The sequence below is a fragment of the Centrocercus urophasianus genome, unplaced genomic scaffold (genome assembly GCF_019232065.1).
Source record: "Centrocercus urophasianus isolate 14NV4802_14NV808 unplaced genomic scaffold, USGS_Curo_1.0 seq_13, whole genome shotgun sequence".
In the NCBI taxonomy this organism is placed as follows: Eukaryota; Metazoa; Chordata; class Aves; order Galliformes; family Phasianidae; genus Centrocercus; species Centrocercus urophasianus.
In genome coordinates, this window is record NW_024884475.1 from 9045553 (window position 1) to 9117641 (window position 72089).

Below are 72089 nucleotides of genomic sequence, written 5' to 3' on the forward strand. Positions count from 1 at the left end.
AAAACAACTGCATCGTTTTCCTCGCTTCTTTTTCTTTTCTTTTTTTCCTTTCTTTCTTTCTGCCGTCTATTCTTCATTCACATTCTTCATTTCATTACATTAGCATGTTATCCTCCTTAGAACTCTAACTGGGAAACCACGGAGACATGCTGGAGGCAATGTCCCGATATTAGAGCAGCTGACCCTGCCGATGTGGTTTATGCAGCTGAGAACAACATGAAGCAAAAAGCATTTGTTTCCCCCTCTCTTCATAAGCATGCACTCACTGATACACTTACCCTATGTATACAAACCCCAACATACTTATGTATGTTCTTGTAAATAAATGTGAACATACGTGTGTAAATACATTGGTATATGTATGTAAATACATATATGTGAGTGTATAAATGTGCAAGCATATAAGTGCATATATGTAAGTATGTATGTAGTTATATGAACATATACGTGATGGACACGTATACACTGTATGTATTCGTGTGCAAAACATATAAAGTGTACAGATGTTATATACATGCACATATATAAGCGTGCACGGATGTTATATACATACATATGAATATAGGTATAGGCATATAGGTATATGCGTGCACATAGGTGTGTATGCACACAAATATGAGTGTGCACTTACACATGTACATATGCATGACATATACTTTATGTATTTACATGCCACTATATGGGAGTCTTTCATAACACAAGGAGCACTAGCAGCGGCCTCAGCCCCGGGCTCGCTGCCCCCGCACCGCGTTGTTTCCCTTCCCGATGCCCGGGCGGGGGGGGCCGCTCATCAGAGCTCCCCCCAACCCCAGCGCTGTGCCTCTCTCCACAGCCAGCGACCGGGACTCGCCGGAGTTGCTCGAGGACACGGAGCGGGCGGGCGGCGGAGGGCGGGCGGCGTCGCGGGGCCCCGCGGGTGGGCGGCAGAGCTCCGGAGGCCGCGAGGAAGAGGAGGAACGCGGCGAGGAAGCGGGCGAAGCGGAGCAGAGAGCCGCCGGACGCAAGAAGAAGACGCGCACGGTGTTCAGTCGCAGCCAGGTCTTCCAGCTGGAGTCCACGTTCGACGTGAAGCGCTACCTGAGCAGCTCGGAGCGGGCCGGCCTGGCAGCCTCGCTGCACCTCACCGAGACGCAGGTGAAGATCTGGTTCCAGAACCGCCGCAACAAGTGGAAGCGGCAGCTGGCCGCCGACCTGGAGGCGGCCAACCTCTCCCACGCCGCCCAAAGGATTGTGCGGGTCCCCATTTTGTACCACGAGAACTCGCCGGCCAGCGCCTTGGGCTTCGGCCTGCCCCACATGTCTCCCCCCTTGGTGGGCTTCTCCGGCGGCGTCAGCTACCCCCTGGGCACCTTCCCCGCCGCCTCCCTTCCTTTCCTCCGCTCGCAGATGACGGGACTCGTCTGAGCGCCCACCTGTATCGGGACCGCTGCCCCGAGCCCCCCCCCCCTGGTTCCAGCCTCACCCCAGGACTTTTTCTTTCCACTTTCACCATTTTCCGCTTTTCGACTTTTTTTTTTTTTTTTAAAAAAAAAAAAAAAAAGAAAAGAAAAGAAAACGTGCAATAAACTTACCGCTGGGGTTAACTCAGAGTGGCGCGCAGCAGCCGGACGGAACCCAGATGAGCGCAGCCATGAGCCGGGGGCCGTTCAGAGGCCCCCCCTTCCCATCCCCGCCACGCAGCCAAAGAAAACCCGGCCTCGGTCCCGCGCTGACGCGGAGCGGCGTTTTCCCGGGGGGCCGCAGCCCCTCAGCTCCCCCCCGAGCGGGAGACGAATGTACGGCAGCGCCAGGCCCGGGGGCTCCTCCCGGCCCCGCCACTCCCCCCCGCCCCACGGACGGCGAAGCCTCGGTGTCCCCAACCGCGACCTCCGGACCCTTTTCCCCGCTGCTCCGCGCAGGGTTCGGCGGACCCCCGCCTCCAGCATCTCCTCCAGGGCCCGTTGTTTCAGGCCTCTTAATTGGTACAGATTGTTTTGTTGTTTTTTTTTGCCCCTCTCCATTGTTACTCATTTTCATCCGATCGATACTCTCGGGCATGTGCAGTTCCCCCCCGGTCTTTTTTTTTTTTTTTTTTAATTTTAAGCAACTCGAAGGCAAATTGTTGGAGGGAATGTTATCCCTCCGAAGTCAGAGCTGTGAGGATTTGTTTTCTTTGGTTTCGGTTTATTTCCCTGATTAAAGCGGCCTCTAAAAATACGCGATGGGAAAATAAAAAAAAAATTTTAAAAAATAAAGAGAGAGAGAGAAAGAGAGAGAAATAAGAAATAAATAAGAAAAGCAAAAAGACCATACTGTGTTTTAATAGCTAGGTTTGCCTCCTGTTTGGGTCTCCTAATGGAAGCTGAGGAAAACGCACCTCCACTTTCCAATCTCTTATGGGCTCGGTTTGTTGATTAATAGTTCGCACTGGCAATTAAAAAAAGGAAAGAAGGAATTCAGACGGCAGCAGACCGGGGAGCTGTACGGCTAGTTATGCAAGCTGGACTGTAATGTGATATTATATGAAGTATTATGCATGCCAAGCTTATTTTTTTCCTTTAATAACTGTTTTGTTTTCCCCTCTCTCCGCACTGCTTAAATGAATTTCGGGTCCCGTATTGTTTCCAAAAGTTGGATTTTCTTTTTCTTTTCCGAATATTAAGGTAAAAATGACCTTGCAAAACTCAGCCTTGACGGAAGGTCGGGCTTTGATCCCACGTTTTAGGGCACAATCAGCTGTAATGTAAGCTGGCAACACTCGGGAGAGCAGCCGGGTCCGGGCTCCGTTGGGGTCTGTCTGTACGTGCGATCCGCTCCCCAGAGAAGGAATGGCGATCCGATTCTCACTGTTCACTCCGCTTTGCATTGCATTGGGGGCGATCTCACGCTTTCTTGTTGTGAAATCGATCGGCGGAGCTTCGGCTTTCATACGAAACCCGAGAAGGGTCATGGACGGATTACAACCTCTCCACCGCTACTTTTTTTTTTTTTTTTTTTTTTTTTTTTCCCCCTCTCCTTTTTGGCTTGTAACACGGCTCTGGACATCAGCACTGTTGAAGTAGGGACTCTAAAAGCCTCAAAAGCACTCGAGAATGAAAACAAATGTAACAAAATTAGAGCATACTGCGGATTCCTGCCGGGATGCTCGCTCCCACCTGAGCCCCGTTTTTGGGAGCTGTTTCTCCACTGCTCCGAAATCCTTAGTCTGACTCCGGGAGAGCTTCGCCACGCTATTTTCTTTGCATATCTGTGAAACACTTGGGGTGAAATATCCCCAAAGCGGTGATGTGACCGCGAGGAGCGGAGGAGGACGGGCGCGGCGGTGCCCCACGGGACGCAGAGCCTCGGGGACTTCGGCCTTTTGGAGGTGACTTTGGGCGACGTTCCTTCTTCTGGCTTCAACGTTTGGGTTCCGTGCCGCTCGGAGCCCGGATTGCCTGGAGGACAGCGAGCAGCTCGTCCCCCCCGTCGGACTCAGTTCCCGCCGGGGTAAAACCGGACTCTCCGCGCTCCTATCAATCAGAGCAGATTGTAACCCAGCGCGCAACGTAACGCCCTCCGCTCTCCACATGCCTTTTCTTTGGAGTAACATATGAGATTATTATACTTCTGATTCTACTAAATATATTTTTTTTTCTTGAAGTTAAGGGACTGGCAGGGCTCCACTATCAATCGGATTTTTAAACTGTGTTTTGACATTAGTTCGGGGTTGTTTTTTTTTTTGTTGTTTTTTTTTTGTTGTTTGTTTTTGTTTTCTTTGTTTTTAAAGACGTGCTGATTCTATCAATAAACGGATTTTTTTTCATACACTGTATTTGTAACTTATGATCATAGTAAAATATTAAAAGGTGCAAGACGTGAATTCGTCTAAGAACAAAGTGCTTACTTATGCCTTATTCTGTACGTGCAGGAAGTGCTTTAGAGTCGATTATTAAAAGTGTGTACTGAAAGTGAGAATGCAGGCACTTCAGGATTCTTTATCTCGTAGATTTTTAAAGACTGTTTTCATTGCACCGGTGGCACGAATATTCTGCAGGATGTAGACAAACAGCTCTCATTAGTCATAAATCGGCCATATTCAGCAGGACAAAAAATAAAAAAATTAAAAGCTCACCCCCAAAATGACAGCAACGGATTCTCCGCAGTTTTCTTCCTTACGTATATTTTTATTAAGCAAAGAGGTGATAGCCATGCTCAGTTCTTTAGCAAACAGAATGGTCTATATGTTGGTGGACTCGACAGCTCAAAGCAGTTCTGAGAAGGCTATTTGCGACATACAGAGACATACGTTGCTGCTTTATAGATCAAAGCAACCTCAGAATAGCTTCAAAATAAATCCAGTTATACTACAGCTGTAATATTATTATGCAGCATAAATCCTCCTCTGTTGACATTTACTTAATGAATGCTGCTACAACAGCTTAGCTAGATGGCACTCCAGAGGCGAGGCGGTGGAGAACCTTGCCAGGCTGCTCACAAAGGTACCTTGTGTTTATTGGGAGCTAATAGAAAAAATTAGCGGAAAGGTGGCCTTTTTAGTGCTTTTTTAAGCAAAGCAAAAGAATATCGGCACATGATACGAAGCGACCCCCTGAAATAAACTGGCTTAGCCGCTGTAAGATGTTAATATTAATTACACTTTAAATGAAGGTGATCGATACGCTGAAAAGCACCTTGTTACATGGCTGCACTGCAAATGGTACATCGCTCACCCCCCGAAGATGGTCTATAACTTTTTTCATAGGCATGGGTCTAAAATATTCATGCAAATCAATACTTAATAAATCTAATCGGTGCGCGCTGGCTCCACTGTTGAACAATACATTGAGATCGATTTTTTTTTTTTTTTTTTTCTTTTATACTGCATTACCTTGGGAGAGTCTGTCTGCACCCTTGCAGTGTGTCGGGCTGGGGCGCGCACCCTGTGCCGTGCAGCAATCGGGGCCGCGCTCCTGCAGTAGCGCTGCCGGGCTCCGGTGCCTCCGGCTACAGCCGGGCAAAGCCACTGCTTCCCCCAGCCCAAAGAGCCCAACTGTACGGCAGAATTCTTAGTGCTTCATTTAACTGGCCGGAGGTTCTCAACTCCTCTTACCGATCCTACGTTTTAATTTCTGTGTATAGAAACATATGCATAGCTATGCGTGCCTTACAAGAACTCAGACTTGAGAAGAAATCATGTAACCCTCCCCTCCCCTCCCTTCCCCTTCCTTCCCCTCCTCTCCTCTCCTCTCCTCTCCTCTCCTCTCCTCTCCTCTCCTCTCTTTTCTCTATTTCCCACTCTCTCCCATTCTCCCATTCTCCTTCGTCTCTTATCATCATTTTTATTTGCTCTCCCTTCTTTTGTTAGCAATCCCAGCCATTTGAGCAGCCAGGTATTGTGTTATTCTGAAATCCCCACCAGGATTTCTCTGCACACCTCTTGTATCGTGTGCAGACATGGCATAGAGGTGATTTATCCGACTTCAAATTGACCTTAAGGGCTGACAAAAGCTTTCCAAGAGGGATGTTCTGTCTTGGGGTCACAGAAGGCCTGATCCTGGCTTTATCCAGTACCTGGAGGTGAAGGGTCGGCTCAGACAAACTTTCCCTGAAAAGCCCCATTCTGTGTGACACTTGCAGCTACTGAGTTTTAAATTTGTTTTTTTAATACTTTTTTTTTTTTTTTTTTTTTTTTTTCTTTTTTGGGACAACGTTTCTCCCTGTGACCTGCTTCCCTGGGCTGTGTCCCAGAAGAGGAGTGGGGACAACTTCAAGGCTTCTGCAGAGGGGCTGCATGCTCCTGAGAGGGCCTGTTTACTCCCGACTGCAGTGGGGATAAAGTGATCCCGATCCCCTAAGCCAAGAAAAGGCAGACTCTCACTTTTCTGTAATCCTAATCAGATTTCAATTCAATGAGATTTAGCTTGAGAGTAGCCTAATTTTTTTTTCCTGCTCTGAGCTAAAATGGCAATGCGGATATATATGCCAACCGATCTTCTGTAAAAAGCTTTCTCAGGTAAAAATAATTCCTTTCCTCTCGACTCGAGCTTCTAACAGAGGAATATATTATTAAATGCAAAAGGTCTGCCCCTCGGACTCAGAGGCAGCGTGAAGAAAACGCAGGATGAGAATATCCCAGCGTCGGAAAATCTTTTACTACTGTAGGAAAATCGTTGCATTCTAGAGGTGTGCACCTCGCCTGAGGCCATTTGGGGCCGGGAAGTGAATTGAGATGGTGCCTCAAAGCCTTTTCCCTCCCCCCACTCCCCCGGCTCGCTGTACCCTGGGCTGCTCTCCCCATGCTGAAAATTCATTTTTTCAGCTTCTTCACATTTCTCCCCGCTGCTTCCCGGCCCTCCCCTCGCACTATCGCTCCTTTAACGGGACATTTCCACCCCACCGGCCCCGTCAGCTTGCACAAGGCATTGCAAGACAAACGCAACGACTTCAGGCATTTGGCCAATGACCGTGTTAATGGAAGAGGAGGTTTTATATTTTTGTCTCCTGGTGGGATAAATCCAGCTCTCCGTCAGGCGGCTGCATTAAATCTGAGTGCACTTCAAAAGTGTAACAAATTTTCATGAAAAGGAGCTGCAAACCGCTCTCCCCAGAACCACAGCTTTAAAGATTAACGCGGTCCAAAACCTTAAGAAGCCCCGATTTCACCTCACGGAATCTCCGGCGTAACAATATTTAAGAGTCTGTCAGCACTTCTACTGTCAACTCTTTTTCAAGAGCTGCTAGCTTGCTCTCAGCAGTTTTTGTGGTGGAAATATCGCAATTGGGACTAAAAGGCCTTTTAAAAGCCGGTGACAACATTCCCGTGGCTTTGCACAGGAGTGCAGGGGTGGGAAGAGCTGGTGACACCTCTAACTGAGCAGAACACCCAGCTGGTACAGTGTAATAGGTTTTTAAAGCGATGTTAGTAGGTGGTGAGGAGCAGTTCTAAAGGTACCGCAGAGCTCCCCGAATCCTAAAGAGCACCTGCAGCACTTGCTTTAATAGCGCAATTCTTTCATCCCCCGAAAGGTGTGCACCCGTGGGAGGGATAGAGGCGCCCTGGCGTCACAGGGTTCATCCGGCAGCGAAGGGGTCCCTTCTGCTCGGAACTCTCTGTGAAGGTGGGCTGATTGCTCCCCTTGCTCCTCTGCTTACCCATTTTTGCATTTCTTAAAATTACGGAGTAGCCCGTGTTTAAAGGAAGCCAGAAGGACCACCGAGTCCAACCCATCGTTCCCATATCCCGTCTTCCTTTTCTCTACTTTTGTCTCTCTCCCTTCGCTCAGTGCTTCCTCCCTCTTGATGACAAGCTTCTGTCATTCACTCCTTTGTTACTTTTGTCCTGTGTGCAAAATTTCCCCTCCACCTCTTTACTCTTCCAGATTCCAAACCCTCTTCTCCCACATCCCTCCTTCCGTTCGCCTTTTCTCACATCCAACCCTTCTCACCTCATCTCTTTTTCCCTCAACCATCACGCCCACATTTCCACCCTCCTCCTCATTGCCTTTCCCTGGGCTCCGTGGATCTATCTCTCCCCAAGTGAAGGTGCTGAGCAGGGCACTCAGCCCTGCTTTGCCCTACTCCCCCGTGCCTAAGGAACCTCATTCTCAGAAAAGAAAAAATCCCAAATCTTTCCCTCTCTGCTTCCCTCCTGCTCCCTCCTCTCAGCGATTCCTCACGGCCTTTCCTTTCCCTCTCCTCCTGCACAGTTCACTAAGCCCAGAGCCCTTTGGCTCCTTCTAGCTCCATCCCCTCCCTCCTCCTCCCCGACCCCTCCTCTTCCTCCCCCTGTCCCCAGCCCTCCCTCCGCCCCGGCTGCCGCCTTCCCTCAGCCGCCACTCCTGCGGCTGGGCTCGGTGCGCCATGGTGCAGCTCGGGGGCGGCCGCGGAGTCCCACAGCCTCTCCTAGCCCCAACGTCGGCCTTCAGCATCGACAGCATCCTGCAGCCCGGTCCTCTCTGCCAGGGCCGGGAGCAGGGTAGGTCCCGCTGCGTGCTGCCGGAGGACGAAGAGGGAGAGGAGGAAGAAGAGGGGCCTGCGGAGGACCACCCCAGTAAAGGCTCCAGCGACTCGGGTACTAAGCAGGCGGAACCGCAAGTCCGGTCGCAGCCAGGCACCCACCCAGGACAGAGGTTTAGCCGCGGGCCTCCAAACGGGACCGCGCCCAGGAGGCTCGGGTGGGGCGGGCACACGCACACCCACACCGCGGGCTCCGTTCCCCGCAGCAGTTTGAGGAAGAGAGGCTCCGTGGGAGGACATGAATCCCTCTCGAAACCACCTGCTTTCAGAGGTCCCTCCCGGCCTCGTTTTTCTCGTGTCCGGGAGCCCCCTCCCACTCCGATTCACAGCGGCAGAGAGATATCCTTTAGATGCTTACTGCGAGATCCTCTCCCTCCTCCCTACGAGTTCTCCCCACGGAGGCTGAAGGTGGAGGGCGGTGGGCAGTCCCCGGCCTCGGCCCCTCTCCCCGGCCGCGGGTGCGTGCATGCGGGGCGACGGCGGCGGGGTGGGGGGCTGACGCTGTGTTTTGCCATTGCAGGCAGCGAGCGGCTGCGGGCGGAAGGGCCGCGCCGTGCGGATGCCGAGGCTGAAGGCGCGGTTTCACTGCTCTGCACGGAAAGGTTCCGCGGATGCCGGCAGCCGTCTCCGCGGGAATCTGGGGGCTGCAGCAGGGAGAGCGGCAGGTGTTCAGCGGCGGGAGGCAAGAAGAAGACGCGGACCATCTTCTCCAAGAGCCAGGTCTTCCAGCTGGAGTCCACGTTCGACGTGAAGCGCTACCTGAGCAGCGCCGAACGAGCTGGCCTGGCAGCCGCGCTGCACCTCACCGAGACGCAGGTGAAGATCTGGTTCCAGAACCGCCGCAACAAGCTCAAGAGGCAGCTGTCGGCCGAGCCCGAGGGTCCGGGCCAAGCAGAGCCCCAAGGGGAGCCCCCGCCGCCTCCCACCGCCTCTTTCTCCTTCCCGGCCCTATACAAGGACAGCGCTCTGCTCAGCCGCTGCCTGCTGCCGCTCCCCTTCCCTATGTTCTACCCGGGCAGCGCCATCCCCTACCTCTGCCTTGCCGGCCCGGTTAAGCACTTCAGCCTGCTGGAGGGGGATGTATAGCCTCTCCCCCCGGCCCCCGCCCTGCCTGTTGCCGGGTGCCGATGTTCCCTGTGGCCCCGCAGTGTCACCGTCCGCTTTCGCCCCGACCCGCGGCAGTCGCTCCCAGGCCCGGGGTCCCTCACACGCGGCCGTGTGCCGCGTTGTCAGAGCTTCAACGAGCGCTGCCCTCTGCTCGAGAAGGAGAAGAACGGAGCTGCCAAAGAAAACGGGGTGCGCTGTGTCTCCCTTCCCTCCGTGGCCACGGTTTAGGAAAGACGATATCCTGCTTCAGCCCACGGGAATGGTGTCGTCGCGGCTGCCCCCGCACCGTGCCTCCACCCGAGAGAGTTGGTTACAGCCCCATCCACTCCGTACTCTCTATCTCACATTCTTCGCCTTTATTACCCCTCCAAATAACATTTCCCCATCTCTGACACTATCAAAATGCAGACATCTCTCTAAATCTCTATAGCTACTCTGAATTTTGAATTTTCGAACCAAACAAGTCCCCTGTCACACTTTGTGCTAACCGGTTCCCAAATCAGGGCCCGTCTGATGTTTCGCACGCGAGTTACTCATGCTCCTTATGCTAACCCCGCCCCCGATATCTCAGGGGATTATTTTATCTGATGCCCCACTGTGACGAAGTGTTTTGTTTTTGTTTTTGTTTTTTTAACCCCCCCTTAAAATTTCCAACCGCATTTGTCTTCTTTTGGTTTCCGAGTTCAAACGCTTTATATTTCGAATTGGGAAATAAAGCTTTTCTATCAGAAACCCGAACTGCATGCCTGTTCCGTACAGCCGCTCCTGGGAAGTGTCCAAAGAAAGACGTTTCCTAGACTGCATCAACGGGATTTTGTTTAAAAAATGAAGGTTGAACGTGTAATTGTGGTACGGCGAAAATCAGAAGCGCGTGCTAAAATGGGTAACTTGTTGAATTTCCCAGAGGGAAAAAAATATAAAAAATTAAAAAGAGAGAGAGAGAGAGAGAGAAAAAAAAAAAAAAAAAAAAAAAAAAAAAGAGAGAGAGAGAGAGAACGGAAGAGGTATTTGGACCTGATAAGCATTGATTTTCCCTCCTTTGCCCACTTTTCTTCCATGCTCATTTCAATGGTCAGCTAGCGCGGGTGCGCACCGAGCCTCCGTGCAGCGGAACCCCCCGGCTCAGGGCAGCCCTGGAGATTCCTCTCCAGGGAGGGGCTGTGGCCGGGTGCCATGTAGAGCAGAGCGGTGCTAATGCAGCCCGTGTGCCGAGAAGCTCCGGAGCAGCTCCTTCGCAACCCGGGGTGAAATTTCCTCCTGGTTGCAATCATCTGCGCTGCTTGGTTGCCCTGCCTTCCTTCTTTTCGGTTAGTCTTGAGTTAGGGGTCAAGTATAAGGTGTATCGGTGTACTCGGGCTCAAGCATCTCAGGGTGCTCCTGCTCTAGGAAAAAATACAAACCAAACAAACAAGGAAAAACCCCACGATCGAGGCCATTGCACGGAAACAAACGTCGATACGCGAGGTGCAAACGGGCACGGGAGCTGCCAGATGCGCAGCGCAGCTCGGGTTTGTGCAAAGCTCAGCTCTCAGGTTCCGCTCCTCTCTTTTCTGCTCTGAGTGTTTAAGTTGGTTAAAGCCATAAAGATTCACTGAATTTGCATAGCAAAATGCATTTGGAGAAGTATTTCAACTATTTCCAAATGACATGAAATACGGCTCATGCGTGCCTATTTCTCTCCCTTTATTTATTTATTTGTTTGTTTGTTTGTTTTTAGTAGTTGATGGTCCATATCGGAACCTCCCTCTAGTTGTTATTTCTACTGTTTCCAGTACTGACACGTGCTTACTTGGTTACTGCTCCGAATTTAATGTATTCTGATAAGGAGAACGTCCGTAGCAATGGGAGTTTCATCAGATGCAGCACCTCCGCACAAAGGTCTGTCTAGTTCTTTAAATGGAGCTAAAATTTGGTCAAAGAAATTATTATTATTATTATTATTATTTTTCACGGAACTTCAGCCTCAGATGTGTCCATGGAGAAAGATAATAATGCAAAAAATATCGTTTCGGCAATTCATTTATTTTCACCATAGTTATCAGATCATTTTCATTCTCATTTTTTTTTTTTTTTTTTTACCTTTTCTCCTACTTATTTGCCTCCGTTTGCAGAGTTTCCCAGGCGTCTGAAAGAAAACGCAGTCTCAAAACGTGGAACGAATTTATTCTATAAAAATAACAGAAGGAGATCTGCATGGGTACTTCCAGTGCCTAACCCGACTTCATACTCTGCTGTCCAGTTAAGATGAGGAGTTAATAGGGGCATTAGCAGATGCTCGAAACACCTGATGAGAAAGTAAATAACCATCCCCTAAACATTCACCCCTTTCAGGACAGATTTGATAGTGCTGCGATCATTGGCCAAAACCATTAACCCGTACTATTGCTACTGAGTTTAACAAGTCTAGTGTCAGGCTGGTTTTCTCCCAAGAATGCCAGGTTCGCAGTGTATCAGGATTGCCAGCTGAGCAGTCAATTCTGATCCCAATGAATACTACTGACTTTTAGACTTGAAAACGTGTTTGCAATTATAAATGGTTTCTTACTAAATCAAGAAATTGTTGTTAGCTACCTTGCAGCAGGAGGTTAGTACTAGCTTATCAGTTCACAGAATACTTATAAAACCAAAATACAGAAAATTAAACATATCAAACATTAGGCGGTGCACATATATGATGAGAGCTTGCCTTCAAACGCTAAACAAAATAGAAGATAGAGATACAAGCCTCTTAAAAAAAGGACAGTAAAAAACATAACCATTCTCAGTGGGAAAATAAATCTGAAAAGCCATTGAATTCATGTATAAATGCATTACTTGTGGAACAGTGCAATATAATGGCTGAAAAATCACTGCATCTCTCTCTCTGTCTTCCATCCTTTTGCAGAAATCCCTGTTCCTACCAAGGCTGGTACTCACCTTCACAAGGTGAGGGAAAGTGCCCTGCAGTCCACAGATGGAAAACTTATTCAGAATTGCCCTTGGTTCTTGCCAGTAGTTGATCTAAAGTGGAGAAAAATCTCCTGCTTCTTCCCTGCTCCTGGATTTACTGTTTTTTTCTTTAGTTTTCTTTTCACTTCCTTCTTCAGGAATGTACTGAATTTACTGCACATGTTGATAAATGGAAGAAGTACTTCATCTATCTATGGCAAGGCTTGCAGCAGTATTGGAATTAGGCAGAGAATGGAGAGTCATAGCCTTACTTGCCGGAACAGAATCTTTTGAATCTTGCTGTAATTCATCAAATTTAGGAAAGGTAAGAATTTATCACAAGATCGCTTCGGAGATTCTTCTGATTTTCCTATATCCTATGGGAGATTTGTGAGGCTATGGATAATATTTGTACATATATGTTCTTGAAAAGCTGGGAGTCCCTCTTTGCCTCTCTATGTATGTCATGGGCTGACTGCAGGTTAAACTAGGGTTGGGCCTGATTCTGTTCTCCCTGTAGTTAGAAGGGACAGATATGACCTCTGGAAAATGTTGGATTTAGTGATGAATTTTCCAGATTAAGTCCTCAAAATCTTTTCCTATGTTAAGCACATGAGGTAGTAATATCTTCATAGATATGATGTGAAATAGGAACTATTTTGAAAAGAAAAAATATATGAATTTTATGGAGAAGCTTGGAAAAGAGTGAAACTCATTGATCAGTGCACCTGCATCTCCCTCAATACTAATCACAGAATCACCAAGGTTGGATCTCCCAAGGTTGGAAAAGAACTATAAGATATCCAGTCCAACCATCTAATGTTAAACACATTTTTATATCATGTGGTGAGAATGTTCACTAGTTCATCCATCCCATCAAAACAAAGATCGTAAATAAATTGCTTAGAATAAAAGCCCAGGAGTTGTCTATTTCTAAAAAATAAATGAATAAAAAATTTTGTGTCAGGAATATTTATTCTGGGCCCCACTCATTGCTGTACTATCCAGGGAAACATTTTTTTGCCCCTAAGAAGCTGAATATTTTCTGTTCCAAAGAAGAACTCAGAGCTGGAGGAAATAGTGTTCTGGCACGGGAAATGGCAATTGCAACATAATCAGCTCATGGGGGGATCATCACGCTTTGCCTCTTCTCTGTTAACAAATCAATTACATTGGTGCTGGTCTTAGTATAAAATCCAATGGATATCAGAAAATATTACCAGAAATTCTGAAAAAAATAAAGGAAAATCCAGTGTGAAATAGCACAAAAGTCAGAATCAGTGTGTGGGTTTGAGGACAAATGCAGTGGTGGAACTTTGAGTGAAGCACTCATTGTACAAACTCACATCTGGATCGCAGTTTTCCACGGTCTGCTGGGGTCATGAATGCCCTCTGGGACAGTGATGCTAAGTTGATCTGGTTGGGGCAGAAGCCATCTTTGTCTGCTCAAAGTTCTATCATGAGATATTTGTGAATTGTTAGGAACAAATGATGTTTTTAAAGCAGGGGATACTTTCCCACAGTTCTGAGGCTTTTGCTGCTTTCATTCTTAGATTTACATAGGTCAGAATGGTGAGCTTTGTAAAGGATGAATCCATATGAAACGATAACTAAGAAGTTCTTATTTATAGTCTTCTTTTATTTTGTATTTAAGTTATTGAATCAGCATTCCTCTTTTTCCAATAGGGATGACACCATAGCAAGTGATGAAGATCAACTTTTGACTGTATCAGTTTCCGCCCTGGCTCTTCTCCACAGATCTGCCAGATCCAGCTCTTCATTTCTTTTAACAGCCATCTGTAGGGCAGATACAAGAACCACATTTAACCAAAAAAACCAGTCCCTATATATATATATATATTAGGCAACATCAATATTAAAAGCAGAAAACATTTAGCTCCCAGCTAATCATAATGTTTTTTGAGTTCCAGACCTCTAGATGATGTATATGATTATACACATGTGGAGGCTATACACACTGTAAAATATATAGTTCTTCAAGTTACTCCTGAAAACATAAATATTCCTTATTTACCATTTGGGCAAATAAATGACGATTTTAGAATGATATTGCAAATCAATAGTTGGGATCCACAAATTAAAGTCTTTTTATTTCCTTAGGGTTGTGATTTCTACTGTACCTTTCACTGTTGCTGAAATTGTAGTGAACTCTTCGTATGACCTGGTGAAGATCTGAACATCCTCATGTCCTCCCATGCAGACTGAGATCTGTACAACTGAATGAACAAGGGGTGCTCATACCACATTCAGACATATTTTCATTTGTCATGAATAGGATACAGAAAAATGCTGCATAATAAAAAACTTATTTATTTTGGTCTGTAACATTTTGTACAGTCAGGACTGTTTGACTTCTCTGACACATAATGTGATGCAATTATTCCAAGGGGGGAGGGTGAAACTAGATGATCTTTGAGGTTCCTTCCTACCCAAGCCTACTATGATTCTATGATTCTGTAATTCTATGGTTTCTATAACTTTTTATACAAGAGAAGTGAACCACTCTGGATTTGTTATGGTATATTACAGTATGAATCAACAGTTGCTTAGAGTCATTAATGTACAAGTTATTGATGCAAAGAAACCTAATTACTCAGTAGGAAATATGATGTGGTAGGACACACTTGTGTTTTTAGAAGAGCCTGTAATTTGTGGATTTGTAACTAAATACTTGCATTCAGTTTCAGTTATTAAATAACCACTTTGCATGCATGCCTGCTTTTGCAGACTTACATCTGACTTTTGAATCAATACAACAAATTGCATTAGTTTATATAGCTTGGTATCAACAAGCTTTATACAACTATATTACACAACCGTCAAGACGAATCCCACCCTTTATGAAGATTTCTAATAAATGAAACCTGATCTCCCTCCCAATTATTTGCATACATAACACTTTTCTGTCTCAGAAGAGACTGGCAATCCATGAGCATCGCTGTCAGAAGTACCAGATGGCTGATGCAGTTAGGACATCGGTATACTTTGCCAAGTCATTGGACTCTGATCTAATCAATGGGGAAAGGTCCCTAATATGTCTGCTTGTCCCTTTATTGTATAATCTTTTGGCCTGGGTCAGATGATGGGATCAATGGATCGTCATGCTTTCTGTTGAATTCACTGACTTCATATTATGAGGGGGACTACTTAGGACAGTGACAATAATAGCAGTGGACTGCACTTCAGTTAACTGAAAGTGCCTTCCACCACAAATCTAGCCTGGGATTACTGAAAGCAAACAGTGAGAAACGTTGTCAGTGAAAGCAGTTTGGGGAGAGGCTCTGGGAACTTCTGAAAGCCATCCATTTTTTAACATATGGCTTTTTACAATGAAACTAAGTTTTGGCAAGTGCTGTTGTCAGACTTGGTTAGATTACTCCCACCCTCACAGATCTTCTTGGAAGGTGAGAAACGCACCGAGGAAGCCCATGGAGGAATGATACTAAGTAATTACAAATCATCTCTCTGCATTTGACCGGGTCTTTTCTGGGTTCTCCTCTTAGTAAAAGTGATAGGAAAATCCTGGCTTAATTCCTGGGCAGCAAGACCTGAGATGTGCCATACAGGATGCTAGAAACAACTAAATAAAATGAGGAATTCCTGCATCTTTTTGAAGTTTGTCAGCAATAAGGTTCCACTGCTGTTTTTGCTTTCTATTACGAGGCCCGGAGGAATACGCTGTTTATATTCTCAGATTGTTTTACATGCTCAAATTTTTCTAAGGTCTTTTTTTTGAATATTCAAGACTATAGCAAAATGTCGGGTTCACAAATCAAGCAGGGAACTCTCCCAATATGAATGAAATGAGAGAGCAAGGACTTTTCTTCAGCAAACCTTGCAGATGAAGTCCTTTTCCAGCGTCAGACAACACTGATTCTGCAAAAATTAACACTACAGCACATAGGTCTGTGAAAGTGGATCATTTATTATTCCTCAACTGAATACATGTGGACTTTGGCTACCTTCATGAGTATGTACATTCCACTTCAGTTTTTAATAAAAATAGTACTATCACCTGGCATCACACTTTTCTATGGATGGAAAAACAGATCTATAATTGCAATTATTCTCCTCTTGGGTGATTTAGCTCAACTCCCTGCATCGTGCAGGATATTCCCCTACATTATTTCAACTACTTATCTAATCTATTATTGAATAGTTCTGGTGATGGTGCCTCAATTACCCCCATTACCTCTCTTCCAAAGCTTAACTGTTCTGTCTAGTATGATTTTCTCCTATCCTAATGAATGGCTCAGATCACTTGATGTGCAGTTTTAGGTGAAGTTCCTTGGCTTGATCACTTTCACATTGTTTGAAACCTCCACTTTGAAGAGGTTTATGGTGTCATCAGGGTTTGTTTTGTAATCTCTTCCAGTCCCCAGGCTTATGAACTGGGATCCTATCCAATCCTTCTATCATTGATGTGGCTTTTCTTTACTCTTTCCTGACGTTTTATTGTGTGTGTTCTGCTTTGTTTTCTTCCAAAGTGCATAGACCAGAAATGCTCACAATACAGTGAAGTAGTGTGTAAGCTGGTGATGCATAGTTTAACAAATTTTGCTATATCTCCTTTTCTTCATATTTCAGTGATTCAATATAGTACATTAACAGTGCTTTGTATTATTGTTGCTCAACATCAACATTTTAATATACCAGTTAGTTTATCTATTGAATCAATCTTTTTACCTACCCACCTATCCACCTATCTGTCTGTCTCTTAATCTATCTATCTCACTTCCACTTCCACTATGCAATGTAACCACAGTGTATCAATAACACCACATATTTTTGCTTACAGAAGCAGATCTATGGCTCCTACTCTTAGTTTCAAGTAAGCAGTACCTCTCTCAAGAGCATTTGCTGATGACCCCACTGCCCTGAATATCGTGGCCAAGGGAAAATGGTAAAGCAGAAATATAATTTATGACATATTTAACATAGCAAAATGGGACAGGTCTTGGCTGTGATCCTGAAGATGAAAAATGGAAGTGCATCACCCACTAGTTATGATGCTGGCAGTGTGATTAGATGTCCTCCACTGAACAAACATTAAGTAACTCAAAATGAGTGTGAGGGGAGCATACATATCATGAAAGCTGGCAAATCTCTAGGAAAGATTTTGGCTGGAGTCATATTGGTGCCAATGTCCTTACGTATGGGGAATGATCAAAAAATAATGCTTCCTATTTTGTGTTGGCCCATATTATCAGAGGTGATACGGAAGAAATGGTTGAATCTTCCCACCAATACTCCATTACATTTTGTTGCTGTGTGACAAATGGAGCAGAGGGGCAATCTGACAAAGTGGTGTCTGACATGGAAGTGCAGATGAAGCAAAGGTGTACTGCTGAATTCCTCCATGCAGAAAAAAATGGCACCCATTCACATTCATTTACACTTGCTGAACTTTTATGAAGACCAAACAGTGAGTGAGAGCACAGTGAGGTGGTGGGTGATGCATTTCAGCTGTGGCGACAGTGACATGAAAGACAAGCCATGCTCCAGATGGCCATGCATAAGTGTTGCACCATGTAATTAAAACAGTCACAATCTGCTCATCCACAGACCTGATGGCGATGACCATGTTGAAAAAAGTAGCTGTGTATCTGAGAATTTGTCATATAAAATAGTGTTACTGTGCTCTTTGTATCTATTGTATCTTCCACGGAAATAAATAGGAGGCATTACTTTCAGGACAATGTACATATCACTGCTGTGGGAAAAGATGGGCTACCAAATGAAACATGAATGATATTTTTATTGCTACAGCAGGTGCTGGCGTTTTCCCATCACCTCTGCTCCTGGGCAGGAGGAATTAGAGGCATCTTAGTATCTCAGTGATACAATCTTATGCTAAATAATGCATTTGGTGGGTAATATTGATTCAAGGACCACCCAGCCTTCCTCTTAATCCAGTTAATATACATGAAGGCTGGAGAGGAGCTCTTTATCAAGGAGTATAGCAATTGGACACAGAGTAATAATTAAAAACTAAAAGAGAGTAGATTAGATTAGGTGTTAGACAGAAATTCTTTACTCAGAAGAAGCTGCCCAGAGAAGCTATGGATGCCCCATCCCTGGAGGTGCTCATGGCCAGGCTGGATGGGTCTTTGAGCAACCTGGTCTAGTGGAAAGTGTCCCTGCCCACAGAAGGGGGTTGGAACTAGATAGTCTGTAAGGTCTTTTCAAACCCAAAGCTTTTCATGATTCTATGAAAAGAACCCTAAGAAATGGAAAATTAGAGGGGGCAGATAACTAACCATAACTGGTTATGCGGTTAACCCGTGTCAGAGTGAAGAGAAAAGGCCAGGCCTACAGAAATTTGATATCCTACCAGGTGAAAGACAATTTGAATGGCTATTTTAAAAAGAATCTTAGTATTCCTTACTTTATTTTGTTTCCCTTCAGACAGGAATACTGGTTGCAGACCTGGTAAGAAATTCTGCAGCAAAATGTTACTTTAATTGCAAATGCTGATTCATCCAAAACCCATTAAGGGAAAGGAAGTCTTTTACTGAATTACTTGCCTCCAGGGCATTCTGAAAATGCTGAAAAATCCTCAGAATCTTTAGGTGGAACATTTTCAAAATGACAAATGCTAACTTTATGATTGGAAATAAAGCTTTTTTTTTTCTTTCTTAAAAGAGGACAAAAAAGTTACAAATCTACTGAATACGTTTATAAATGTCTAAAGTAGAAAAGAATTACTGACAAATTAGAGAAACTGATTTTCCAGTCTTTGCGATTATACTTTCCCTCATTTTTTGAAATATTTTTTAAAGATAGGAATAATTTTTACGTGACAGTGTTGTGGATCTAGAAAACTGTTTCATTAACAGATTAAAAAAATCAGTAAAGATTAGAGAGGAGAAAAATTCAGAACTGTTCTAGTGTTCTTTTATGAATTCAAAGAGGTGTTTTTTCTTTGGATTTCAGTGGACTAGCTCAACAGAAATTCACATTTTGGGTTCAAACAATGGACATACCTGGATATTCACAGAATTCAGTGATATCCCCAACTTCGTTCCATTGCACAAATCAGTGCATACAGACTATTTCAGCAGTATTTCCAATGAATCTACATTAATTTTATTTAGATTTTGGAAGTACTCCATGGATCAGTTCCAAAACAAAATGTTGAGGAGTGCAGCATTACATGTGTGGGTGTGACAAATGGGGTCTGACATGACCAGCAAGAATTAGCTGTGAATAGCCCAGCTTTGTGAACTTTGACAGACTTTTATGACCGCTCTCCGGAGCATGAAATAAGTCTAAAGTATGACTATATCCCTTCTAAAAGTCTCATTCTAAAAGTTACTTTACTTTCTTTATCATCCAAAAGGGGTGAAAAATCATGCAATTTCTCCGTGCCTTATGTATGCTTACACACTTGCAATTTTTATAAATAGTTGAAACAAGACATGTTTTTGAGAACTTGGAATACAGATACTGGACAGATTAGAAGTTGCCCTACTCCTGAGGAGGAGATTGAATCCTCTTTGACAATGTTTTGGAATCTATAAATATCAGAATGAGTACCATCTGAGTTCAATTTGTAGATCCTGAGAACACACTGCTGTTGGAAACCAGAACACTTACACGGTTTGATGATACAATCTCTTCTGATGAAGAACTCCCAAAAATCCCACTGGAGTCATTTTGAGAAACGTCTCTCAGAATTTGGTCCTGACTTGATTGCAAAACAGAACACATACTAACATGAAAAGTTACCATTAACAGTAAAGTAGCGATTACACCAGAAACTAAGAAAGGAGTGGAAAGACAAGTCAGATATTTACATTTTTTGTTATTTCTGTAAGAATATATTGGTAAGTAAAGGGAAAGAAAGAGCACAGATTTGTCATTTGAAGAAAAAGAGTTTCAGAAATCTGAAATCCTTGAAAGGTGGTTTTTTTTTTTTTTTTTTTTTTTTTTTTTACCCTAATTTCTGGTTAGATTAGAACAAACATATTTCATTTACACGATGACCAATATATTGGTTATTATCAATGGTGAGACTTCTGTTTTCAATGAACGAGATCAAAATGAATGTATTAAACCACCATCAGAATAGATCTTTGTACAAGAAACGTGGAGCCATTACATTTGGTTGAAAATTCGTGAAGTGGGTTAAAGATTATCTCAGTGTGGTGGACAACAGTTTATGATCAGGTTGAATAATAAAAAGATGCGATAGTATGCATGATGTATGTATCTGCCTCTGAGTTGCAGCAGGATGTGTGAGGACCCAAACTTCATTTCTTCAAGCTTTATTTTATTTATTTATGCATAAACAACTATTATGATCTAGATAGAGTGAAAATATCTAAGCTTTATAACTTGTTTAGAAAAATCTGTGAAAAAAAGTACAGATAACTTGGTACATATAATCTATTCAAATTAGTTAATAAACTCTTGATTTAATCTGTTCTATGACTTGATGTGTCTGGCTGTATATTTTTAAGGTGTCATCTGAAGGAAAAATCTATATAAAAAAATCCAACAACTGAACAACTTAATAAATACTTTCTCCTGGCTTTATGGGTAAGCAATTAGTATACTCGGTTTCTGATCATGGAGCTAATTTCTACTGTAGAAAAGAGGCCTGAAATGTAATTTCATCGTCTGTCTGGGGACTTTCTGGTGAAAGAAGACTTTGTACTTCAACGCATTCCATCTCTTTGAAGTCTCCAAATTCAGTAGAATTTAAGTTATGAATGGAACAGAAAAAAGTATAGAAGAAATCTTGAGGCTGTCACATAACACCTATGGAGAACTGTTCCCTAATGCCTTCTTGATTTCTGTCAGTGAGGATGTAAGATTCACTAACACAGGTCCTGTTCTGCCCAGGACTTGTCTGGATCAAAAATCTAGTTTGATGAAAATTTGCCTGGAGGCATTCCTAACTGACACCTGTGCTTGTCCAGTTTATTCATAAGTCAACCAAGGAATACACATATGCATTTACAATTTATCCTTACAAAAGTATTTCATAAGTACTTACAGGGAAAAGAACCCCGCAGAGTTGGTTAATCATTATTCTGAGAGCAAAGAAAGAAAACGAGAGCTAAACTATAATTATAACCTTGGTGATAATGTATGTAGGAATCTTTCTTAATCCAGGCTAATCTTGTTCCATGTTCTTACCTACTATAAAAATCTGAATGATTTTTGACAAGATCCAAAGTTTTGTCAGTTGTTAAGAATTAATTGAAAAAATTACTAGAGCACAGCAGCTATTTCAAAGGGACTGACCCAGAACCAATTAGAATTTTGTAACAATTGACCATTCACCACAAAACAGTTATCATGAGCTTTGGCCTCTGAAGTGTGGTGTTGGGGGTGGGGGAGAATCAGATTAAAGAAACTTTAATTTTTTCCCCTTTAACTAAAATATCATTAGTAGCAGCTTTCTCAACACAACTATCAATCAACTTATCTGAGTTTTAAAGGCTATGCTCAGCTTGCAGGAACAGCAGTACCGAGTATAATGGATGATTATCCCCTGTCTTTAGATGATACACAATATAGGTTACTATCTTGAAAAAACAGGTCAGACATAGGAACATTCTTTATCAAATTGCTGTTGACAGCCCAAACAAGAGATTGAAGAATACCACAAAAAGGTTCTTTCATCTAAAGACAACAGAGTTTATAATTGGTCATTCTTTCCTCCTTCATCCTCTCCTTCTCAGCAGAAAAAAATAAAAAGAAAATTCCTAATGCAGCTTCTTGAACATGGTCAGCATGAGAGTAGACTGGTGTACATGGAGAAACAGATTCAGTACTCAGTATTTCCTCCTGATGTTCAAACTCCCAAGGGGAAAGGAAAAGGTAGCATCAATCTTCAATGTTGAAAAGGAAAAAAAAAGTAGAATTTTGTACTGGAAACTCAGTCTTACAAGATGGCAAATACATAATTACTCTGAAAGGGAAAAAAAAACTTTGTTATAACTTTGTTTTGACAGAAACACTCACCAAACAGTTATCTTACCTTCAGCCCATAGTGAATATACATAGTAACTTACAAACATATGCTATTATTTTGCACATTGCAGTTCAAGCTTTGCATATGTATGCACATGGGTTTAAAAAATAAAAATATTGGATACATTGAAAAGAATGTTAGTTATTTAATGTTCAAAGTTTGTTTTTTTTTCCCCAGGGGATGACTGTGTTAAAAAGCAAAACAAAACAAAACATCAAGATTTGATAGCTTGATTCTCTGCCTGTTTCATGTTCTTGTCTTCATCTACTTAACTCCCAGTAATTTGTCCTGGAATGGCTGAAGCACATTTCCAGGAGAGCTTGCAAACTTAATTGGAAAATACCAGAGCTGGAAAATTTACTATCCTCTTTGGTGGGGTTCTCTAGCAGTTAATCCTTCATGAAGAATAGCTAAAAAATAATTGAGATCAGAGCAATTAAATCACTGTCCTGCAAACACACTGTTGCTTACCCAGACACATGAGTAGTTGCACTGAACTTGAGATAAAGAGAAATGAATAGAATTGCTCATGTGTATCAAGTTAGATATATGAATAATTGTTTTTAGATTTGCGAGCTGAAATTATCTTCAATAAAATTACTTACAATAAAATATTTATGGGTCTTCATCCTGAAGAAGGACAAGATTCATAATATGAGGAGAGTCATAATCTGCATAAGCCAAAACAACCTTTATTCTGGAATAATATCTACCTGAGTTCGTGTTCCTTCAGCTCTGGCTCAGCATTCTGACTGGAAGTAACAGAAAAAAAACCCAGATTACGCAAAATAAAACTTCTTATGAATCAAATATGCCTGCTTTCTAAATGAAACAATGACCACACTTGCTAACTGTCTGCAATAAAATGAAGCCTCTACAGATTCTTTATACATCTATGTGATCTCAAACCCCTCTCTGGGGATTGAGGAGCATTTGTAATAGCATTCTAGTGAAAACAGAGTGTAAATCATCACAGCTTTGTTAGGAGTTGCTGCTGTGAGACAGCTGAACAGAAAAAGTTTGTGGCAAAAAAAAAAAAAAAAAAGGGAGTCTAAAGGTGCTTTACTTTTTTTTTTTTTTTTCCCCCCATGAACCTTGTGGGTTATGCTCTGCCTTGTTTTACTGTATACAAATTCGAGTAAAGCTAACTTTAAGACAGTTTTGGACATCCCTTTCTTATGCAACTCAGGAAGTTAAAAGCCATGAGAAGAGATGAAGTCTCCTTTGAAGAAGACAATTAGGTGATGTTTGTAGGCATAGCACTGCTCCAAAACCCCACTGGATCAGTGAAAAGGAGAACAGCAGAATGAGGATGTCTTGGCTTCCTTGTTTATGCAAAGATACTGTGTGGGAGTCTCATTTAAGTTTGGTTTCTAGATGAGTGTAATTCCAGTCACTTCAGTGGATTTATTTCCAATTCATTTAATGTCACTGTGAAAAGAAACAGACACAGAGTTTGCTTTGGCGCTGCACATCGTGTTGCGTCACTGTCTAGCAAGCTTCCCATTGCACATTTTTTCGAATGGATGCATCTGCCAGCCCAATACAAACAAAAATAACTTGCATGTGTCTTACGTTAAAGCTGAATGAGAAACGTGATGCCACATCTATGTTGTTCATTCACCAGTTAAAGCCCTAATGTCTCATTAAGGACATCAGAGAAAGTGTGTGCATGATTTTTCTTTCTGCCTTAATACATAAAGGATGGGATCAATTCCTAAGCAGCTTCCATTGAGAGAACTTTTAGAAGTTCCCTTATTTTTGCATGGCACTGATGCTCTTTTGTGCAACTGTGTCATATTCCTCTGAATAGCATGCTGAGTCTTGCAGCTGTATCTGGCCTTATTTTCCTCATCACAATTCAATAGTAGCTTGAAAGTCTCAGTTCACATTAATCCAGAATAACTGAGGCTACGTGGACTCTCTGAAGTTCTTGCTTTGACTTGGATGCTCATTTCCTCTTCTCTTTCTTTCTGTCTAATCTGATTTATGAGTTTATCCCTAGAACAAAATGTTCATTTCTCTGTTGTTCTTCTCTTCCTGTCTCTCAAACCCATTAAAAGCTCCCCACATTGACTCTTAAGTCAAGCTTTGGAGGAAAAGCTCTTTTATGTCCTAACACTGAATGAAGAGCACAGTTATAGGGCTCCCTGGTTTTGCTCTTGGTCTATTCAGGGTAACTCCTTTAGTCCTGTCTCCATCTTCCTCTCTCTGTGTACACTGGACTGTGCCCACCAGGGCAGGCGACTATATATAGGGCAGTCACTTCTATACAAAAGTTTCAACTGGAAAATTGACTCAAAACTCAACCTACCACAATAAAGCGTGTTTTGTTTGGGTAATTTGTCTTCTGTGGTGCTTTCAATGAAGTGGGTGGTAGCTTGGTGGCCCGCACCATTTCTATCCATCTTTCCCTTAATATTTTGTTCTTTGTACAGTAGAAACAATGCCAAAAATAGTTTCTGAGGCTTGCAGGCCTGCTATTGCTCATGGAAGATGTTACACATGACAGCTACTGCTGCTGAGTTCTAACTTTTTTTCCACCTCACTTGAATTTAATTTTTTTTCTTTTGTGTTCTAGACAAGTACAGCAATATATTTTTATTACAGTATATCTAAAGATTCAGCCCAAGGGATCTATTGTGTGGCTTTGTGCTCACAATATAAAACTGATTTTAATATTCGTCGCAGTTGATCTAAATAAGAAAGACAAATATTTTGTTTTCTTTATTCTTTAGGGAAGATGAGAAGAAAATTTCTGTCAGAACTGGGAGCTGAAATGAGCCCTACGAACAGCAAGCAGTCTTAAGCTCTAGTCTCATCTTCAGGGTTGTTATCTGTAGGTGGCATTTTGCTTTTCATGACTGTAGGAGAACACTCTTCATTTGAATTTTCCATCCTCTTTTTACTGTAGTGTATTATTGGCCAGAAATCTTAAAAGCTGTGATGGTTAGCATAACACATTTTATCTGGAGTTATTTTTTCCCCTTACAGTGTCACACTTTGAGATAATGAGAAGATAAAGTTTATTCATAACAGAAAATTTATAATCTTTGACTCAAATTATCATTCCATGATCTACTTAACAGGTTTTTCTGATACTATTTTTTTTTTTTTTAATTGAGGAAAGACAAGTCAAAATATTAGGGCAGACATTCATCAGGGAGCCAGTTATTTCTCACATTTGTCAGCTAAGACTGATTTTTACCACCTCCATAAACTCTCAACGACAGTCCTTCCATCTGTAACACTGACAGTAATAGCAATAATAAAAGTGAATGAAATAAGCATTTCTTACAGTGTTATACTGAGAAAGTATTAAAACAGACAAGGCTTGTGGGTTGATGCAACTTGCAGCATTCATCATTACTTTACTTTTTACAATGCTTCTTTTCATGGTAATTATAGTGTTTATACAATACATATTTTAGCAATACATGACAGAAGTTTTCCCCTGTCTGTCTCTGCTCCTGCAGGTTTGAATTATGGGATGAAGGTGAAATCCATATATTCCACTATATCCTCATGATGTGCTTTGAACTATAAAGGAGAGCAACTCAAAAGCAGCTCAGAGTTTACCTTCTCCCTTTAAGAAGATTGGCTAGAGAGAGATTGTGATTTCCCAACATTCACTGTAAGAAATTGCTGTTCCCATCTGAATAAACAGTACTTGGAGAATTTATGTGTTATATTCAGTCCACACTTTCAATAATTCTCCACAGAAGCTGTTCTGACCAGTGTTAATTGCTCAGGTGAATAAAATAATAATACTGAACCCACGGTTGTACATATCAGTGAAGATTTATGAATGTGTATGGGAAACATGGGTCCCACAAGGACTTATACTGAGTCTCAGCCTTTATTTCTCCACAGTGTCTCTACTAAAACCTGAAGGTATAGACTGATTTCTGAAATAGCTGAATGGAAGCATATATGAAGTTCTTGCAGTGTGAGTGAAGTCAGTGTAGTGGCTACAGTGCCACAGTACTGCAGTGAGGATCTGGTTTGGATGCTGAACTGAAGAAGAAACATTGCTTCTGGAGAGGTGGTAGCTGGACCCACGACACTTGATCATACCAATACCCCTGTGAACAGTAAGATAATTCAGAAACAAAGAAAATGACAGGAGAAGCATTCTGAAATACCATCTCTGAGGAAATGTGATTCAAGATATTGTGTATAAGTGTGGAGCTGCATGGCAGGAAGAAAGGGAATGAGAACAAGTGGGCAATCTGGTAGTTAGAAAATGATGTGAAACGTAAAAGGACAAGACAAAAGTGGATTATGTTCAATAACACAGTTATTTCCAGGTGATATGATTTAGAAATTTGATTCTGAATTATGATTCCTTGTACCCTTTCCCAAGGAAATTACTTTTTTATTCATCATAAATAACAAGATAAATCTGTAATTTTCTTTTTTTAAGTTTGGTTGAGGTAAAATGAGAAAGTTTACAGTGAATGACCCTGAGGAAAGTATTTATTCCATTCAACCGGGATTTCTGCAGAATTTAAGAAAATACTTTAGCACTTTTATTTCTGAGAAACAGTTGCTACAAGAAATGAAACTGAGTTTGAGTTTGATATGACACTGAATTAAATCAATAAATAAGTATCACTGGAAAGCAATTTCAAAAAGTGATTCAGCTGCTTTTTCCACATTCACATCCCATGGGAACAACTTTGTTTCTTTATTTGCTTGGCACAGTGGGCATAAATGCAGATTTAATGACAATGTGAATAAAATAAATAACAGATTTGTCATGTCATAGTTACAAAATCATTTTCTAGATATATTCTGGTCATTTAGAATCACTTGACAAGAGGTAATGGCCTTAAGTTGAGCTGGGGGAGAGTCCTTTCCAGAAAGAACTATGAGGCATTGTAACAGGCAGCCAGGGAAAGCGGAGGTGGAGTCACAGAACTTGGAGATGCTCAAGAAATGTGTAGATGTGACACTGAGGGACATGGTTAGTGGGCAAGGTGGAGAGGGATTGACGATTGGACTGGGTGATCTTAGTGGCGTTTTCCAACCTTAGTGATTCTCTGTCTAAGATGAAGAGTTTACTGAAAATCAAGAGATGTCTTGAATGATGCAGCAGTTTAATAATGTGAAAGGTGTTATCAATAAGAAAAAAAATCAATCCAGAATTTAACTGTGGAAGAAAATTTGACTTTACACTAAGAAGTTTTTTCTCCCCATCCCATCAACTCTTCTTGCATAAATGAGTGCAGAATCTGGGGACTTGTGTAGCTGCAGTTCTGCTTGTCCTTTAGGCAGTTCTCCAGTGTGATGTGGAGCAGAAATATCACTCACATCCCACTCAGAGGGAAGCAGCTGATACAAATGTGCTTCATCGCTGACATGAAGTCAAATGTTGAACGTTTACCAATAATCTTGATGCACTTCTCTGACTCTATTTGAGCTGTGACTTTCTGGCAGCTCAGGGTGGGTACACTGCTTTTGGGGCCTGTACTGATCCAGGGGCTTCTGAAGCCCATCCTTTGGAGTGATCTGGGGGTTAAGGAAACCTTTTGTATGGTGTTACAGCTATTTTCTTCAGTTTCTTCATCATGAATATGTTAAAAAGCATATAAAAGGGTAGCAAATTGGGCAAACACATGCACACAAACATAACAAAAACAATAAAAAAATAAAGACAGAAACAAATAAGACATAATAAGACAATAAAGCTTGCTAAGAATATTTTTACAGACAGGGAACTTTCATGTTTGTGTGCTGTCTGGGCAGCACATAAATGACTACAAATGCACTTGCTCCCAGTTCTTCTCAGCATGTCTTAAGCAGTCAAAATAGTTGATTGAGGTGAGCTTTCCTGTCACTTTTTCAGTTTAGTGTTATTGGCTACTGTATCCCTTTTTTGGGGGAGAGGGGGGGAGAGGGGGGGAAGGGGTGGAGGGTATCTGATATGTAGATAGGCAGGATGAGTTCAACCAAAGATGAAAGCACTGGAAGACACCCAACTATACTGTTACATGATATTACTAGTTTCCAGTTTTCCCATATGCCTTAGAGCTATGAAGACTTTGAGCTCTCAGACTAAGGTATGTGTAGGTAACAGCAGAGAGAACAAAAGCAAATACCATGGTTTGAATTGATAGCATTATATTCTGGATTTATCGTCCTTCTTAATAAATGAATTTAATCTCAATAGACTTTAATGTACACTTGAAAAGCCAACAACAGCAACAACAAAAAACTCACCTAAGTTGTTGATGTGGATGAAATATTGTCAATCTTCATGTTTGGAAAATAGCTGATTAAATTTTCTACTTCCCCTTCTACCTTAATTGGCTCTGTGTGCCTAAAAAGTTATCTGATAGTTGAATATAGCAACTTTGGCTATTGTTTGCTTTTCTGGTGGAATTAGCAGTACCTCAGAGATCTGAGAAAGGATTCAGTAAAATCCACAGAACTAAATATCCTCTGGTATTTTAATCTAGATGTGGTGACCAGTTTGTGGAGTTCAAGGTCCAAATTCTGCTTCTTAAAGGCAACTAAATTAAGTAATTCCTGTTTGAATGAGAAGGAAGAATGTGCTCCTGGTGTATTGTTTCCTTTTCAGGGAGAAATGACCAAATCAGCCTAACTCCTACTAGAAGCTTGTAAAGCAGGTGAGTAGTGAAATTCTATGACTTGTTCCTTGCCTTCAAGCTGTACTAAAGAAAAGAGAAAACAAGCTCTGGTTGCTTCTTGTTTTCTTTCCTCCTTGCTTTGTGGAGACCCAGAGAACCATTAAGTTTCCTGTCCATTTCTGAGGAAAACATTCCCCATAAAGACATACAGCAAGCAAATGCCAGCTCTGAGCCCAGAGCAACACTGAGGTACAGCAAGAAAAAGATGGTGCCTTTCCTAATGAACTTCCATTAATGGATAATTTATAGTGCAGATAATGAAAGTATTGATTGGGGTTCTTTAACTTTGAAATAGTACATTTAGCTCAAGGCCATAAAGATTGTTTATTATGGTGGTGATAATGACACTCTGTGGAAGCAGCAGTGCTCACTGGGTTTCCACAAAAATTATGGGAAAGGTATTCTGAAAGGTCATTGAGATGTGGATGGCTGGGGATTCTTTTCACAGGAGAGTAGTGATGGCACTTGTACAGAAATCCTTTTCTTAATCCCAGTTAAGGACAGAAAGAGATGCTGATACGCATGGCAGATCTGAGCATTGAGGCCATGTGTGCTGGTGCACATACTATCTTGTGAAGGCTTCTTATTTGAAAGAATCCTTTCAATTTGTAAAGTACCTCAATTTGGAAATGAATTTGGATATAGAGAGTCTCCAGAGTCCCAGGGTCCCATCTGCAAGCTGATAACTGGTTCTGCCAGGCACTAACATTTACCTTCACTAATGGGAGTAAAAAAGGAAGGATGCCATTTCTGTAAGCTCAAATGCAGGTAGCTGTCTTTCACAAAATGAATCATTCTACTTCAGTTTGCCAAAGAAACATAAGTATTTCTCTGATTTGTCTAGAAGGAAGGTGAATTTTCTGGTGTTTTTAAAATTATACAAAATGGAAGAAACTGTACTGAAGTTGGCATTGAACAGAAATGTTTCTCTATTAAATGTAACTAAGTTCTCAATATTTTCCCAACATAGCACACAACCTGCTAACCAGTTTTTTCTTCCACTCCAATGCACTGAACAGCCTTATATAGCCCGAGTATGAAATGGTGCAGCACCTTCTGCAGATCCAACTGGTGGAGAAAGCTGAAGCAGACTGTACGCAGATAGAAATTGTGCTGGCCATTAACTGGGAATGGATAGATTTATTTCCATGATGCAGTCTCCTAAAGTTTTGACATCTTCATCAAACTAATGAACACAAAAGTGACAGACGTATTGGTTCACTAATATTAAGTTACCAATCTTTTCCTTAAGCCCCCATTAACGCTTCTTCCTTTGCCTGCTAATGCTAGGATAACAGATAGCAGCCAGACTTTCTGGCTCTACCCATGTGCAAAACTTCTAAACATTAGGCCATTTTTGTCTCCCACTGCACTTTGCTATAAAACCACAAGGTTAACACGACCTTCTGGCCCATTCCATTTTGTGTCTTGTTTTGAGTTGAGCTTTGTTAGGGACAAAAATCTATGTTATATTCCATCTGATCAAAGTACTTCAGATGAAGACATGCTATCTGTATTCATTTAGTGATATCTAAGACTATAGAGCATTATAGTGGTATTTTGTACATGGTATTGATTGACTTCATTTGTAGCTATTATAGACACCAGACACTGTTCACTTTTAGACCTGAGTGTCGGATTTCCCATCTGCAATCTCCAGGCACTCTCTTCCCACCCCCCTGCTTCCACAGTAGCTTCCAAAAGCTCTGTTTGAACAAGCTTCCTTTGAAACTAATGAAATAGCATAGCGTATTATACCTTGTATTGTTGTCACAATTTCCTAAATTGTTGTATTTGATAAATGTTCCAAACTCCTGTGGAGGAAAGGTGCTTACATCAATAATTTAATTCCCATTTCACAGAGGAGTCTGTTTGCTCTTGGTTGCTATTATTATTAGCAGCAGTAGCTTTTACATTTCTGTAGTTTTTATGGAGAGGATCTCTATGAGCTAAGCACTGTATTTTTGTCCAGTTCTTGTTCAGCTCCTGTTGCAGAGTGGCAGCATTGCCACAAGCCAATCTACTCACATCTTGATATGAGTGAGTGCTCAAAGCCATCCTCACTGACGAGTTTTCAAGATGAGTTCTGGCCATGGAAATTCATATCAGAAGTAAAGGAAAGGATAATAGCTGCACACTTTACAGCTGAGCAGCAGACCTGAACACAGGATATTTTTATTAGATGTGGATTTTGCACGGGGTTGTATCAACTAAAAATGTAATCTGTTATACCAGTTATAACCAAGAAGATGAGGCCAACTGGTTTTAGTAGAAGTTGTTGAAAAAGTTATAGAATGAACCAAAATTGATTGCTGCTGCTTGTTTACCTTTAGCAGAACTTTCTGCAAGAGTCAATCAGAACCTATCCAGGTAAATTAATTAGGTGTGAGGTGAAGTATAGGTAAGTGGATAGATACATTTCTGTTCCAAAAACCAGATCACCCGCACTGGGAGAAAACAGGTATTAGATCTATAAGGTTCTATTTGAGATTTCAAATAGAGACAAGAAATCAAGCATGAAAGTTGGGAATGACAGTATAATCTCAGGCAGGATTTCTATCTTTTACTTTGGTGGGTACACAGTACCTGTACCAGCAAAGTCATGTAAATTGCCACTGTGAGCGTGTTTTATAAGAGCAGGGGAAAGCATCAACAATTCCCAGCAGCAGCAGGAACAAATTCATGGTCTCAGAGCACTCAGCACATTAACCCCCACTTCCAAATCAGTGAAAAGAATAAAAGTTTCCACACTCTTCTGCCTGCTCTTACTTTTGGGAATAACAGCTATTTCATTCAGTTGCTCCTGTTATGCTCATGTACCTGAATGAATGAACATTGCAGGGTGCAGTGGTGTATATCTGGGAAGAGGGGACAGGAGAGGATAGAGAGGAGAGAACTGTTCTGAAAACACTTTGACAGTGGTGAACTCACAAGCTGACGTATGCAACATTTTTTTTTTTTAATATTTACTTCCTTTATTTTTCAAGTAACTGAAGTAAATGAAAACTTTCCCTGCTGTGACATAAGTAGAAAGCATCTGTGCTCGTGGCCTCTTCTTGCTCTCTGAGATGATCCTGCCTTTTCTCCCATGAGAGGAGTATGTCTGAGCTCCTGCTGTTACCAATCTTCCTTTTAGCTGATCCTGATGAGCATCTTCGAGCCAGAACCACTTCCTTCAGCAAAAGGGAGAGGACAGCCATGCCTATAAATCTGCTGCCTCTAATGCAACTCTGGGCAGTCACTTGTGGAGCATCTGTAGAAGAGCCCATCCAAAAATGAGCAGCGGATGTTGTGCACAAGTCTGCTTCCAGCACTGGCTCCTTGCTGCCATTCATGGCTGATTAAAAGCCCACTGGAGTGTGAAGTACAAATAGCAAGATCTCCATTTGAATGGCTTGAATGAACTTCAGGATTAAACAGCTTAATTTTCAGAAGAGAAATAAAAGAAGAAAAATCAACCGAAAGATTTAGTGAAGATTTGATTTATTAATTGTTGGGCACCTGGCCTATAAAATGAAATTTAGAGCAGGCAGCAACCAGATGCTTCCGCTGAGTGAGCTGTCTAGGTAAAAGCTGGATCTGTATAATAGAGAGCAGATCTTGTTCTCACTGCTGCTCTTCAGAGGGGGGTGGAAGGCAGGAGGATGACTTTACAGCAATAAGTCATTGCTACTGGTACATGTTTTAAAGATCTTTAACACAGTAATGAAAAAAACAAGGAACAGATCTTCAAACACCTATGAAAAGATTAATTTTTCCCACAGATGAGCTGCATCATTCTGTAAAGAGCAAAAATACGTAGGGAAGATTTTCAGGATTTGTCCTCTGCAAAAAGATAAAATTTAGTAAGGAACGATGACTAATAATGAAACCTTTGTTTTGATACTGCTGATTTCAAGAAGACATAAGTCATAGCACATATGTAAATGTCTTCCTGGGCAGATGAGACACCAGACTTGAACTTCAACTAAAAATAGCACTCAACAAGTGCTCTGGCACTAGAAGAATAAATCAGGCTATATGTGCCTTACTGGGAGTATTCAGTAGTGATATTTTGCAAGGAAATGTCTTTTGGATTCATACAAATCATTTACAACTGTGAAACTGGGCTCTGTTTCTGTTGTCAATTCCTTCCTTACCCCTCTCCCCTCTTAATTCTCTAACTTGCTTCAAGAATTCTCCAATTCTCTAAAGTGATGTTTTACACAAGGAGTAAAATTTCTAGCAAAAAATCTGGAGAAATCTGGGAGGAAAAAATTACAAAATGTTACCTTCAAAATGTGAGTCTGTATTAGCAAATAAAACAGCCAGATGAAAATACTTGTCCATCAATGTATATATTTATACTAAAGACTTGGTATTCAGTCCAAAATACATAAAATATTGCTTGTGGCTTCAAGAATTTTGTTTTCTATCCATACAAAACCTACATACATCTACAATTCGCATATGCAAGGAAGTACTGATATGATGACGTAGTTTCACTCTACTTGGACTCATTCTTCCCCTCTGTTGACTACCAGGGAACAATCCCTTAAAAAAGCCTTGAATAGAGATAGCTGCTCTGTTGCTGGGGCTGAGTCACTCCGCAAAATGGAGGACATGAACAACTTACCTTCTCAAAATTCTCATCCTCTCAAAAATAGTTTCTAAGCGATCTCATCTTAAGCCCACATCTCCCTGCCTTGCTGAATATAAATCTTTGACCTACTATAGCGCTGCTCAGGTTTACATCAAGCAGGATGTATGACCAAGATATGGGCGGCAACTTGGGCTGAGAATAAGAACTGAAACCGCTGTGCTGTGAGATGCATGAGGAGTGTACGTCCATCTGCCATCTTATACAACCTCAGACTGTTTATTAAAGGACTTTGTGATTTTGTGCAGACATGAATGCTAACCTTACCAAAGGATTCGGTTTATTTATTTTCATTGTATTTTTACATGGAACTATAAAGATGCAAATTATGAAACCGCTTGTGAACAACTTTTATTTTTCTTTCTTTTTTCTTTCTTTCTTCTTTTTTTTTTTTAAAGAAAATTTATCTGTGGAATGAGCTAAGAGGACAGTTGAGTGGTTAGGACTCTGCTATAATGCAGATTGCAGTCTGTGGTTGGGAGTGATGCAATAATGAAATGTGCCGACGATAGCTTTGAGAGAAATGCATTTTTTTGTCTGAGGCTTTAAGCTACAGTACTTTTACATTCCAGAACCTGTTATAGAGAACCTGCTTTAGCAGTGGAGTTGGATTTGATGATCTCCAGAGGTCCAATCCCTAAGATTTTGTGGTTCTGTTTACTATCAAGGAACTTTCCAAGGCCTTTCAAATAGTATTATTGGACTCTGTGCTTTCGGTGTAGTGTTAGAGTAGTTTAAACATTCAGGATGCTTTGATTTAAATATGGACTAGTGTTAAAGAGATGTTCAACCATAGGTTGGCCATCTACAAGAATTCAAGCACAAGGAGCAGCCCTGAGGTGTGTTTCTTTCAGTGCAAACAAGGTGACTGAGAAAGCATCAAATAAATCTTGTGCAATAAGAATAAAGAGAGAAAAATATTTCTGGAAATGATGTCATTCTATTAAAATCCAGAGAGCTGGTTAATGTTCTGTAATTCTGTTGATATCAGATGAGGGGTTTGGCCTTGGAGTCAGACCCAAATCCCCTGGTCCTGAGTGTTAAAATATAACAGCTTTTTCTGCAGCTGCCTTTTTGTGGGCCTTAGCAGAGAAGGAATTGGGTCGTGAGTGCTCTGTTTACTGTGGTAGATTCATTGTTATGGTAAAACACGATATTTCTATGTTCCTGTGGTGTGAGGTCTGTGTGAGTACACAATAAAGTGCCAGACAAAAAAAAAAAGTTTGCATTTCCCATGTTTTTGGCATGTTTGTACAGAACACTGCAGCACAGACCCTGGGTTTTTCAGAGATTATCACCTCTTGAAAGAGCAAAATAAACTGGGGGGGGGAGGAAATAATTCTGGAGTGAAATACCCTGATTTTGAGTCCAAATCCCAACTTTGTTTAGTTCCTGCAAAGAAACTTCATTGAATTTATAGTTATTCTGTATTTACATTGATGCCAAATTCAGGAGAAATTTTATATAGTGTGCCCAGAATTACCTGACTTCTTTTTTTGTTGAACAGCCTGTAAGAGAGTGTTGTGGATGTTTAAAAATTTGGGCAGTTAAAGTGAACAGAAATACTAATATATGACCCTGGGAAGACAACAGGGGTAAAGACAAGTGTGTTCTGCAAGTTTGTTCTGTTGACCTACCTGAAAATGTAGTTGCACCAAGAAGTGCTGGTAGAAAAAAAAAAAGGAAAAAAGAACCTAGAGAAAATTGCACTCATTTGACATCTAATACTGCTTAGAAATTCGAAAAAAGGGTTATCTGTTTCACCTCACCATTACTTGTATGTCATCATTCAGGGGTCTTTAAAGATCCAGATGAGAGCCAGTTTTCCAACAAAATGAGAAATGAGAGCAACTAAAAAGTGGAAGTAGATGATTGCCTGTATGTTGAAAATCAAAAGGAAATTGAGATCCTCATCTTTGACTAAAAACAATTATTTTGGCTGGGAGTGTGGTATTTAACTTGGAGGAGATAGAAAGCCACTTCATCAATGTTTGCTCAGTGCAGCATTTTTGGCTAAGATCTAGCAAGTTATCAGCTGTTATCCTCTGTGGAGCTGATGGAAAAATTCCTCTTAGAATACTAGCTCAATCTACATCGCCATATACAAATCCACTGTTTCTAACTTGTTTTCCATGTTTTTGCCTATTGACTAGTAAGAAACTGATATGCTTCTAATAGGGTAAAATGCAGCAATGTACTTCAGGATTTTTACCAGTTGCTTCAACGATTTGCATTCTGAGCTTGGTTCTTAGAGGTACTTTTTTTGTATTGACACGTAGATAAATGATCCTTAGCACTGGAAGGAAAGAGGTTACAAAAAGCGCTGTTTAAAAATCTGGCCACATGCTCATTATCTTCACTGTACTCAGCATCGTGTCACTTGTGATCTAGTGGGCTCCATTCAACTTCTATCCTAAGGTCTCTGAATGAAGAGTCACTATGATTGTTTCTAATGCTGTGGCAGGAACAGATGGCAAACATATTTTAAAGCACTAAAAATATGGAAGGGCAGCAGATATCTACATGGCAGTCATCTTTCAAGCTCCCGCAGCTGCGACTAATTATTTTTTTTTTAATAATAAATATAATATATGGAAGCCCAGTCCTTAGAAGGAAAGTCTCCTTTGAAATCAGGGGGAGTACTGAATTTGCCTGGGCTGCAGTGAAGGACAGAATAAACTTCCACTTGGAGTTTATAGTCTGATAATGATGAAAAGTAAAAAATAAGCGTGGAGAAGGACAGCTGAACCCAGGCTCGCTGTGGCAGAGCAACATGTAGAAGGTAGCCCCATAAATCACCTTCTCATGGATGATGTGCTTCATCACGCTGAATGGGTTCCTAATATGGGATTTTTTTACAGCCTGCACAGATGTTTCAAGTTTCTGTCCATCTATCATGCTTTGCGAGGATGATTTCTCTCGGAAGATGCCCTGTGGCTCAAGCAGCAATCTGTACGTGTAGCTGTCAGGCTGAAAAGGCTAATGCCCATCCGCTCTGTCACATGCTGTAAGACAAGAGTCAAGACAGGAACCTACGGAAAAAAACCTGAATATTTCTTAATGAGTTGCTTGTCATTGGTTAATGACAAAGCCCAAGGAGGAGCCTGAAGGACAGGATACGCTTCTTAATTTTTGCTGAAGAGGTCTTCATTAGAAGTCTGATTTATTCAGGGAGAGGAGCATCTTGCCAGTCAGGCGCTATTCTTGAAAGATTTGTGCAAAGATGAAGCTCCTGATTGCCTCAGTGCAAGCAACGTGTGGTTGGTGGCTCATCTCTAATCAGTGCAGGCTCTCAAATGAGCTGTCTATACTTCCAGGCTGGAGGTGTGTGATTTTCAGCAGAAGTGGTTTGGGGTAGACTGGGGCATCCACACCTTCACTGGGCAGCCTGAGCCACTGCCTCACCTCCCTCTGAGTGAAAAATTTCCTCCTGATATCTCATCTAAACGTCACCTCTTCTAGATTAATGACTTTTCTTATTGCCATATCAGTATCAGATAATGTAAAATGTTGGTTTCCCTCCTGCTTATAAGCTCTCTTTGAGTATTGGAAGGTTGAAATGAGCTCTCCCCAGAACCTTCTCTTCTCCAGACTGAATAAGACCAACTCTCAGTCTTTCTTAATAGCCCATTGATCATCTTTGCAGACCTCCTCTGGATTTGCTCTAACAGCTTCACATCCTTCTTGTGTTAGGAGCCTCAGGCCTGGACACAGTACTCCATAAGGTGTCTCACAAGGGCAGAGTAGAGGGGACAATTGCCTCTGGTCACGCCTCTTTGAGGCAGCCCAGGATACTGTTGGCTTTCGGGACTGGTTCTCTCCTTCCAGATTCTGATGTAGAAAACAGTCCCAGCAGGCAGTATATCTTCCCTTGGTGATATAGTTCAATGAGAAACTTTGGTAAAGAAGTCACACATCCATAAGTTCCCAGGGATTAGAGCTAGTGTGTGGTGTCTGCTGTAGCCCAGTTGACTGAGAAAGGCTCTGGAAGAGATCCTGCAGAGGCCTTTGATGTGGTGTGTGTAACCACCAGTCAGTCTCACATCATTGGAAGCCAATGATTTCCCTGCTACCAGGGATATCCCTCCTAACTCCTCACCTTTCTGCACTGAAGGCACCACTTGGAAAATGGATGGATCTTGCAGTGCAACCCCTTCAAACCCATAATTTTAATGGGCAAAAACAGGTGGGTTTACTTCAGTTATCTGAAAAGCTTGAGTATCAAAACCAGGGCTTTTTCATTTGTACTGTTTTCAAAACAGATATTCCTAATTAATTTCACCTGTAGGAAACCAAGTCAGGAAGAGATATTTTCTGTGTAAGAAATAAGAGGATTAGATACAGAGAAGAGACAAACTTCAAGGGGAAAATGATCTGAACAGGACATGCCAAACTGGGCCTTTAAGATGCTGCTGTCTTTGTCAGGCGCACACAAAATCTGGCCTTGATATATTTGGCTTAGTCGATGAATCCCAACACTTTCTGGAGGAAACCTCCCCAAACTAAAACACGATCCTATCAAAGAGGAGAGCAGGACACGTAGCCCATGAATAAGTTTATAGCTTTACATATTATTTATAAGCAGCCTGAGCTAATAGCTAGCATATGGCTGGGCTTGAGGATGCTTACTGATCTTGGGGGGAGAACTCTGTGAAATAGGTCTCATTGCTCCCCACAGCCTGAATGCAGAGGAGTCACTGTGCCAAGTGGCAATGGGTAGTCTGCCAATGGCAGCTGGAGTACTGTGACTTCTAACAGGGCAAACTCGGGCCACATTCAGAACTACAGGCAGTGTAATATAACTAATAGATATGCTACCTTAAGTCTTTGCTGCTGCAATTTTATTATGAAAAAATAATGATAGTAGAGATGTGCTACTGTAGCTTAAGGCAAAATATAAACAATTTATGTCACAGCTATTTCCAGTATAATCTTTTGTTCTACCTTTAGGCTCTGTTCTCATGCACTTGACATATGTATTTAATTTTGCAAAGATACATAGTCTCACTGAATTTGGGGAGGTGTTTAAAAAGAGCATGTGAAGAAGACTGACTACACTAAGAATATTTTGCTGTACAACAAAACACAAAATCATTGTGCTGGCAATGCTTCCATTCTGCAGATGCAGCTCTGATGGAGTAAACCAGTTAGTATACAAATGCCAATAGAGTTAAAAAGATCCTTATTTGCTAAATAAGTTTAATCATAAAGGATTTTTTTTCAGGATCAGATTTGTTTAAGCTTCAGAAAAAGTCTTACAGAGTTATCCTGGTCCCTATTGCAAGATACAGCACTGCACGACACAAAGAAAAAATAGGTTTATAGGCAACATTAACATTCCCTTTACCTAAATTTCAGGTATGTTGTCTGCAGTTTCAGGATATTTTTACCTTAGAATTTCAGGATGGTAATTTCTGTGTCTGTATCTAATTCTGATTCAAGTAGTTCACATGAAGATTAATCAGTTTTATAGTTTCCTGCTTTATAGATGCACTATTAACCTGTATGGCTCCTCACATTTTAGGATGCTGTCAAACACTCATGCACCATCTCAACAAAGGCTGACAACGCTTTTTGGTGCTGATGGTCTATACGACATTTACAAATTAATTTAATCTAAATAAATGCTTTCTGCAGCCTAGAAAATTCCTAAACAAATTCAGATATATCCTTCAGATTGTTCTTTTTTTCAGCTGCAATGTTCAGCATTTATGTAGTATTTTTCCTGCCGGTGAACCCATTGGGAACAGCATGTGGGCAGTGTAGCCAAGACAGCGCTCAGAGACATTAAACAACATGGCTGCAGTCCAGACCCTGCTGAAGAAATGGCAGCACTCCCATGGACTACGGCAGGATCAGGATTTCACGGTTGTTGTGTGAGAGAGTTTTCCCAACATGCAGAATCTGCAGATTTAATTTATGATATTACTTAAAAAACTACATTAGAAATACTAGGATCCTGTGACTCTTGGTTTAGGAAATGTGTTTAAAAATAGCTTTATACTTAATTGAAGACAAGATGAGTCTCTCTTGTCTTTTCATTCAGGGTCAAAAGGCATGAATTTCATTCACTAAATTATCAACAGTTAAAACTTTTTCTGCATGATTTAAGTATTACTAAGAGTCAGGACAGCAGAGATCCTCCCACTGCATTGACCTGTGAACTCTGTTAAATCTTTTGACGGTGGTCATTGTCTATAGCATGATAATGAATAACTTTCCAAAATGGAGCCATTCTTTTAGTTGTAACATGAAGCTGGTGCTGTTTTCTAATGGGCTGAAAATGTTAATTTACAATGATGACATTTCTTGTCAATTTACGTGCCAGCTGAAATTGCTGACGAACCACAAAAGATGATGTGCTGTTTATGGATGGTTATTAATGTACTTTTACAACTGGCTTCAGATACTTGAAATACTTTCAGAATTAGAATTGATTTCTTCACTACATGAGACTTTAATCAGAAGCTAATACTTAAAGGGATGTGATTTAAATCTTTCAGTTTGAGATGACAATTTGCGATACAGTTTCTCATCTCCAAACTCTTTCCTGAGCTCCAGTTTCCCTCCCTACCTCTGTGGCACGTATTTCAAATTTGCTGGAAGTATTTTGCAGCCCTGATGGCAAAGAACATTTTGGCAAACACCAATGAAATTGAACCGCTTTTGGAATCCAGGGTCCTTCTGTGAAATCTGTACAGAGCTACTGTTCTTTTTATACTGTTCTTCCTTAAGACATTTCTTGTCAGTGAAACATAAAGAAAACCTCTGTCATTTATTAGGTAGCTGATATACTGGGATCATTTCTTTCCAAGATCTTTCATGGTGGCCTTAGTGATGCCTTCAATTGTGTCTTGATTTGTACAACGAAGATAATTTTGCACTTTAAGCACAGATAGAAAACCAGCATGATTTTAGCTTGTAACTTAGTTTTCCAGTGCTTAAAATGTTCCGGTTCTTGCAGGCTAAGGCTTGTAGACAGTCTTAACAGGCCAAATTCTGCTGTATACAGAGAATCTGAGGATCTTTACATCTTTACAACTGTATGAAGGTTGCTATACAGTATAAGCAATTCTTCATTCGAACAACAGTGTTGGTTACAGCCAACTGCAATTTATGGACATATTAGTGAATACCCATTCTAGCCAAAAACTTCTGGCAAATTGTAATGAATTACTATGGTATTTTCCTTTATCAATTCATCTGCATATGGAAATTAACATTATTATTTTATAGATGTCCTCATTTAAATTATATGACCCAGGCATAATCAGCCACAGTGTTTTTCCTTCTGTCCTCCAGGCCTTCCCATCTTTTCTCCATATGTGTTGGGAGATAGATGTTCCACCCTTGCTGGTGCAAACACAGTGCCAGCATGAGTAGTGGGTAGTTCAAGCAAAGTTTTCCTAGACTAGACTATCAGGGAACACAGGGGAGCCTCAACTCACTTGCATCCTGGTGTGGAAATGTAGGATGCTTCTCTCCTGGCTTTCTGAATTACATGGCTCTCAACCACATATCCATACGTTAATACTTTTGATATGCTCCTGATAGGCTCTTTTTTGTTGTCTGTTAAAACTCCCTAGCAGATTTAGGAACTGAGGAGTTGAAGTCTTTTTTGTTATAAGCTAAATAAGGAGAAAATTCTTCCTCAAATAACCTACAACGGTAGATAATCATTTGTGAAATGTTCTGTAGATCTTAACATTAGTAAATCTATAAAGAAGGAACAAGTGGTTCCTTTGCTGAACTTAGTGAACATGAATCAATTTAAACATGCTCTGATTTGGGCTTGTGGGCAGCAGAGTAGAAATCTAGGTTAGTAACTTGTTAAAATGGCCCATTCCATTTACTGGGTTCATTCCCTGAGTGCCAGCACTTTTATCTGTACAGAAGTAAGTACTACTTTGAAGTAGCACCAGTTCGTGTTCTGAGTCTCATGATTTTCTACTCTCACTACAGAAAAAATGTAGGAAAAAGGCTCAAGTCTCATGTGAGTACTCCTGCTGGACTGTGGGATCCTCTGCAGGTGCATCTTCAGGTCCTTAGCAGGGATTCAGAATATAATTGGTAGGAATTGTTTTTTTCTATAGATATTTGTTTTAATTAACTCTGGTTAAATTGGTATAGTATTACACAAAAGCTAGATATCTCAAAATGAAGAAAGGTAATTTAAGAATCACTGGTGACACCAACAGTTATCTTACAGTATGGAGTTAAGGGTGGTACAGGAAACTACACCTGTACCTTTTACAGATTGAAGGAAATGCTCATTTTACAAACTGAAGGAAATGATCAATTCAGATCAACAGGTTCTCCTGTGAGTCTGAAAAAACAACAGTACTGAGGCATAAATATTTTTGTTGAAAACCAGAAGTGGTGATTGGACTAGTCAAGATGAAAAAGATCTTGGCAGAAGGTGATGGAAATTACACCTACTAGAGAACAGATGCTCCAGTCTGGGTTGAATAATACTTTCAAATGTTGATGTTTTTGGATGTGGGTAGCCAACTTAATGCTAAAATCACAACTGATGACACCCAGACAAACCTGATGCTTGTTCTATTTCTTTTTAACTTCCTCTGTTGTTCTCTAAGCTCTGTTTTGGACTTTTGGACTCAAATCTCCTTAATGTTTTTTCAGATGAAACTCTTTCGTTTCACTTGGAAAATTCTCCAAAACTAAATATTTTAACATGGTTTTAATGTACAATAAGTCAAACTGGCTTCTTTCAGAATTGAAATGATTCCTGTCCAAATGTTCTTGTGAAAACTAGTAAACTTTGTGCCAAAGCTGTTCCAAGATCTAGATTAATATAGTATCTCAGATTTTAATGAAGATAGTGCTGAGCCTAAGATGTTAATAGATAACTAGAATGGAGGTGGAAAATGTTTTATTTGAATATAATCAAGACTCATGAAACATACTCATCTAGAAGGAAACAATCTGCATTTTAGAATATGGAAAGAACTGTAATAATAAATTTACAGCTCAAGTACAAAGGACAGTAATTGACTCTATTAAATGGGTTAATTGGAAATTCATGAACATAACAAAAAAAGTGGAAAGGAGGAACTTTTGTGTGATCTCTATAGTGTACAGATTTTGGAAGTCAATTTATAGAATATAACAATATGAAATGAGCAGTTTTAAGGGTATGTGAAGTTCATTTCTCTGTTAGATAGGAACTTATCAGCTTGAAATGGCAGATGTGGAGGAAGATTCTTCTTCATTAGCTCATCTAGACAGTGGCATCAGTATAATTTTCTAAGAAAAGGCTAAATATGAAATCAGGAAGGGTGTTTCTAGCACAACCAAGGGAATGTTATAGTCTTATTGCAAGGTAGTTTGAATACTTCAGCTTGCTAATTGCTCATACTACCTCTGGTTCTTTGGATTATTTTCACAAGGGAGCCTACCAAGCTAATAATGAGAATGATGCATGATTTATTCACATCATGAAATGAAGGTTGAGAAAAGATATGCTTGTACTGAGCAAACGCTGCCAGAGAAGGATAGAGGAATGACTGAAGAACAGCCTTGGCACAAGAAGAAATAGGAATAACGTGACTGTTAGTAAGCTCAGACTGGAAATAGGAGAAGACATCTGAGGCCTGGAAGGCCTGTTCTGTGGGCATCCCCCAGTAGAAGAGCTGCAGCCAAGAGTCGGATTTATTTCAGTGTACAACTTCTTGCATCTATTATCTGCATTATGCAATTTCCTTTAGCAGCAGGAATGAAACTTCATGATGCGGGATGTTTGTGTTTAACATTCCCCCTATGCTGTATGAACTCTCATTTTGGTAGCCATTTAATGTAATATTTATTTTCTTTTTAATTGTTTTAAATCTTCCTAGGGAAGTTATCAGCATGGTCAAAATCAGAAATAGTTTTTTTAGCACATATAAGCCATTCTTTAAATCTTAATACTATGGTCCAGAACAGGTGTCGGACCTCTTCAAAGAAAATGTCACTCACATTTATTGAAGAAAGATAAGTGCTCATTTTGCTGCTACATATTATCCTTCAGCTTCTTTCTCAGAGATGTCTGAACTGTTTTGGTTCAATTTTTTTCTTCCAATATTCAGGCTTCTGAAACATCTGACATGCAAAATCTTGGCTTTAGGCATTGAAACCTGTTCAAGTTTAGCAAATAAAAATAAGGTCTTGAAATAGGTGACATTAATCATAAAGAGTATTCCCCGTTCCTTCCTTGAATTCATTGTTCTACCTCTATGGTTGAAACTATATAAAATTTTTAGAAATCAGTACTTCTTTTGTTTGTTGGTATGAATATATTCAGCAGACAACAGAAATTTTTCTCAGAATCACTACACAGTGTTCACATAAAGAGAAACCCACTGATGACCAGAAAGCAGGAACACATGGTTTGTTCCAGAGCTGGAAACTTTCTGTACTATTTCATATACTAAGATTCCCAAGAAAAATACAAAGGACTGTGAGTTTGTTGGAAAAAAGAGAATTAAAAGCTTTTTATTTAGGAATAGTTATGGTCAAATATAGTCAATAATATGAGCATTCTGACTCAGATTTGTTTCAGAACTATTTATCCATCAGTTATTTTTGACATGTGGCCAGAAGTTTATGAAAATATTAATAAATTATGATGTCTTATTAACTCTAGCATTCATCTAAGACCTCATAAGACAGCAGAGAACATATGTGAAAACTTGTTATCAATTTTCCAGAAACTAAACTGGGAATATGAACTGGGAAACTGAAATACATAAAGCACACTTTCTTTAAAGTGTATTAATGATGCAATCTTAATTTGAGACTATACAGCGCTTAATCCTCTACTACTCATAACCCTATTCTAAAATATATTTAGGAAGTAGGAACAATAATACATGTCTTCCAGACAATCCTAGCTATGAATACTGGAATACATGGGATAAGTAAAAGGCCTGAAGGGCAAGGCAAGTAGATTAGATGTTTAATTCCAACCACAACATTTTTAAGGCTCAGATTTTACACTGAAATTCTCTGATAGGTAATTTGCCAGAAGATATTTTGTATAATGCTCCAGTGCTTGTGATGAACATTATTCACGCTGAACTGTTTGATCAGGTCTGTTGTTGGAGTATGAGTATGATCTGGGAAATCACAATAACACTATTCTGCGTTCTAATTGAATTTGAATGCTCATTTGTGTGAACTGGTTGTTTCCTTGGTGCTGTGTTGTTCTACCCCAATAAAGATCTATAACAAACTGTTTTAGTAGCTTGAAAAATGATTTCCACAGCTAGTGTGGCACTGAAGGCAAATAATTTGCTTCAAAATTATTTAAGCATTCTTTTGTCAAACATGTATTTTAAAGAGAACAGTGTTAGGAATTTCTCATCGACTGTTTCTTGGACAGTAGGCTGGGAATGGTTTTTTGTGCATGCATATACACAGATTGTTAAGTTATAGCAATAAGATAAAAAATTGCCATCTTTTGAAGTGATATGTACAGCTCAGTGTTTGGCCATGCAATAAGAAAAATAGTTACCTGTAATTCTGGCTCGCTATAGAAAAAGAACCAAGTCAAATAGTTCTATTCTTCATACATCACTTGAGAAAAAAAAGCACTTTGCAATATATTTACCTTCTTTGTGTCATGTTTTACTCATTGAGCTGCAGAGTGGCTTGAGCTGAGAGTCAATTCTCATCCTGTCAGGCTGGCAGCAGTCAGTCTGTGTTCAAAGTCAATATGAGGGAAATTATGCCAAGCTCAATTGCTCTTTCCTTATTAGATTTTTTTCTTTTGGGGTCGTGGGAGGAGGAGGAGGTCTGGTCGAAGAGAATTAAAATGTTACCATTGTCTGCTGTTTCTAGAATTAACATCACCACACAAAAAACTAAATTTTGAGATTCCAATTTAAATAACAATTAAGTGTTTCTAAATTATCCAGGCAATAATTCAACTGAAGTATTTCTATTTTTTTCATAGATTACTTTCTAATTACAACATTTGATTCAAAATATTGGGAGCACATGCATGAAAACTTTAAATGTTGTCACGGGTAATGCTCGTTTTTCACTATTTTTTTTGTAGTTTAGACAGTATTTCGTGTGTACCTAGCCATAAGATACAAGTTCAGTGTGGTCACGGTTTCTCCTCCCTCTGACCATCTTTGAATTTGTCTAGAGAAGGCATCATTCTCCATTTTCCTTCCTGACAAGAGATTAAAGCTAATAGGACAAAGCACGACAGTTCACTGTAACAGGTTCTGTCTTCTGCATGCTGTTCGGATGATTTTGTCCAAATTTTTTTTATCATTTCTTGTTCTGTGTACATATATGATTCTGTTTCAGATTGAATGTTACGTGAACACATGCAAAATAATGTGCTCATGCAAATGAGCAGAGATAGCATTTCTAAAAATCACATGCTTCATTTTGGCTTCTTAGATGCTCTGCTGGGACAATCTCAAGAAAATTTGTTGCAGAAGACACTGTGATCAAACCAGGATGTCTGGTATCCTTACACCAGGCTAATTAAAAAGAATGATGTTATTTCTTAATGGCCTTTAGAAACCCTGCAAAGAAAGCACATTTCTTCCTTGGATAATATCAAACTAGTCTGCAGCCAAGATAATGGCCATCTTGTTTCCGAACTCCATTACTCTGTTTGGGTTCCAAGGATATTTTAATATTTCAAGAAAGTCTTGGAACAACAGAAACCATTTTTATTAAATTTTTTTTAATTAATTAAAAATTATATTTTTTAATTAAAATATATGAACTGCTCTACAGGTTAGAAGAAAACCATTCACTTTACATAAATATGTTCAATAAAGCATCAAGTTTCTTAACTAATGTCTAGGACATGCTGCTTAGATTTCAGAGGTAGTAAGATATCTAAACAAAGAATGGCATCAAATTCCTTTATCCCTTTTCTGTATAAGCATATATGCCCTTAAATAGTAAAGCCAGATGAGAACTAAGTTGTTTTATTAGCTAGTAACCTATATAGGGAGTACCATCGTGCTATACTAAGTCCATAACATTACAAAAAATCTGTTTTTTTTTTTATTCATCATGACTGTAATTTATTTCTTGGTTATGCACTTGTAAGACAACTAGGAAATTCTTAGTGAGATCTTGCTTCTACTTCAAAGGTGTCAATAGTTATGTGTTTTTTATGGGTGAAATAGATGTTTTGCAAAGTCAATGTGACAAGAGTGTGATGATTCTGTGACCAGAGCAGTGATGGGAGGTGACTGACAACCAGGGAAAGTCAGTTTGAATCCCGATTCAGAGCTTTCATGTGTGAGTCAGAACAAACTGTTTAATCAGGTGAGATCCTGTGCCTGTGCTAGAAGTCAGCAACATCTCTCATCACATTGTGCCTATCTGTCAGATCTCCTGAAAATGTAGATTCCCATGCAGAAAGGGAATGAGAGGCATTGTCACAGCAGGATCCTCTGAAAGAAGTCTCTACTCCCACGTGAGATTAGTGGGGCATTGATCATTCAGGTATCCACACCAACAGTGTCACAAATCTAGGTGAGCAGTCAATACACATACAAATATTCTGTTGAAAATAAAAGGACTGTATTGAGCTATTAACTTTCACAGCTTGCTTAGGCAGCTCAGGTGAGTAAGGGTTTTCATATAAAAAAGCATCTGCCTCACAGTCCCTTCTGTGCTCTTACTGCAGTAGTGCTACAAAGACAACCTTTGCAACACATGTGAATGCCTTCTGTCAAATGAATCTTAAACAACAATAGTGATGCCCCTTATCAGAAAATGAAAGTTAATAATAAGCAGCAGCAAATATTTCAAGAATGCATATTCCTCAGCACAACGTCATTTCAGTGACAACTTTAAAAAAAAAGAACTAAAAATCAAGTATGGAAATACATACAGGCTGGATTTACCCTTACCTGTGCCAAAAACAATCTCACAGTTAAAAACTAGGAAAGCATTCATTCTTACTCACTGAAAACAAAGTAATTATATTAACCACGATTATTGTGAGCATCAGTTGCTAACTTTCAATAGAAATAATTTGAAGCAGCAGCTATTTTATTAAAAGTTAATCAATTCCAAACTTTCATATGTAGCCTATCAAAATATGTGCATAAACATCTTTATTCCAGAAATGAAGCTTCTATTTCTCATTATTATATCTGACAAGTTTTGGAAACACAGATCATGCATTCTCTCACATTTCATGTAAAAAAATCACTGCTCTATTCTTCTGTCAGATTAATTTTTTCATTCCTAATAGCTCATGCACTTATGGGCTCTTCTGACAGCTATTTTTTGCAGCAGAGCTACTCTCTCCTCTGTCTGCTGACATTTATTAATCAATTAATCAATAAGTCATTTGAACTCCCTTTGGGAATGCTGAAATACCCGCTGTCCCTCTTAGATTGCAGAACTAAATGATTGCGTTGTTGTTTGTGTTGTAATGGGCGGTGTTATGGAGCTCTTGTTACAAACGAAGTATGAAATCTAAAGCACACTGGAGGGCTAACAGTTGCTTTTTCGCTGATGCAGAAAAGATGTTTCATTCTTGAGACACTGATCTTGAGAAACTTCCTCTTCTTACAAATACATCTGTATGAGTTTAGCTTACACATACCTATAGCTAAAAAGGCATCAGAGAGTGTGAAACTCTTATGAATATCTGTGAATATTTCTTCCTGTCCAAACTTCATCTTACAGAAAAATCTGCAAAGGGCCTCTCCAGCAAAAGCAAATTGGGTTTCTTAGAAGTTTTGGAATGATTTTTATTGTGTATAAACTGATCTAGCTCCACTGAGGTTGCTCACTTGCCCTACAGTGAAGCCCTTTGTACTTCATGAAGTAAGTTCATTGCTCGCTTTAGTTAAAACTTTACAGAACTGCTATTTTTATTGGAAGGAGCATCAGCTGTCAGATACAGATGTACTGTAAGGACAATATACTGCGAGAGATGGAAACATTGTGGATTCCTGATTTAACTTGAACTTTAATCAGTGTTTTGGATTGCTTTGTGTTACTCTTAGATTTTGAATCACTACAGTTATCACTTTAACTGATATTAAGATTACTTCTTTTTCTAGCAATGTACTGTTAGATCTGCAAACAAATACAAAGTAGGAGGATAGCACTATCTGTTTTGCTTCTCATGAGTTCTGGGGCAGTGCAGAAATTCATTGTCATAGAGGCATTTTGCCACAAAGCACCACTCCGGAGTTTGCCAGAGTGAGCAGAACACTACAAATACAGCAGTGATTAGAATATCAGCAAACCAGAATCCGACTTTGAACGCAGTAAGAGCTTTTTTTTCCTGCGTTGAATAGAAATAGAGGTGGAATTGCAAGAAACTTAAGGAAAAGCTATTTCTCTGTCTGATCAAGAGATGAATCTGGGCCATGGCTGGAAAGAAGGTGCTTAGATTGATTAGAGGAGCAGTGTCAACAGTCATTGTTGTTGGATTGCTGATACATAGGCATGTAGCAAGGCTGTAATAGTGTCCTGCTAGTGACTGAAGAGTAAGAATTTTGTCATAGTACAAACAAAAGAAAGTAGCACTGGAAAGAGTTAAGAGGAGGAAAAAAATAGGTATAGGAACTATTTACTTGGTTTCTCTGGAGTTTTTAAATAGTAAAGCATTTAAGACAACATCATAAAAGATTTAACACTGTTTTCTCTCTGAGGGGGAGAGGTCTTTGGAAATTGAGATTTTAAATATTGGAGAAAGTTATTTTCATATAATCTTAGAATGACTTATGGTGGAGGAGACATTAAGGATTATCTAATTCTAACCCTCTGCCATGGACAGGGCTGCCAAGCAGTAGACCAGGCTGCTTGGGGCCCCACCCAACCTGTGTTTGAATGCCTTTCTCCACATTGTGACGATCTTACAGACAGAGGTTGCAAACTGGAAATATTTAAGTCTTCTATCAATAGAGGAAGACAGGAAGAAGATCAGGTTGAATGTTTCTTAGCCAGAGAATCTGGGAGTCCCTGCCTTTCCTGGAATAGAAAAGATCTCAAATCTCGGTATTCCAGGCAAATGTATGATCTGTCTCTACTGCCTGGCTTTTCTCAAATTAAAAATGAAAAGTAGATAGGATAGAGTTTATCTCAGTCAGGTGAAAACCTCTGTTTTTCTTGTTGAAGGTATTTGTAGCTCTTTAAACATAAAGTATATGCAAGTCTGTGAGGGTTGAGCCTCATGCTGCTGTTTTGCTTCCATCTGTTACTGAGTTCCAACTGACAATCGGTTCCTTCCAGTAAAGTTCAGGCAGCTGAACTTTAGCAATATATCTAGCAATCACAGCAAGGGAGCCCAAACCTGGACAAAGGTGACCCTGTTGAGACTTGTGGAAAAACAAAACAAAACAAACAAACAAACAAAAAAAAAACAGAACAAAACATGCACGCAACAAAAAAATCCATTAAGTTACATTGCAAGGTTAACTAGTGATCCTTTGGATATATGAAGTATAACTTCCCCTTGAATTGTTAAAATAATCTTGGGCAAAAGAAAAGACAATAAAAGTAATTGAGAAGTCTAATTTCTGGACCTCCAGTAGAAATCCTGTTAGTCCTTTACTCATCTTCCCAAACATGTGCACAGATTGACTGTACATATACTTTAAAATCAATAGTATTAGACGATAATATAGAAATGTGAGACTAATGGATGAAGATCTAAAATGCCAAACCAAAGGGTTCAAATTCATATTAATATGGACAGCTAGGGCCAAGCCATTCTGCAGAAAGGAGGGCAACAGGTCACTTTGACAGTTTGTCCACAGTTAATGGAAGTTTATTGACTAAACTGTGTGAAACCACAGAATGAATATTGCATATCACTTTGTCATATGGAAAAACCACGTGTATGGATTTCTGATTCATCAGCTAGAGAGAAAAATCTTTGTTGAATCCCTTTTTATTTATTTATTTTTTTATCACTGTGGTGCCATTCAGAGTGCTGCTGCAAGCTTCTCAGTACATGTTCTTGTCTTAGAGGCTTGGAAGTTTTTTTCATTTTAAAGCAGCCCAGGTATTGAGACCACCTCCATAGGACTTCACATAAATTGGCTCAGTAAGGAGCTGAGTCTGCAATATAAGATGTGGTACCAAACTGTACAGGGGAGCTTCCAGTTGCTGCAGTCCCACTCACTCGTGTATAATTCAACAGCATTCAGTACACTTGCACACTTCATTTTATTTTTCAGGCACTAGAAGCCTTGTGATTGGTGATTCACAGCAGAGAAGCAGTTCACTTCAGTTGGTAAACATTAACTGTAAAAGGAAAATGAATCACATTGCACATACCAGTTCTACACAAATATCACAGATCTCTGTAGCTGAGATATGGCATCCCTTGTTTCACATATTGCACAAATACGCAAAAGGTTAAAATCCTTAATTGAAAAGGTGATGATAATGTAATAATAGATAGGAATTCTTTGACCTTCTGAATAATAAAGAACAAGATTAGACAATCTTCCATTTTTTTACATCCTCAGTCTAAGGTGTAGAAAAATATATTTAAACTCTACCAATTTATCTGTAGTTTCCCTGAGAAGCACTGGAAAGATGGATTTTTCTGATGTGATTTTCTTGTAAATGTTTTGACTTTTAAACAAACTGAACTAAGAAAATGTGAGTAGCCAGACTGTTTTGTTAAACAGGGATTAAACAGGTGAAGTCACTGAAATGTTCCATTTAAACTTCGCAGCCTAGGAATTTACATTTCATTATTTTAAAGTAAACACTTCTAATTGCCATTAATTTTGAGATGTTATAATAGTGAAAGACAGTGAAAAGCTTCCACTTTCCTTAACTGAATATTACACCACATTCCCAAAAATCATGTCAAATCCAAACCTTTTTTTTTTTTCATGGAGAACTCTTCCTCTGAACATTTTTCTCTCCTTTTATTGGGAAGCGTTTATAAATTGCTCTAAATTCCCAAGCCTGGTCTGCATAGGCTAAAGGGTGCATGGAACACTTTTTAATTTAGGAGAATTAGCCTCAGTAGGATAAGCTTCTGCTTACTTTGACAGCTGCAAACACTGGCATACACTGAGGTAAACATGTTTAAATTACATAATTTCCAGACCACTGATTTTTTTTTGCAACTAACTCCAGGGCAGTTCCCTTGAAAGTAAGACTCAAGGACAGATCTGTGATGCAACATTATTATATCTATTAAAATATGCCAGAAAAATTCTTCTCTGGCAGTATTAAACATATTGTCCTAATATTCAGTTTGGGCAAGTATTCTGCTCTTCCAGCTGGACCAAATGATAGCAACGGCACTAATCATCTGGCCTAAAAAATTCATTTTTTAAAATTTTTCATGTTTTTTTTTGGCTTTTTTTTTTTTTTTTTTTTTTTTTTTTTTTTTTTCCCCCAACCAGAAATTATACAATGGTTTTGGGATTTTTTATTTCCCTTTCATTTTCTGGTCTGACTCTGAGAACAGAAGCAGTGAGTCAGTGCAGAAGCTATTCATCCACAGTATTGACAAGTACATGAAGTAGCAAAGCAAGTTAAGGATTTCAACGAAGTAAGCATAAAATCAAATCTTGACACTTATGCCTACGTTTTAACAGATCTGTTGACCTGTACACACACTCTTCTTGCTTTTCTCCTGGTTTGCATCCCTTCAAAATGGGAGAAGTACCTGATTAACACAGGATTATCTCAGAGCCAGCTTTTGGCAGCCTCCCTCCTCTTGGATGAAGGCTTCCTTCTGGGCAGTCTAAGTGAAATGACTCCTGTTGATTGAAGAGGAAGCACTATCCTAATTGAGTAAAGGTGTCAGGCAGGTAAGGTATTTGAAAGGAATGCTTCTCAGCTAATTGTTTAGAAGATGTAGAAGAAAAGTTGGTGGTCAGTGAGGTGGAAAACAGTATAGGAAAGGACAAAAGGATTTTTAAATTCAAAATTTAGGAACCATAGAAAGATACATTCCATGGGTTATAGTTGGCATTGGCATTGTTATTTCAATTCTGTTATTTCTCCCCCCAAATAAAAATTTCATATAGCACAGAAATGTCTTCCAAAACCTTTGCGATCCCCACCATACTAGGTGGTCATAGATGAGCGAAGTACATTTGTATTTGATTACCAGAATCTGTGATTGCTTGCATTCCTATCCTGATTTTAAAAGCATCAATCACTGTCAAATCTTTGGTCTCCTGATTGCAATCATAAGTGACTCAAAGGCTTATGCCAGGCTTGCCAGTGGGTTTCTAGAAGTGGAGAAGGGATATGGACCTTTTCACACCTGTGCTGGGCCAGTGACCAGCCTCCTCCTGGGAGGAGAGGTCTAAGGAGACAGCAGGGCAGAAGTGCAGCAGTGTTTTTTCAGGCCAAGAAGTATTCCAGTCTCTGTGCATACTGCTGCTTCAATGACATATGTAAAGCCAGCGTTATCTCAAGGTGATAAAATATTATGTGGCTTTGCAAAAAAATTCAACTCTTAATTTATGGAGATTTTCCTTTAATTAGTGCCTAGGAAATCACTGCTTAAATAATTACTATAGCAGGAGTGCATGCACACACAAGATAATGAAAAAGGATTGAAAGAATTGCACGACTTGCATTCTAATAATGTGTTTTTCAGTTAGTGGGTGATTGAAGTTCCTGCTTCAATGGGAGACTACTACAGTGAACTTGCACTGAGTGAAAAAGCACTTCGGGATCCTGTCAAGGAAGCAACTCCTAGTCTCATGTTTCTGTTATTTCATGAATAGTGGCTTAAATAAGGAGAAATTTAATACAAAATCAAGGTCACAGAAAATTTTGGCAATAATAGATGACTATTTGTATATTGAATGAAACAACACAGCAATTCTTGTACTTTGTTATTTTTTCTCCTACTGGTGAAAATGAAAATATCAGTGGTAATACTGGACAAGATATGCCCTTGAGAAGGCTTACATTGCCTAATTTTTCTTGCCAAGAGGACATTTCCAGCCACATTTCCAGATAGTGGAGCTTGTCAAAACAGTCTGAATAATTCCTCAAAGATTCATCACTTTCCTGTAAGTGTCATGACAGTTTTGTAATAGATGTTTTCATTTTCGAATAATAGCCAGAAAGATAAGAATGCATTTCATTTCTTCTCAATGAATGTAAGATTTTCAAAAGTCTTTGGTGTCCTGAAACTACTTCAACTAAATTCAATATTTTTTCTAACTAGCTTAAATGGAAGAAAGAAGTTAGGGCCACATAAGACACTTCGGAAAATCCTATGCTTTTTTTTTTTTTTTTTTTTTTCATGCATTATTCAATCCCTTTATGTGCTTATGCAAGCTCAAAGGGTGCAGTACCAAATGCTCTTATCTACACTTTGTCAAAGAGCACTTAACAGCTAACAACCCTCTGCCAAAAAAAAAAATCTGAGCTATAGCTTTATTTAAGAACCATTCAATTTTTTCATATTTCCTTATGGTAATTTTTAACGAAAGTAAATCGCTACTGACAAATACCCCTTTAACAATGGGATATTAATTGAATTAAGATGGAGAATAAAGGAGACATTACGGGCAGTTAAGTGTGAGAAAGCATGTTCGACACTGAATAATTAATTTTCCTTCTGAGATAAAAATGTTGCCCATCGATTTACAACTCCTTCTGGCTATAAAGCCTTTTGGTGGAAACCTGATTCTTAATTATTGTCACAGGAATGCTAAGCTTGTCAAAAAGCTATTTCCATCATGATGATCAGCCTTAACTGCTTGGAGCAATTTTTGTGCCATGTTTAACAGCTGCTTCATCATTTGTTATCTTTTCAATTAAGCATTCTATTCCTACATGGCTCACAATCTCTTCTGAAGAAAGAAATGCGCATGCAAAGACACGTGTATGCACATACATATAGGTACCCCCCTCAGCAAAAAAGCTCAGCCCCTATCTGTTCTGTTCACTTTATTATGGAGCAGAGTTTGACCACTTCCATGAAACACTAGGAGAATATTTGGACCTCCATGCAGAGTGTACAAGACCCTAAAACTAAATGTTTGTACATTGCCTTTTTCCTTGGTGTGGATTTTGTTTTTCAGATATAACTGTTTTAGTGGGAGATTTTGTGTGGTTGAGGGCTTTTTCCCCAGGATGAGTTTAGGAAAGAAGCGCAGAGAGAAGGATGTCAGCTCTCCCTTCTACAAAATAAGAAGGGAACAGAAATGAAGAAACCGGTCTCTGTCTGACGGCCTTAATTGCCAGGATGACAGTATCTCCTGTAAGTATTTTAGTTCTGCACACGCAAACGCACACAAGAAAATTTGCTGGTTCAGTGGTTCACGATGTAAATCAATTCAAACTTAATTTGAGATACTTCATTTAGACTTTGTTTGAACCAGTGATCTGTGGCAAATCTTGTTTGTGCAAAAGCAGAAACAGAAGTTAATAGATAAAGAGTGCCAAATTATGTGGTCAGAGCACCACTTTAACTAAGCTTTTTACCTGCAGATTTGACTAGTAATCAAGGACATTTGCACAAAGGTGTCTTGACAGGGTATTTGAATATTATTTCATGTCAAGTGAAAACATGAGTGTACCTTAGCAAATCTGCTAAATTGAAAGTTGGGTAAATGTTTGAAATACCTCTGTTATACAAGTGCAGTTTGGAAGATTTTCAGGAGGTATTTGCTTATTACTGGCAGAAAGTGGCATTTGTGATATTTATAAAGGCAGACTTTATTAGAAGCTTGATCTATCAGTGAAGTATATACTTAGTTCTGTTGCTGGAATAATTAAAATTTCTGTTGGATTGGAATTTAAATGTATAATTTTATATTTTACATGCAACTCCTAAGGTTAAAATATAGTCATCAGGTTTATTTGGGTATTGTTTAATGGTGGAAAGGGCCAGGAAAATTCAAGTCCTTGTTGCATATGTTGTCTGTACAGAGGTCCCTTACAGTTATGATGATGGTAAACTAACCACAAAAGCATTTGTAAGATTTGTATTTTTAGGTTTTAAGAGCTCCAGATGGAGAAAAACATCCTTTTGAGATAGGCAGTTTAAAAACTTATGGCTCTGGGAGAACCTTAATGGTACTTCTGACAATGTAGGAATTCTTGTTAATTTTTACTTTAATGTCATAAAAAGAAACATGCTTTCTACAACCTTTTTGTTGATTCATTTCACAGAGATAGTTGATGTTTTTAACAGTCCACAGTTTCTCCACTAATTCAAAATGGACATACATAAAAGATTTTCCATAGACTTAACCTGAAGAACTTAATTCTAAATTTGGGCTACACTGAGTCCCAGACCAAAGCATAAGTTTCTCATTGTGATAATGAACCACTGCTTGGGACAGAAGCACAACGTCCCACCTTGAGTATTCAGATGAGTGATGAACCTGGGCAGGTCTCAGCCTGTGCTATGAGGAGTTTGCATCCCAATGAACTCCTAATGTAGAGGAAAGAATATTCACATCAGCAGCATGAGAGAGATATGCAGAGGAGATGGAAACCTAAAGGGACAAGAAGCTTCATATAGTCATTGCTTTCCCCAGTCAAGTGACCTGATGATGATCTAAGGAAGAGAATGGATTTGCTTTGACAGTGTGGTTAGGCAAATGGTGCTGCACTGTGGGAGCTTCTCAGGCTTCTACTTTTTGATGTAAACTCATCTCATTTGTTGTTCTCGAAGATGCAGATGAGGTGTGTTGAGCTCTGCTTGCCTCTTCTGCATTTTCTGGCAAGAGGTTATTTTACGTTGGACAAGATGCACTGAGTGCTAGTGTCAGTGTTCATTTTAAGGGATGAAGCAGTCCAAAGACCCATCTCTGACCCTGAGGCAGTGTAACAGGGCTCTTCTCCCAAACTGTGGACGTGCTCTCCATCCTGCCCTACCAGGTAGTCACTCCTCAGACATACTCTTCCTTTTGCTGTCTAACAGATGTAACTCCATCTCTAACTTCTTTAATCTCCAGTTCAGTAGCTGGCAGTTATGGTCTCCTATAGTGAAGAGCTTAACTTTCAGTCTATCATCTCTGATTGTTTCTTTTAAGCTTGTTCACCAAATGCACCCCCTCTTTTAGAGAGTTTAGTGTTATTGCCCTACAAAATGTAACAACTCACTTGTGATCTGTTTATGGAATTGGACACAGGGTTAAAAACAGTATTATTGTTTTGGACAAAGTTGAATCTATTCATTACTTGAGCCACAGAGGACTCCATCATATCTGTGCATATGACATACGATGCTGCAAACAGAAAACAAAAACGTTTTGTTTAGAGAGCTGATCTGATTTAAAGTGGTTCTGTCATGCTTTGATACGCTGAACCTGAGGCTCATGTGCTGAATCCAGCATATGACAACACTGAGGAACTTGGTAGAAAAAGCAGTGATTGAGATTATCCGGTTCTTGAATGTTTTTGGTCAGACACCGCTGTCAAACATCTAATGTACTGAAATATATGGATTTATGTGCTAGCCTCAGGGAAATATGGGCATTCAAATGTTGCAGTATAAGAGGAAAATGCACCTCCCACACTTGATTCTGTATACTAACTCAGAAATTATTTCTTTTTATTTCTCCAAAATGTGCAGGAAGGTACAGGTAGTCAGTAATACTTTTCACTTGATATGAAAATAAAATATAACATAAAATTAATTTTAAGAAGTATAATTGAATAGGAAAAAACTCCAAAAAGATTACTTCTTGAACAATATCTCCTTCATACGTACTATTTCACATCAACTAAAAAATGAGAGTACAACTGAAAAGTAAGAGCAAAAAGCCTGCGCACATTTAAGGCATCAAATTGAATATGAAATGTGAGGTATTTCAGTATTGGCATAACAGATGTGCTGAGGTAATCCATGTGCATGAAACGCTCTTGTAAAGGCATTTAGCATACCTTGACACATTAAGAAGGGAAATACAGAAGAAAGAATTGCATTGTACATCTCTCTTTCTCTCAATATCCATGTATCTAATATAGTTTGAGACCCAACTACAGGTAGAGACAAAGGGAGAAGGGAGGGAGGTGTGACTTCTCCCTGTTAGGATTTATAACTAGATAGGAAAATAAGAAGATAGGCTGAATGAATCTCCTTGGAGATTATCTATCAGAGTCTTTCCAAATAGGAGGAGTTGGAAGGAAGGAGGGATGTTAACCATGCAGGTGTTTTTTGGGTGAAATATGTGTCAGGATACACTGAATGTCCACCAGTCACTTGGAATGAATTTTTTCAATATTTTGATAGAGCAACCAGTGATTATTCAGAAGTTTTCAGAGAAATGGTTAAAAGGCTGTTAATATTGAAATGGTAAAGATTTTAAGTTGTGGGAGGGAAGAGTAAATTAACAGCAAGGAAAGAAAAACTTATTTCAGGAAAGAAATATCAGTACTGCAGGTAACTGGAAGGCTCGTCTAAAGGAAAAGAAGGTGAAAAATAATTGGTGAAAAAAAAAAGGTGAAAAATAATAATGCAAGTCATTTCTTTGTGGAGAAAAAGTAATGAGCTTACCGAGTGAATAAATGCATTAACATTTCTTTTGTGAGACATGATATAGGCAAGAAATATCCCTAAAAACAAATATCCCTAAAAAAGACATCTCAGCAGTGAGAGGAATAACAGAGTGGAAGCACAGTGATTTCCAAAATACTTCTGTGAACACACATCTATCTGTTCCCTGGAGTTTCTTCTATCACTGTGCTTTTGTCTAGGCTCCAATCATGGAAAAAAACTATTGAAATAAAAAATTACATAATTAGAAATTTTTAACTGAAAGTTACGTTTCCTCTTCATCAGAATTCTTCTCTAGAAGAGTCCAGAGCTAACATACATTAACATTAAAGATTGCCACATACTTAATCACCTTTAGATCTGTCCCAGGACACCTTTTATAACCAATTTTCTTGAATATAAATACAAAATAGAATATGGAATATAAACTGAATATAAACAGAAATCCTGAACAGGGAAGATATTTGATAAGTTTAATTCAGGCTGGAGTGGTGGAAATTGCTGTCAGCAGCCATCCTGTTGCTTCGCCTCCACAAAAGCAGCCTGAGTTGGAAAGGGCTGGTATTGCCATGGCAAAAATGAAGTCTGAGATCTGGAACATCCAGAACAGTTTTGTTACTTCATGGGACTACCAAGCAACTTCATCTAGTCACTTCTTTTAACCATCCATCCATCCAATTAATCATATTATACAGAACATCTATACAAGTTGCAAAAATTGGACATTGAAGTATATGAGTTTCTTCCTTGAGAAGAGAATAAGGAGAAGGTTGAAGGAATCATCAGATGTGTTATTCATCTTGTTTAATACACTCCGAAGAGGTGTTTATGTTTTACAGTAAAGAAGAAAATAAAATTAGTCTTTCTTAAGATTGTAACATATGCATTTACATATTTATTCTTATTTTGGAATTGGAGCACTTGTCCTATGAAGAGAAAGCAGAGGAAGCTCGGGTTGTTTAGTGTGCAGAGAAGAAGGGTCCATGCGGGAACACCTCACTGTAACCTTCCAGTACATGAGGGGAGCTTACAGAAAAGAGGGAGACCAACTTTTTACATGGTCCAGTAGTGTTAGGACAAGGGTAAATGGCTTTAAACTAAAGAGGGGAGATTTAGATTAGATATTAGGAGAAAATTATTTACTGAGAGAGTGGTGATGCCTTAGCACAGGCTGCCTAGAGAAACTGTGGATGCCCCTTTCCTGGAGGTTCTCAAGGCCAGGTTGGATGGGTCCCTTGGCGACTTGGTCTGGTGGAAGTCAACCAGGCCATGGAAGGGGGTTGGAACTGAGTGGGCCTTCAAGTCCCTTTCAATCTGAGCCATTATACAATTCTATTATTTATTTATTTTAATATGAGAGCTCAGTCATACTCTAAATTTTTGGCCATTAATCTTTTATCGCTCCCCTTCTAACTTTTAAAACAGTGGTATGGAATTGTTTGGATCAGAGATGACAGGCCATTGGTTCTTCCAGATTTCTCTCTTCCATTTCTTTATTTACTCATGGGATGAAGTACCATATTTTCAGAAATGGAAATAGAAAACTCCTTTAATACAAATGGCTGCATAATTTTATCTGCACTGGAAAATGTCATCATCAGGGGAGACCTCATTGCACTCTACAACTTCCTGAAGGGAGGTTGTGGTGAAGAGGGATTTGGCCTCTTCTCCCAGGCAGTGAGCAGGACACGGGGCAATGGCTGCAAGTTGTATCAGAGGAGGTTTAGGTTGGACATAAGGAAGAACTTCTCTCAGAGAGTGGTCAGGCACTGGAATGGCTGCCCAGAGAGGTGGTGGAGTTGCTGTCCCTGGCAGTGTTCAAGAGACGTCCGGATGACGTGCTGCGTGATATGGTTTAGTACTAGTGGTGGCAATGGTGATGAGGAGGCAGTTGGACTAGATGATCTTATAGGTTGTTTCCAACCTTGTGATTCTATGATTCTAAGATTCTCAGAAAGAATGAACTTGCCTCAGTAAAAGGAACACAATTTCTGGGATCTCAACTCAATTTACTGCTGCCTTTTGGCTTCCATCCAAGCAAGTATTAAGTAATATGCTTAATTGTAAGCATGCGAACAAATGAGAAATCCTATTGATTTGCTTGCAGTTCAGGTTGTGTCTAAGTGCTGTGTTTGGCCAGTGCTTTAGCTGCACTTCTAAAAAGGACCATTTCTCCATTCTGCTAGGTGCTTGGCACAACAAGCAAAAGCTTCAGCGCAAAGCAAAAGTTCCTTGGCCAGAACAGCTTGTTGAGAGTAGGTACATTTTGAGTTGGGTTGACAAAAAGAAGTATACAAGCAGAAAGAAAAAATGAAATGGTGGAAAGAATACAATGACTGACTGAAAGGCAAGAGAAGAGAAAAAGTGAAAGGTTGTATAGACTGATTCACCTATTGCCTGACTCTGATAGTGTACTCTGGCAAGTCTCAATGAGGGAGATTGTATAACAGTTATCATACCTGCCCTGTTTGTGCCCTACATGCAAGTTCAGTATAAAGGCAGCAAATATGTTGGAAAGAAAAAAACTGTTTTTAAGGCTCACATCATCTGAGAGCTGCTAAAGGGCTGTGGTGGGCTCTGCCAGGATACTTTAAACTCCTTGTGCTCAAGATGTATTTATTTTCACTGTGATGTTTCAAAAACTTGAAAATAGCAATGTTGGAGCAAAAGGGTCACAAAAGGTCTAATTTAATTATCTGTATGTTTTTTGGGGGGCCCTAGACAGTACCCAGAGGAGGTAAAATAGATCTCTATATACACAGTGAGGAGCATTACTGCACTGTTACTTAATCTATGCAGGTCCTTCACTTTCCAATTGTTCTACCTCAGTGGCACATATAGGAGGGTAAAGGGATATTAGCAGTTTCAAAATTAACTCAGATCATCCAAAACAGATACAGAATATTCACTATTGAAGATAATTTGTGTTTTCTCAGTTTCCTTTCCATGTCCTGTTTCCACCTCATTTTATAACCAAAATCCCAAAAATGACAGTGGCATATTGCTATCTGTAATATTATCCTTCTGTAAGGTCATTGTCTATTGAATCTAAAGCCTATTAAAACAGAATAATAAGCAATTTAAATGCATACTCCCATTCTTTGCCCAGGTGACAATAACAGTTAATATTTCAGGAGTGTCTGGAAGTATTAGTGATAATTATGTTTCTATACAATACACAAATGTACCCAGAGGTAGACCAACCATTTTTCAGTACTTAAAGAGAAGAATGGGAGAATGAGCAGCAACATAAAATGCAAGCTTAAAATATAAATAATGTGCAACTTGACACAGTGAAGTCAGGCAAGAACTCTAATAATTTATTTTGACATAAAGAGTTTAGAAGATTTGGCTGAAGAAACTCTAGTTGTGGTCATCCACTTTTACGTGGAATATGAGTAGAATTTCAGAAAATGGAAGAAATATTAATTTTAAGCTAATATTTGAAAAAGACAAATGGGGAATATTGATCACAGGTGCATACTCGGTGATAGTCTCAGGGAAAACATTGAGAATGTTGATGTAAAAAGGAAACATGAATGAATTAAGGAAAGCTGTATAATCAGTGTTTGTCAATGTTTTGTGGCAATAGATCTTGAGTAAAGTACTATTTTGTCTGCTTTAAATATATGTGATCACCCTCTGTTAAAAGGAGTATATCCTGATTTTTAAAGGCATTTGATTTAGCAAAGCATGGTCTGCATAAAGACCAAATCATCTATAGAAACAGTAAAGTACTAACTAGACAGACTAGGGACGAAAAGATCACTAATGGAAAAGGATGACTGGCTAGGTCAATTCTCCTAAGCTGTAAGCAACTTTGATTCAGTTCAATGTTTTCTCAGTGTAGATACAGGTAAAAACCATTTTTGAAAATATTTTTGGATGATGTAAAGATCAATGGAATGGAAAATAAATGAATTATGTGTTAATGTATCCTGTTGGTCTGCCCTGGATCACGTGGTAAAAATGAAACATGCAAAAGAGCCTTACATAAAGCCACATGCAAGGGTAAGAAATGGAATGCAAAGCACAGGAAAGAAACTGTGTCCTACAGGGCATTGAACAATCAATGAATGTACAGATGTTACAGTCATGAGGTATACCACAGAGCTTGGCCACGTAGTTATTACTCCAAAACAAAAAAGATAGGACACTGACCCATATGCTCAGCTCACTTGTGAAACTCCAGCAGAGTGAATCTCCAGAAGAGACCCTTCTCTACTGGTAGTCAGCTCTTAAAAGGGCCTAGGAGAGGTGCAGCCAGGCTCCACCCCTTCCGATAGCAAAGATGAATTGCCTTCACCTGTGCTCCTGCGGCTGACTCATTGCTCACCTCAGGTGATGAATCAGAGGTTCATGCCATGATTCAGCAGTTCCCATACAGCATAATTATAGAAAAGGTGAGTCTGAATCAAGATTTAAAATCTAATGATGATGAGCAAGAATTGGGATATGGCTTCCTGATGGGATTTCAGTGTAACTAGTCCTGGTGAAACACCACACTTTACTCTAGTGACTTTACTTTAAGATACTGAAGAACTGGGGTTTATTCTAAGAAAAAGAAACATAAAATAAGTTTATGTCTGATATGAACGTTTTTTTTACAATTAAAGCCTTACACATTTTTGTCAAAAATAAAATTGACAGTCATCTGACTGCAATTTCTGTGAACCTGCAAGAACTGATATAGCTCTCTAATTTAGATTCATACTTGGTAACTGGAAAGGAAGCAAACAATCTGAAAAAATAACAAACTTTTTTAACAGTAAAAAAATTAGACCACAAAGTAAAGTGATTATGGAATGAAATGAACATGCAAAAGATGAAGTACTCAAACCAAGATCTGTCTTAAAAAACTCAATTCTTTAACCAAATGCAAATAACTGGGTAACTGTATGAAATTAAATGGTATGTAATTATGGTCCAAAATATGATTTTTTTGTCTTTGACCTGTATAGTAACAGAAACACCAGACTAATTGAACTATTTTACTTCAGTCACGGAGTCGTAGAATAGTAGAATCATAAAATCATAGAATTGGATGGAAGAGACTTAGAGATAATTCAAACCCCCTTCCATGGGATTGCTGCCCCCCATCAATCAGATCAAGCTGCCCATGACCCCATCCAACCCAGTCTAGAACACTTCCAGGAATGGGGCAGCCAGAAACTCTCTGGGCAGCTTGTGTCAGTGCCTCACCACCCCCTGAGTAAAGACTTTCCTCCTATTCTCTAATCTATATCTCAGCTCTTTTAGTTTAGAACAATTCCCCCGTGTACTTTCACTATCTACCCATGTAAAAACTCTATTTACCTCCTGTTGATAAGCTCCCTTTAAGTACTGGCAGGCTGTGCCTTATCATCTCCAGACTGGATAAGCTCATCTCCCTCAACATTTCTCCAGCCCTCTGAGCATCTTTGTGGCCCTCCTCCACAGTGCCCTAACAGCTCTATGTCTTTCTCATGACAGGGGCCCCGGGTCTGGACAGAGTAAATATAATAATATAACAGTAAGAACTGAATTTAAATTTAGAAATGTAGTTATGATATTACTTTTCCATTTTCAATGACAATTAAAATACTGGGAATGTTTGTGAAGAACCCTATTTCAGTGCTATTTATTCCTAACATAAAATTTGTTATTAAATATGTTATTCCTAACATAAAATTTTTTTCTATAAGATGAGAAAAATATTACTATTTTATTTATTGTTGAGAACATAAGGTTATGTGTCCAAGTTCTTTTGGATGTATTGATTTAAAATTAAATATTATTTTCTAGCAATAGTTTCCTTTCAGCAGCATAAAGTTTTAACCAAAGAGAGAGATTTCTTTTAAATCACAGTATCTAATTAGGTCTAAATTAGGGTGGAGTTCCTAAGTCTGTAGTAGTTACAGAAGAGATCAGTACCTCTGTATCTGTCCTGGAGAGAGAGCTAATAAAATTATTTGCCCTTCTTTAGTCTTTTAAATGATATCTTTGTTAGGTACAGGCCCCACAGACATATCCTCTGGGCTTGGGAGTACTAGCAGTGTTTCAAAAGCCAGATATTTTTCATTCCAAACAGATATCTAACTTTAGTCTAGGGTCTTTTTGCGTGGCTGAAGATTTTGCCTTTTTTCATATCATAAGGATAAATCTTTTGTCAGTGTAATGGACTGTGTCAAATGTGGTCTGACACACACTAGTAAGCAATAATTCTCCCCAGGGCATGCCTCCAGCACTTGAGAGATAGGATATATTGTAGGAAACATGCCCTGAAGTACAGTGTTTTGTTCACAGACAGAAAACAGACAAATTTTTTTGGACAAAATCAGAGAATGAAATGCTTCAATGTTTTTAAAATTCTACTTTTGAATAAATGAAACATCTTTCATCCATTTCAAGCCAGAGACTTTTTTGGTTGCAAATCAGCTTAACTTTACTTAAATCAGTAGAAGTATACCAGCTTTCATCAGATGATAATGTTGATTGTCTTTTTCACTGATTGCATTTCATTTCATTGTTGAAAGGACCCAAACTAGTAAATCTGAGAATTCATCTAATGTTGCAAATTAATTTACTTACACTTTAATATCTTAGAACAGATGCAGCCTTTCTATTTAAAACTCAACTCAAGAGCGTGCTTATCCATGTCTCAATCTAAGGGCCAGATTGCCCAAGGTTGTTTGCTCAAGGTGGCAGAAGCCTGTGAATTTTGAAAAACGTTAAGAAACTATTCTGCATGGGACTGAGGCACCTATTTTGCCTTAACAACCTTCTCTCTTCTGCTTGCTGGTTTCTCCTTTTTAATTCCTATTAATTTAATTCCTATTGCTTAGCAGTGCAAAGCCATAATCAAACTGTCTAGTTCAATAGTTAGGAGGTGAAAATAAATAATTAGAGGATGAACTTGTAACACCTAAGACTTGGAAACTTTCATGAGATTTGGCACTCTACTCATCTTGGTTTCACTGGAAATCTTCACTCCAGGAAAAAATATTAAATAATATTATGTGTAACTGGGACACCACCAGCCAGAGAATGGGTTGAAATCACATCTTATCTCATATGCAGTCCTCCAAGATGCTGAAAGAATAGTAGGTAAAACTTTCAATGACATTTAAGTTGATAGAGAATATTTTTTCTACTAATTTTGTCTAGAAGCTTCTTCATAAAATATAAATGTTCACTAATTCCCTGGGTTCTTTTAAGGAAAAATACTTTTTCATGTAGAAAGTTCTTGTTTTTCACCCATTTTCACCCATTTAAATGAAGTCTACCAATACATTTATTATGCTTTCATTGGTGTTAATTTACATGAGGGTAGCTAGTTACAACTGTATAGCTCTTAGGAAAAATGAACATCATATCCCATGTGGTGTCCTCAGAGATGACTTTGAACAGCGCTGAGAATTGCAGATCTGAGTGTGAAGCAGAATTCTCTCTTTCAGATATTGATTTGTTTGCTGTGAAACCTTTTAAATTGCTAAGTGCAAAGTGCTCATAGCCACAGAGCCACAAGTGACCCTACTTTTTTACCCACTGATACAGAAATACCTGTTCCTACAGACATCCTATTGCACAGGCCGTAGGCAACCTGTCAGTTTTTCAGCATTCCCTTCATTTAAACTCCCTCTTTCTTTGGTGCATTTTCACCACATCATCCTTCTTTTGGAATAGTTCATTGTCAAGATGTGTGTATGAGGATTACTTACAAGCATCCTTCCAAAAAAACCCATACTGATTGTTGGCAATGTCTCCCTGTGATAGTGACTCGACTAGTCATTTTGACTCTGAACTGACCCCAAGTTTAGAACCTTTATGCTCAGATGGGCTGATCTGATCAGAGGGTAGAGGAGTGACAGGCTGGTGTTTCCAGCCCGTGAGTATGGGGTTGGCTATGAGATGGAGCCATGGAAACGCCTGTGGTTCTGAGCTCTGGTTCACATGTTGCTGCCATGGCACTGGGCTCAGTAGGAATCCATGCAGCTTCAGTGCTGCACCAGGACAATAGGTGATGGGTAGCAGGGGAGTGTGTGCAAGAATGCCCTAAAGTTCCATTTCCTTTTTCCTCCCACAGATTTTTTCCTACCCTTGAATCTGACTTAGAAGATCTGTAATTAATAATTCAAATCCCATATATTGCATCTTATTTCTTGGTGCATACCTCACTCTAATATCTGTCTTCCGTTCTCAGAGTATGTGCCACAATGTTCCAAATTCTATAAATTCTCTCTGGTTACCCTGTTTTACCAAACAAGGGGCAGAAACTTCTATTAGGTGCATTGCCAGTATGAGAAGAATCGGGAATGAAGATAATCAGGCCCTTTCTGCAGAAATCTTTCCTCAAATGTTGTTACAGACTTTCCACATGAAAGTTTCCTGATGCATTAGAAAAGACTATTCCTCCAAATGACATCATGAAGAGTTCAAAATGAGCTGTACGTATCATTACCATTCAGGAAAATCTTTAGTGAAAATCGCCTACAGCTTTGTCTCTGAGCAGCACACTAACACGATCCAAAAGGAGTGTCTTAATTATGGTAATTATAAGATTTAAAATTCATTAAATAAAATATTGAGGCTATTCAAACTCAGATTTTTGAAGGATTATAGTGTTTGACAACACTATGAAAGGTTTAAGTGCGCAGTTTAACTGCCAGAATTGGTTTGTGTTTTGCCCTCATTACTCAGCATGAAAAACATGTTTTAAGTGGAATCTACAGCCCACTTTCAACTGTCAGTCTAAATATGTCTATTCACAAGCTGAGAAATTAGCACAGTGCACAATGCTCTGGTAACACCCATCAAGCAAGAATGGCTTGTTGGTTTCTGCATAACTATTTTCAGTCCATCTCGCATTCATGGCTTTCTATGGCTTTCTGTGGCTTGCTTTTGAAGAAACAGAGTAGACCTGTTTTGGAGAGTTGACAGTGGCTTAGAATGACTAGAGCCAGAAGAAAAAGGTAATGTCTGGCTTTCAGACTCTACCTTTCTGGCCACTGAATGTTACAGTGGAATGAGGATGGTACTGACTTTTCTTCACCTCTACTCCCAGGCAACCTCCAGCCACTACAATGGCACAGTATTTTCACAACTCTTGGTGCTAGGTGAAACTGAGAGAAAGAGAGAATAACAACGTCTCTGTGCTTTAACAATTTCCAGATCCTGCAACAATTGATGGAGAAAATAACCCTCTGAGGTGGGTTGTATACTCCCAAAGAGTCAGCCCCATGATAAGGATTGGTTAGTTTTTAATGCCACTGATGTGCGCTAATCCTGGGAAGTTCTCTGCTCGGCTCATTCTCCCATTGCTTTCTTCACACACAAAGGAGCTCTGATTATTTTTTTGTGCAAACTGCATAGTTCTGGCCTTAACTTTTCAGCCAATTTCATGTCATTTGGCGCTGCTTCTTCATTTCTCAGCTCTAAGTCATTTTAAAATTCGCACATTCAGCTTGCAGATTGAAAGTTTGTCTTGGGTGGCACTGATATCCTAATGCCTTAGGATCTTTCCTATTATTCTTCCTACTCTTCCGTGCCTCAGTTTGTAGAAGATCATCCAGGCACCTATGTACATCAGTAAAGCAGTAACTAGGTTAACTAGAGTAAATGGAATTAGACAACAAAAACCACATGTAAGGCTAGAATTAGGATTTTAAATGTAAAAAAAATATAACGTTTTATTTGAGTTACGTTTATCACTGATAAATCTTTGGCCAATGGCATTTTGTCTGGAGGACGTATTCACCACAATACCTGCAGATGGATTAAAGCTTACTCTGAATCATGACCATTGTTCCTAAGAACTCCTGACTGTTCCTAAGAACATTTTTCCCAAGCAAAATATCAAAAGCCAGTTTTAGTAACTATCTCAAGATCACTTCGGAACATAAATCAACATTGCAAGTACAGCTCAGGCTCTACATGAGGCCATAAAATGACTTGTAATTATCCATTAAAACCTCTTCATTTAAGGCTTGAACACTTGAGTACAGCTTGAGTTACAACCTTTCGGGAATATCAGATCAGTAGGGTGCTATGTGGATATAAAATGCGAAAGGTTTAAAATCTGCAGCAAAGTCTCTGACAATGAATCTCATATGAAGTCACTTTTGCCATCAAATACATGCAAGCAGTGTATGGCACCAGTTGCAGAAGTGAGCTGAAACCACATGAACAACTGTTCACACACAAACTGAGCATGCTTGGAAAACGCAAGCTGTCGCAAGAGTGATAGTACAAGAAAATAGAAATCACAAATGATATGGCATAAATACACAGACAGAGACAAAGCATGACTTTTCTTTGAAGTTCAGCATTCTTGAATAGTTTTAGAAGGTTTTTGGCCAAATACGCCATCAGACTTACTGAAAAATAAATTCTTCTAGAAAAATCTAAGAGAAAGGTGAATTCTCATCAGAATCTGCAGCAACAGCTCTTCGAGATAAACAGTGAAGACCACTTTTTGCAGATCAATGCAATTTCCTTAAATTATTTGTCATGTATATAATGCTGTGCATATTTCCATAAAAGCATGTAGAGAAAGGAAGCCACTGTTTAGGAAATTATCTCAGCATTTTTCTCCTTATTAGAAGACAAAAAATGCAGGTTTTATCTATAGAAGTCATTGTTTACAGTGGTTCCCAAAGTCATACGTGATCACAAGCTCAAGCTTCCAAGCACTATGTGGTTTGGTTTACCTGTTTTCATTCAATAAATGGGTGGTGTTAGGGTTGTCTCCTCTTCTCATTAGGTTTTTGGGGTAAAAGGGGTCATCCCCTGCCCTGAAGGAATGGCAAACACCTCAGTGATATCTATAGTCAGAAAGTTTGACCATAGTATGAGTCCAACCTCGGATCTGACAAAAACTTGAGGAGGAATAAGTAGCAAAAATTTTCTCCAACCAGGAGAGGGCAGAAACTTCACTTTGCAGTAGCATGAAATCACGTGTGCATATCCACAGGTAAAAATATGCCTGATTTCCCAAAACTTTTAACATTAATCTCATGTATACTTAATTGAGGACCATTTTTCTGGTAATCCTCACATTCAAGAGAATACCTTCCTGAAAGGCTGCAACTAGAGATTCACTCTTCTGTTTTTCATTTTCATGTTTACTCCATGCCAGTTACATTTTATAATCCATCTGCTTCTCACCAGATCAGTAATTTTGTTTTTTTTTTTCTGGCAAACATATCTTCAGAAACCCTGCCAAAAATATCTGAAGTCCCAAGTTATTTTTAAAAGGTGCACAGAATGGAGAAAAATCAAAGTGAATGCAAGTAAGTATTTTGCATTCCTTCCTAATTTCAAATTATGTAATTTCTCAATAAGAGGGTAAAAATCTTGAAAGCTGATGAATGTTCACCGTAGACAATTGTCCTTTGAAAACAAAAGAAAGAAAGACACTGTTTAAATTTGCCCAATTTCTGGAAAAGCGGAAGGCCAAGCTTGTTTTTAAAATATTAAAGATGGTCCTATTGGCATTTTAAGGAGAATAGAGTGTGCGTATGAGCTTTTGTAACTGTTATTAAAATACTAGTTTCAGTTTACAAGTTGCCACACTGAACTCAATCCCATGTGAACTGCTGCTCTTACGTGAAATGACAGTCTTTTCAGTTCGAAGTAGATACTACAGCTGGAACTGATCACAAGCTGTCATCATTACTGCAAGTAACTGAAACTTTTCTTGAATGTAGATAGCTAGGACTAAACGGACACGAAAACGAATTCATCCTCTCACACTTCATATCTCATTTCTCCAAGCAGACAGGAAAGAAGGCAGAAACTCAATTTTGCAGGACAAAATTGGGCAATTTTGACATTTGTTTTCATGTGGATTACAAACAGAATATGAAAAAATCAACATTTTCAGTGTAAACAAAATAAATCATTTGCTCTCAATTGAAACATTTTGTTCTGACTAAATCTAAACATTCTTTTTCACTCCTTTTCAGTTAAGGAAGTCAAATTAAGGACAAATATTGGGATTCAATATCCTTCATATATTTCAGTCTTGAAACCAAAGCCAGAAATATTTCCTTCTGAGAATACTGAAAAATTAACTGCTTCCCTCTTCTTTCCTCTGCTGAAATTAAAGTGACTTCATGAGGTATTTTTAATTTACAAAGTAGGATTTGTTAGAAAATGTCTTTGTCAATGTTTTCTAGTCTGCAAATCAACTTCGAAGAAGCTCAGCAGTGCTGCCTGGGCAACACTGAGCTAACCTGAACAAACTTCGGAAATTTTGAGTAGAGTGAGTGTTCTGAACAGTCCATCTTCTCACCTTGAGTCCCATAGTCTTATAGTCCCTATTGTCCTGCCTTTGTGTTTCTTGTACACTGTTTTAAAGATTACTCCACATAAAAGAAATTAAAAGTACACTGCCCTCACTGGAACTGGAAATGATAGTAAATTTTATGAGTATTTTAAAATATAAGACACACAAATAGCAAGATAAACTTTCTAAAACAGATTTCTGTGGGAACAAATTTCAAATCTACTCAGATTAATGATGTATGAGACCTAACTAAGCAGTGTAAAGTGGACGGAGGGATTCTGCTTCAAGTACCTGGTGTATGGGAACTGCTGAATCACAGCCTGAACCTGTGATTGACCACCTGAGGCAAGCAATGAGTCAGCCCTGGGAGCACAGGTGAAGACAATTCACTGCGCTATGGGAAGGGGTGGAGCCTGGCTCCACCTCTCCTAGACTCCATTTAAGATCTGACTACGACTGCAGATGGATCTCTTTTTTTTTGGAGATCGTTCCTCTTGGAGTTATCTCAGCAAGCCCAGGATAAGGGTAAGCTTTCCACTGTTTAGTCTAATTTTCCTGTATGTTTTCTGATTATAACATCTGTATCTTCATTGATTACGCATCTGGTCATAAAAAAATATGTACACATTTAAGTGGGGCATCTATTAGTGTTTATGTTGTGATAAAGGAGACTTGATTGCTCAGTTTCATGGGTATCTAACCTTCTGTCTTCCCTGAGCCACAGTGAGCGAATAGGAATTGTCATAGGCCTGCATCTAAGAAGGTTGTTCTGAAGGTAGCGCCTCCTATTTATTTTCATGGAAAAGGAGCAGATACAGAGCAAAATAACACTATTTAATAGAGAAAATTCTCAGCTAGGAAATGCTCTTCTTTAATACAGTCACCATCATTAGCTATGTGTTTTCTCCAGAGGTGAGTCTGTGTTTTGCACTCATAAAAATCTGCAGCAATGCAGCAACTTGCCATCACTGCTGCAATGTGCCATCCACCACCTCACTGTGCTCACATTCACTGTTTGGTCATCATAAATGATTAGCAAGCATCAAACAATCTCAGTGGATGCAATTTTTTCCACGTGGGGGAATTCAATTCCACACCATTTTTTTTCAGATGCACTTCCACTTTAGACATCATTTTGTCAGGATTTTTCTCTGCTGCCATTTGCCATACAGCAACAAAATGTAATGATACTGGTTGGAAGGTTCAAGCTCTACTGTAAAACCACCAGCATCTCCCTCTGATGTTATGGGGCAACATAACAAAATAGAAGGCGTTACTTTCAGAGCAGCCCTAACAAAATATATATTATGGTTAATGGGTATAAGCAGCAACAGTTATTTTAGTTCTTGATGTTTTTTATATTAGAATTTACAGAAAGAGCAGTAAATACAAAACTAATGGTATATTTAACATTTTTGTGAACCTAAATTATCAATCCGGTCTGATGGAAGTAGCTGCCATTCTCAGTGAGTTCTCAAGGTACTTTTTTTTTTTTAATGAAATTTTATTTTTCTTGTGCTTCACCTTAGAAAACAGTTTTTCACAAATGGATATACTGCCAAAAATGATTACATGACTAAGATGTGTTGCAAAGGGAGGGATGTTCCCTTTTGTTAAAAAAGGGTTTATAAAAGTTGTAAAGAGACATGATCAAATTCTGGATTGCAACTCCATACATTCCTTTTGAAAATTCACAAGTGATGTATTTATGTCGACTGAAAACAGTATCAAATAAATAATTGATGAATTTTTTAGCAGTCTTGAAACTTATTCTCAAATGCTGTTATCAAAATGGAAAGCATGGCTGCGTATTCTTCGCCGTTCATGGGACTGTCTTTAGCCAGTGAATCAAAATCCATCAGCTTATCTGCCACAACATGAATTAGCACTGCACTGCACCCCCGTGCCCTGAATTCAGCCCAGACATCATTAGTAGCGTACCAATGTTAGGTTGGTGCTGAGCAAAGATTGTGCACTCAGGGCTGAGCCAGGCCACTTGGTGGGGCAGAGCTGCTGCAGTGATGGCATGGTGCAGGACATGAGCT

The 72089-nt window shown here is 39.5% G+C and overlaps 2 protein-coding genes across 2 annotated transcripts in view; both read left to right on the plus strand.

The window, feature by feature from the left end:
• Positions 1–1404, plus strand: part of HMX1 (H6 family homeobox 1) — a 2654-nt gene extending 1250 nt beyond the window's left edge. Inside the window, exon 2 of the mRNA XM_042812619.1 lies at positions 833–1404. Within this exon, the coding sequence (XP_042668553.1) occupies positions 833–1404 (572 nt within the window). The remainder of the gene's footprint in view (positions 1–832) is intronic.
• A 6417-nt stretch (positions 1405–7821) lies between these two features.
• Positions 7822–9063, plus strand: LOC122157310 (homeobox protein HMX2-like). The gene is made up of 2 exons (XM_042812897.1): positions 7822–8032; positions 8498–9063. Exons 1-2 carry the CDS (start codon positions 7822–7824, stop codon positions 9061–9063), a joined length of 777 nt encoding a protein of 258 aa, XP_042668831.1.
• Positions 9064–72089: the final 63026 nt, after the last annotated feature.

Bases quoted from the DNA above. Each gene is read 5' to 3' on its own strand.
- LOC122157310 (XM_042812897.1), top strand. From the start codon at position 7,822: ATGGTGCAGCTCGGGGGCGGCCGCGGAGTCCCACAGCCTCTCCTAGCC. The intron at 8,033-8,497 runs GTACTAAGCAGG...TTGCCATTGCAG, and splicing joins TAAAGGCTCCAGCGACTCGG to GCAGCGAGCGGCTGCGGGCG.